Source organism: Aegilops tauschii, chromosome 2 (assembly GCF_002575655.3).
Source record: "Aegilops tauschii subsp. strangulata cultivar AL8/78 chromosome 2, Aet v6.0, whole genome shotgun sequence".
Classification (NCBI taxonomy): domain Eukaryota; kingdom Viridiplantae; phylum Streptophyta; class Magnoliopsida; order Poales; family Poaceae; genus Aegilops; species Aegilops tauschii.
This window is the reverse complement of record NC_053036.3, coordinates 515,123,716-515,195,804: the sequence shown is the minus strand read 5'-3', so window position 1 is coordinate 515,195,804 and position 72,089 is coordinate 515,123,716. Positions and strand designations below refer to the sequence as shown.

At 45.3% G+C, this 72,089-nt stretch overlaps 3 protein-coding genes across 4 annotated transcripts; 1 reads left to right on the top strand and 2 right to left on the bottom strand.

The window, feature by feature from the left end:
• Positions 1 to 20,706: 20,706 nt before the first annotated feature.
• Positions 20,707 to 23,980, top strand: LOC109770986 (myb family transcription factor MOF1). 2 transcript variants are annotated; one of them, XM_020329701.4, is made up of 6 exons: positions 20,707 to 21,022; positions 21,335 to 21,411; positions 21,548 to 21,584; positions 22,140 to 22,224; positions 22,354 to 22,606; positions 23,492 to 23,980. In XM_020329701.4, the coding sequence occupies exons 1-6, from the start codon at positions 20,893 to 20,895 to the stop codon at positions 23,786 to 23,788; spliced, it is 879 nt and encodes a 292-aa protein (XP_020185290.1). In that variant the 5' UTR covers positions 20,707 to 20,892; the 3' UTR covers positions 23,789 to 23,980. The 2 variants fall into 2 exon arrangements, with proteins under 2 accessions (XP_020185290.1, XP_040255493.1); XM_040399559.3 differs by having other exon boundaries at positions 20,727 to 21,022; positions 23,489 to 23,980.
• A 7,954-nt stretch (positions 23,981 to 31,934) lies between these two features.
• LOC109770987 (probable glutathione S-transferase GSTF1) lies at positions 31,935 to 32,892 on the bottom strand. The gene is made up of 3 exons (XM_020329703.3): positions 32,690 to 32,892; positions 32,547 to 32,595; positions 31,935 to 32,436 (listed from the first exon to the last, which is right to left on the bottom strand). Exons 1-3 carry the CDS (start codon positions 32,837 to 32,839, stop codon positions 31,979 to 31,981), a joined length of 657 nt encoding a protein of 218 aa, XP_020185292.1. The 5' UTR covers positions 32,840 to 32,892; the 3' UTR covers positions 31,935 to 31,978.
• A 3,862-nt stretch (positions 32,893 to 36,754) lies between these two features.
• On the bottom strand, positions 36,755 to 37,719 carry LOC109770985 (mitochondrial import inner membrane translocase subunit TIM23-3-like). The gene has a single exon (XM_020329700.3). The coding sequence runs from the start codon at positions 37,670 to 37,672 to the stop codon at positions 37,085 to 37,087; it is 588 nt and encodes a 195-aa protein (XP_020185289.1). The 5' UTR covers positions 37,673 to 37,719; the 3' UTR covers positions 36,755 to 37,084.
• Between the last annotated feature and the right edge of the window lie 34,370 nt (positions 37,720 to 72,089).

The following is a 72,089-nucleotide window of genomic DNA, read 5'->3' as shown; positions in this document are numbered from 1 at the left end:
TCTTAGCAAACTCTGCCTCCACGATACTGGGAGTTATAGAGCCACCAGAAATAGATACCAACGCCGTCAGTGAATCCTGTGGTGCAAGATCCTCCCTGCAGACATTGTCGGGCATCTGAAAAAAGGCCATACTTTCAGTTCCATAACCACACAGCATCGCCACCGGCTTTGGCATCTTGAGAGCAGCGCCGCAAAGTCATCGGGTGATTAGTCTTGTTGCAAACGAAACAAAACTGTTGTGTCTCGTAGTCATCATTTGTGTGCCCTGCAGACTGGCACTTAGAGCACCACACCTTCTTAGGAATTGCTGCACCCTCGGCTGCCCCTGAAGGTTGAATCATAGGTGTAGGCTGTTGTTGCATTGGTCCTAGCTACATATGCGTGTACTGGTCATGACGCGCAACCATCATAGACGAAGGGGCCATGGAAGGCACATGCACTGGTGGCGGCATCATAGGGACCGCAGGTGGGGGAATGGTGGATGGCTGGGCTACTCCCTGGTGCGTCTTCTGACGGCCACCCTTGCTTCCCTTCGGCTTGCGAGGTCGTGCAGCAGCAGGGCCTCCGGTGGCAGCAGAGTTGTGTGGCGGCCTGGCGTTGAAGCTGGGAGCCATTTGCACCCCGGCGGGAGCACCATGATGCTGCACATAAGCGTTCATCGCTGGTTGAAAAGCCGCAGGCTGCTGATGTTGCTGTGCGAAGCCAGTCGTTGGTTGAAGAAGATATGGCGGCTGCGGCACGAACTGACCTGAGGTCCCAAAAAACTGCTGCTGGAACGGCGTCTGATACGCAGTGGACTGCTGCACCTGCTGCAGATGCACCGGCAGCTGATGCACCGGCGCAAAAGTTCCCGGCGGCGCATAGGGTTGCGCGACCTGCACCGGCTGGTAGACCCCCGGCGATAAAGCCAGGAGCGCCTTCCGACGGCAAAGCATTTGGCTAAGAGGAGCTTGAAGACGGATTAGACTGGTGGCCGGTGGAGGTGCCCGGCGGCGCGGATGGGTCGGCGCGCGTCATTGCTGGGGAGCGGACGACAGCCGCGAAGGAACGATTGAACCTAGGGTTGGCTGCCTGCTCTGCCCGGTTCCACAAGTGTCCAAGCCAACGGTTGAGATTGACCATCCGGAGCCGACGTCCAGGATTCGTCTGATCACCTGTCAGACCTGAAACAGCCGCAGATGACGGATCGAGATTTCGAACTGTGATCGCCGTGGCGCCCCGCCCTGCCTGACCTGAAGAAAGAGCCGGTGAACAGAATTCTGGCGAGGCCTCCCCATCTCCGAGACACACCTGCGGCAAGAGATCGCCGAGAGTTATTGGCGGTGATGCCTGAGGAGGCGGGAGCGGGCCGATCCAAGGCTTGATCAGCGGTCTTGACCGGACGGGCACCCCGGAGACGACGCGGGCGGCCGCGGCAAGTATCATCGGTGACTCCTTCGACCATGGCACATCCACGATAGCATCCGACGTAGAGGCCACCGCGATCCCCACCGAGTCAAGCGACGGTTCTCCGTTCTTGTCAGACCTGCAAACACGAGAAACCTCACCTGTCCGTCTAGACGACGGTCTCTCCCACACCCTAGACGCCGGTGTAGGGTAACCAATGTCCGCCCAGAACTCAGCTGCCAGTTCCTCGTCCGTCTTCCTTCGGCGAACAACCGAAGACTGCAGAGTAGAGGCATCGATGGAGGAGTCTTGAACCGCATGCACCACCTCCTCCGCATCGGTAGAACCTAGGCAAGAGAACCGAGATCCGGAATCCGCCGGCGGCGTCGGCGACCAGCATGGCGCCAGCGTGAGCCGTCGCCTAGAGGCGAGCCGCATGGCTCAACTGCGTGAGGTCGCCGTCGCCTAGAGTCGTCGTCGCCCCGCCTAGAGTCCTCAGTCTCTCTCCGCCTAAAAAGACCAAACAATGCCTAGATTGTTTTTTGAGATAGGGAATCACTCATGCCAAGCGGTAATTAAAAATGCGTATCCAATGACCTGACATATGTCGTCCCATCGTAGCATCAGTGTTTTAAAGCAGGTAGGCTAGGATTTTTTTTATTGTAATACGTGTCTCATTCATATCATGGAAAATAAAGTACAAGTCACGTAAAGACCGACATGACAAAACTGAAAGGTAGCAGAACATCGCTGAACTTAACACCAACCTGCATCACCTGCCTCCGACACCACCACAGCAGCCACCAAAGAAAAAAATGATGGATCACCTCCTCATCCGAGCTCAACGCAGCTCCATCGCTGATAAGCAGAAAATGGCCTCCTTGATTCACATATTTTTCGAGAGTACGCTTAAGTGTACCATATTTTTTATAAAAAAAAGAGAATAATATTTGGAAAAAGATTCTAATCATCCGACTGATTTCTGTGTTTACATCAGCCGCTCGCTCTATCGTTCGATTGGCACTGGCGCGCTCCGGGATGGATGGTGCTGCATGGTGCATGCTATCACGTGGGTGGTCCCTACTACAGTATTATGTACGTACGGTACTACACAATTTGCTTTTTTACTTCAACACCGTAGACGCTGTGATCTGCTACACAAGAGCCACTCTCGTTGGTGTTGTTTTTGCCTCGCGCCGGTGTCTAGACTCTACAGCCACCCTGCCTCGCCATTGTTGCTAACCGGCAAGTATCACGAGCTGTTGTTTAGCCTCCCATCTGCCGCTTTTCTTGACGGCCATTTTTGCCACGTTGGAACCTCGTGTGTGCATCGGTTGCGAAGCACAAGCAAACATGGTGTGACGGTGTAAGCTGCAATGTTTTGCTTTATGCTGCAAGTTTTTTTTCAGGCTATGCTGCAATGGCAGGTAGCCGTCCTGCAATGTTGTGATTGTCGTTGTGAACCCGGAAACCAGTCGCTTGATGTTGTAAGGGCAACTAATAATGCTACACACAAATAACTGTTTTTTTTCTATCGAAAATCATGTACTGCTCCTCATACTACTAGCTTAGTGTTGCAAAATGGTTTCATCGAAGTGAAATTTAAACGCTTCCGTCAACTGGCCAATCCACGAAAAACATCTGCCGCATGCGTTGTCGTTGGATCTACATCGACTCTCTCAGCATCCTCACGACCTAGGCCATCCTTATCCACACGGAAGCGACGCCCAGCGCACTGCTCGCTCATCTCTATCCCAAAATCCCCATGGCGACTCTCTCTCTCTCTCTCCTTCTCCATCCCCCTCCCCCTCCCGCCCCCTCCCTCTTGCTCCCCCACCCTCACCCCCCCCCTCTCTCTCCCTCTCTCCCCCCTCTCCTCTCTCTCTCTCTCTCTCTAACCCCAGCACTGGTGGACCTTGCATACCCTCGTTGCAACGTCTGCCATGTTGCAACGATCGCGCCTATTTAATGTCAGGGGCGCCGACCACAATGTTGCGTTGTCGCAGCTGTGACGATGGCGAGGCGGTGCTTCCACAACGACAACGACGTCGGTGTTGCCGTGAGGACACCCACGGCGATGCTCGATAACAAAGGTGGCATTGCAATGCTTGTCGCAACAATTATGGTGTTGCAATGCTTGTCTCATTAAGGATGGTGTTGCAGTGCTTCCGCAACAGGGGGTGCTATTGCAAACAGGGAGGTCGAACACATCGATGCTCTACAACAAGAGTAGTGTTGCAATGTTTTCGCAACAAGGATGGTGTTGCAATGCTTCCGCAATAGGGGGTGCTGTTGCAAACAGGAAGGACGAGACGGCAATGCTCCGCAACAAGGGTGATATTGCGATGCTTCTGTAACAAGGATGGTGTTGCAGTTCTTCCAGAAAGGATGTTGTTGCAAACCGGGATGAGCTTCAAAAGGTTCATATAACGGTCCCAGATCGCATGCCCCAACGGTTTGGGACCCGGCCGATAACTCTTAATTATGAGCCAGCCGACGCGTAGCACGCCCCAAATTTTTATGCTTGTAAATTTGCATGTATTTTGCCATCTTTTTATTTTAACAATTTTTGTTGCGACTAATAAGGATTGAAAAATATATAGGCTCAAATATTTAGACTATTTTTTATGGCCTTTCACACATATAAAACGCAAAATAATGGTGTTCAAAATAATGCAAAAGAATGAGTGACAAGTTTATTTTGGGAAATGATTCCCTTCGACCGACCGATCTTGGACCAGCGTCCGCCGCCTCCAAGTCCGTTAGATGGGCTCTTAATCGGATGGTCGGGAGCCAACTCCTATGTGTCCACCTTCTGAAACTGGTTCATTGTTTCAAAAAGGGGTTCTGAAACTAGCCTCTTGTTGTAAACCGACCAGAGGCTAGATCCAACAGCGCCCATGTTAAAAAAATCTGCAACACGACTTGCAATTTGTTTCGCAACACATCTGTAGAATTGCATTGAATAATTGTTGATGCAATATTGTGCCAGTACAAGAGTTATATATAAGAGCCAAGCCGCACCTGACCTAGCCCTATTACAAACCGAGTAGGAGTCGTAATCCTATTACAAGTTGTATTCTAACATCCCCCGCAGTTTCAACGCTAGGCTCGACGACGTTGAGACTGAAACGAATGTCTTGAAATGGAGTAATCGTCAGGCCTTTAGTAAAGATATCAGCGAACTGAGCAGAAGTAGGCACGTGGAGAACGTGAACTTGACCGAGAGCCACCTTCTCTCGAACAAAATGAATGTCGATCTCAATATGCTTGGTGCGACGGTGTTGAACCGGATTCCCTGACATGTAGACAGCTGAAATATTATCACAGTAAACAATGGTAGCTTGCTCAATAGGACGGTGCAGCTCCGACAGCAACTGGCGCAACCAAAACGTTTCAGCAACCGCATGAGCCACATCGCGGTACTCAGCTTCAGCAGACGAGCGGGAGACCGTAATCTGCCTTTTTGAAGACCAAGAAACCAAATTGTTACCAAGAAAAACACAAAATTCGGATGTGGACCTACGAGTATCTGGACAACCAGCCTAGTCTGCATCAGAGTAAGCTGTCAAGGAGGTGGGAGAGGAGTTGTTGATATGAAGACCTAAGTCTAGTGTGCCTTTGAGATACTGAAGAATACGTTTGACATGATTGTAGTGTGGAATACGAGGATCGTGCATGTATAAACAAGCTTGTTGGACAGCAAAAGAAATTTCAGGACGAGTGAGAGTGAGATACTGAAGTGCACCGGTAAGACTACGATAAAGAGAAGGATCAGAGAAAGGATCACCGTCGGCAGAGAGTTTGGAACCTATATCAACAGGGGTACGGGAAGTTTGACAATCAAGCATACCAGCACGAGAAAGAAGATCCTGAGTGTACTGACGTTGAGACAAGAAAAGACCAATGGTGTCACGGATAACAGCAATACCTAAGAAGTGGTGAAGAAGACCTAAATATGTCATAGAGAATTCGTGGCGAAGAAGAGAGATAATATGATCTAAAAAATTATTGTGAGCAAGCTGTGAGGATAATATCATCAACATATAAAAGAAGGTAAGTAGTGTTGGTGTTGTGATGAAAGGTGGAGAGTGAAGTGTCAGAATGGGAAGGGGTAAAACCGATGGTTTGAGCATACGTAGAAAAGCGTTGGAACCAGGCACGTGGTGCTTGTTTAAGACCATAAAGAGATTTGTTAAGAAGACAAACATGATTAGGATAGGAGGAATGTTCGAAACCAAGAGGTCGTTGACAATAGACTGTTTCTTGAGAGAGCCATGAAGAAAAACATTTTTGACATCTAGTTGATGAATTGGCCAGGAAGAAGAGACGGCAATGCTAAGGACAGTGTGAATAGTGTTGGGCTTGACAACTGGAGAGAAAGTCTCATCATAATCGATGCCGTGTTGCTGAGAGTAACCATGGCATACCCATCGATCCTTATAACGTGCAAGACTCTCATCAGAATTAAATTTATGGTGAAAAACCCATTTGCCCGAAACGATATTTGTATTGGAAGGACGAGGTACTAACTGCCACGTGTTATTCTGCAGAAGGGCATCATATTCATCTTTCATAGCTGCGGCCCAATTAGGATCTAGGAGAGCTGATTTGTAACATTTGGGTAGAGAGGGAGGAGATATAGATGCATGAAGATTGAGACGATCTTTTGCAGGTAAACGAAACCCAGACTTGGCACGTGTGCGCATGGTATGATCGTTAGTAGGAGCTGGAATGGGAACAGCATGAGCAGGAGGAGTGGGGGAAGATGTGGTGGACGCGTCTGGCGCAGCGGAGGAAGCAGACGAGGGAGGTGGAGGTGAAGACTGCGGCGGCACGAGGTATGCCACGTCAGAGTGTAATGTGTTTTCCTCTGCCAGGATAGAGGTGATGACAGAAGTGGTGGCGGAAGGATCCGCTACTGTGGCTGGTTTCGCTGGATAGGTTGGCGGGTGAAAGAAGGGAAGATGATTGCGACGAGAGGGACTAGTGGACGGCGTGGGTGAGTTGGGATCTAATTGTTGACACTCGGAAAAGGGGAAAATGTTTTCAGCAAATGTTACATGACGAGACACATGAACACGACCACTAACAAGATCTAGACAACCATAACCCTTGTGCTCGTCAGAAAACCCTAGATGGACACACGGGATAGAGCGCGGGGAAAGTTTGTTACGAGAAGTGGAGTAGGAGTTTGGGAAACAAAGACAACCGAAGACGTGAATGTCAGAGTAATTTGGATGAGAGAGAAATAAAGAGAAGTAAGGAGTAGTTTGCGGGTTAACTTTGGATGGACGAATATTGAGAAAATATGTGGCCATGTGGAGGGCCTCGGCCCAGAATGTCGGAGGCAGAGAAGAGTGAACAAGCAAAGTGCGAATGATGTCATTAAGAGTACGAAGAGAACGCTCGGCTTTGCCGTTTTGAGGGGAGGTATAAGGACAGGAGAGATGCAAGAGAATTCCATATTGTAGAAAGAAATTTCGATTTTTAAAGTGGCCAAATTCACGACCATTATCACATTGTATGAATCTTATAGGGAGGAAAAAGTGGACCGAGACACAGCACTGAAAGTTAAGGAATATATTATGAACATCGGTTTTGTTGCGTAAAGGAAGAGTCCAAACATAATGAGTAAAATCATCAAGAATCACGAGATAATACTTAAAACCAAATACACTTTCTATTGGTGATGTCCAGAGATCACAATGAAGTAATTCAAAAGGAAAAGTACTAGAGGATTGAGAGGAACTAAAGGGAAGGCGAACATGTTTGCCCAATTGACATGATTGACACATAGAAGAATTATGAGTGTCTCTATGACGAGGTATTGAAAATTCACTAAGAAGTTTGGATAACACATTTTTATTGGGATGGCCGAGACGTTGGTGCCACAGATCAACAGAGGCCGCCATAGATGTTGGAGCAGCAGCGGCCGGAACACCATGGAGAGAATATAAATCACTGGAGCTATTAAATCGAGCGATCCCAGCCTTGGTCCGGTAGTCTTTCACAGACAAACCAAAGGGGTCAAACTCAACAGAAACAAGATTATCAGTGGTGATTTGTCGAACAGAAATCAGATTTTTAATAAGAGCAGGAGCTACAAGAACATCACGAAGAAGCAAAGGCTTAGTTGGGGATTGGATTTGAGCCTGACCGACACAATAAATAGGAATAGAAGATCCATCACCGAGAGTAATAGAGGGAAAAGACGAAGGTGTGCAAGAAGAAAGCAAATTAATCGATGCAGACATATGACGAGAAGCACCAGAATCGAAAATCCAATCCGTACCTGAGTTCCCTTGAGCAGCAAAGTTGTTCATGGCTTGTAGAAAAACAGCTTGGTCCGAGCTCGGAGTCGAAGTAGAGGCCGGTGTAGTCATGGGCGCTTGCGGGTGTGGTGGCGTCGGCAGTAGGGCTGGCACCGGCGTAAAGAGAGAGACACCATCATTGTACTACTGCATGTAGGGGGACGATGGAGCGCCATATGATGCATAAGGACAGGTGTTGTAGATCGGTGGCACGTAGGAGGGAGCAGCGTGGTACGCGGCCGTCGGCTGTCAGGGCGCGAGGATGGGTGCGCCGGTGTGAGGGCGAGCACCGGGCTGCCAGCCACCGGAATAGGCAGGCGGGGCACCATATGGCGTAGGGCGGACCAGGGCATAGGCCACGCCTAGACTAGCCTTGTTCATGGATCAGGAGATGGGCGCCATCCGGGCGGCGGTGGTGGTGCAGTTGATGGAGTCGGAGGCGGTGGTGGCGCAGTTGGTGGAGCCAGGGGCGGAGCAGGAGCGGGCGCCGTGCGGAACTGCGGCGGCCTAGGGTTTTTTCCCCGGTAGTTTGGACTTGGACGTCAGCCGGATGGTTGAGAAGGTGCTGTTGGTGGAGGTAGAGTGTAACGCCCGGATAGTTATGCTACAGTAATTCCCTGCTGATGATGCCATGTCACCATGATTACCGTTAATTAAACCCGCGTTGATTCAAACGGAATTCAAATTCAAATTTAAACTAAAGCCAAACACTAAAAGTTCTCAATCATTAAAACTAAAATGTTCTAAATGTGAAAATAAATGCAGAGGCTTATTGGCAAAGGAATCAACTTTTTATAAAATATTTAAATGCCCTTATTTAAATAAAACTGCAGCTTAGACAAATAAATAAATGCCTTCTTCAATTAATAAAATATTAATTAAGTTATTTAATTGCCCAAAACTATTGGGGCAGTGGCATGTTTATTAAAACTAAATTAGGTACAACTTTGGTATTTTACAAAACTATAACAAAATAAAAAACTAAAAGAAAACAGAAAAGAAATATAAACAATAGGTAAAAAGAGAAAATAGAGAAGTGGCACACTGCGCTTAGGCCTGCTGGCCACAGTGCGGCCCAACTCACCTAAGCCACCATCGTCCTCCTCCTGTTCACCGCGCCTCATGGATGACCCGAGCGCGTCCATGGCCGGGATTGCCACGCGCCGGCCATCCCCCGGTTCCCTGGTGGATAAGAGCACCCCGGCACCCCTCCCCCGAAACCCTAGAACCCCACTTCCCCTTCCCTTGCGCGCTCTCTCCCTCGCTCTCCCATCTCGCCCCAAGCCCGCCGCCAAGATCCGTCGTGGGCGCGGCCACCGTGCTCCCCGCGCCTCGCCGACGAGTCCAACAGCTCCGCCTGCTTCCTCAACTCCCTCTCCGACCAAGGGTTCAAGCTCGGCACCACCACAGCCCCGGGGATCGAGTTCTTCCTCGCCTACGGTCGCCGACGCTCCTCCGCCAATTGCCGACGCCCTGCTGCTCCTACGCACTCACCGGGCCTACGTGAGCCTCCTCGGTGAGCACTGCGTCTTCCCCTCCGTTTTCCCCTTGCCGCGTAGCCTCTAGCCACGGCACCCGCCATGGCCGAGCCCACCGCCGCTGTTAGCTTCGCCGCCGCACACGCCGCTACTGCCGCTTGCGTTCGAGCCCACAGACATGCTCCTGGAGCTGCCAGGAGTCCAACGCACGCACGCCCGCAGCCCCTAGTGCCCCTAGCTTCGGTTACACTTTCGCCCGCACGCGGCCGCCGCTCAGCTCGACGCCGGCGACATCTCCGGCCACATCGGGACGAACCGCTCACACCACTAGATGCGCCTCTTCGCGCTCGTTCGAACGAGCCCAAGCACGCACGGATCCGTGCCGTGGGCACGTTTTCTGGTGAACTCCGGCGGGCCAGCGCCGTGTATTTGGCCGCCGGCGGCGAGAGCCGGCCGCGCTGACCTGGTCTGGCCTGGGGCCACCCCGCTGGGTCACTGACCAGTGGGCCCGGCACCCCTGTTGACCAGTTGACTAAGTCAACTATGATGACTGGGCGGGCCGTGTCAATGACATGTGGGTCCCGCCTATTAAAATGATTTTTCATAAATAACAAAATCTGTTAATTAATTAAAACACTAATTACCCACTAATCAGTAGCCCCCCCACTAATTAGATTAACTAGATTAAAGTAACTCAGCTAATTAAACCACTGTCAATGACATGTGGGTCCCACTGGACCCACAGGTTAGGTTCGTCTCTGGTCAGCGGACTGTTGACCACTAACGTCACCTCTACGTCATGCTGACGTCACCAGACACTGTTCTGGATAATGCTGATTTGAAATAAATAAATAAATTCCAGAAATGTTTAAAATCTTTAGAAAATCATAGGAAATAAACCGTAACTCGGATGGAAAAACTTTGTACATGAAAATTGCTCAGAACAACGAGACGAATCCGGTTACGCAACCCGTTCGTCCGCCACACATCTCTAGCATAGCAAACACGCAACTTTCCCCTCCGGTTCATCTGTCCAAAAACGCGAAACACCGGGGATACTTTCCCGGATGTTTCCCCCCTTTTGCCGATATCACCTACTACCGCGTTAGGGCACATCTAGCACCGCGTTTGTCATGTTATGCTTTGTGATGCTTTGATTGCTCTGTTATTTATTGTGTTCCCCCTTCGTTACTTCTTTCCGGTAGACCCTGAGACCGATGCCGGTACCCCTGTGATCGACTACATCGACGACGAACCCTTCTTGCCAGAGCAACCAGGCAAGCCCCCCCCCCCACCCTTGATCACCAGATATCGCCTATTCTTCTCTATACTCTTGCATTAGAGTAGTGTAGCATGTTACTGCTTTCCGTTAATCATATTCTGCTGCATAGCCTGTCTTTGCCACTACTGTTGTTACCTATACCTGCAATCCTACATGCTTAGTATAGGATGCTAGTTTTCCATCAGTGGCCCTACATTCTTGTCCGTCTGCTGTGCTATACTATCGGGCTGTGATCACTTGGGAGGTGATCACGGGTTTATACTATATAACATGTGGTGACTAAAGTCGGGTCGGCTCGTGGAGCAGCCGCGAGTGATTCACGGATTGGGGGCTGAAAGGACCTTTGTCCCGACGGCCCTCTGGGTGGATCTTTGTGGCGGAGCGACAGGGCAGGTTGAGATCGCCTAGGTGAGAGGTGGACCTGGCCCTGCTCGGTGTCCGTGGTTACATCAATTAACACGCTTAACGAGATCTTGATATTTGATCTGAGTCTGGCCATTTGGTCTATACGCACTAACCAACTACGCGGGAACAGTTATGGGCACTCGACGTCGTGGTATCAGCCGAAGCCTTCGTGACGTCAGCGACTGAGCGGCGCGCGCCGGGTTGGACCGCGTAACGCAACTTCCTTTGAAATGGAGGTTGCTAGGTCTGCTCTCCGGCCGCGTACACAACGTGCAGGTGTGCAATGGGCGATGGGCCCAGACCCCTGCGTGCATAGGATTTAGACCGGCGTGCTGACCTCTCTGTTGTGCCTAGGTGGGGCTGTGACGTGTTGATCTTCCGCGGCCGGGCATGACCCAGAAAAGTGTGTCCGGCCAAATGGGATCGAGCGTGTTGGGTTATGTGGTGCACCCCTGCAGGGAAGTTTATCTATTCGAATAGTCGTGTCCCTCGGTAAAAGGACGACCCGGAGTTGTACCTTGACCTTATGACAACTAGAACTGGATACTTAATAAAATACACCCTTCCAAGTGCCAGATATAACCCGGTGATCGCTCTCTAACAGGGCGACGAGGAGGGGATCGCCGGGTAGGTTTATGCTATGCGATGCTACTTGGTGAACTTACCATCTACTCTCTTCTACATGCTGCAAGATGGAGGTTGCCAGAAGCGTAGTCTTCGACAGGATTAGCTATCCCCCTCTTATTCTGGTATTCTGCAGTTCAGTCCACCGATATGGCCCTTTACACACATACCCATGCATATGTAGTGTAGCTCCTTGCTTGCGAGTACTTTGGATGAGTACTCACGGTTGCTTTTCTCCCTCTTTTCCCTCTTTCCTTTCTACCTGGTTGTCGCAACCAGATGCTGGAGCCCAGGAGCCAGACGCCACCGTCGACGACGACTCCTACTACACCGGATGTGCCTACTACTACGTGCAGCCCGCTGACGACGACCAGGAGTAGTTAGGAGGATCCCAGGCAGGAGGCCTGCGCCTCTTTCGATCTGTATCCCAGTTTGTGCTAGCCTTCTTAAGGCAAACTTGTTTAACTTATGTTTGTACTCAGATATTGTTGCTTCCGCTGACTCGTCTATGATCGAGCACTTGTATTCAAGCCCTCGAGGCCCCTGGCTTGTATTATTATGCTTGTATGACTTATTTATGTTTTAGAGTTGTGTTGTGATATCTTCCCGTGAGTCCCTGATCTTGATCGTACACGTTTGCGTGCATGATTAGTGTACGATTGAATCGGGGGCGTCAGATAGAGCTAGAGTAGAGGTAGAGGCGGAGGAGGCCGCGGCCGCAGCGACCTGGGCGGCGACGATGGCGGCGTGCCGCTCGGAGTAGCCGTGCGGCGGCGGCGGCGGCGGGTTAGCCATACCCTAGGATCGTAAGTATGATACCATGTGAAATTGTATTGAATAATTGTTGATGCAATATTGTGCCAATACAAGAGGTATATATAAGAGCCAAGCCGCACCTGACCTAGCCCTATTACAAACCGAGTAGGAGTCCTAATCCTATTACAAGTTGTATTCTAACACGTCCCATGTTTCAAAAAAAATCTCGCAACACAAACCATGTTGCAAAAAAGACCGCAACATAATCTCTATTGCAAATGTTTCTGCAACAAGAGCTTATTGCAAGGTAGAGAAAGATCGTTAGATTGTGTCATATCTGATAGCTCGCTAGGTGGCGGATCATTTAAAAAGATCCGCCGGCCGACGCGTAGCAGCACCCCACGAGAACAATCACAGTCTGATTGTTAGAGCCACACCACACCAGAGATACAAGACTACTCTCTCATACTACTCCACATGCGCCTTCATGCATAACTTGAACTTCGCCACAATCTTTCTAGCCAGATTTCTAAAACGCAGGAACAGAAAAAACACTGAAATATAGTTTTTTGCCATTTTCAATACTAAAGAAATCAAGGGATGTTTGATTGTAGACGAAAAAAGAAAATATTAGAAACCTGACGTCAGATTTTTAAGATTAGAATCTTAACAAGAGGTCGAAGTGGAGGGAAACCTTCCTATGGAATCTAGTGCAAATGAATCCATTTAAAAAATCCTACAGGTGGCTATCCGAGGAATCAAACGATCCATGTAGAAAAAAATTCCTAACGATTAGATCCGTCCAAAATTTCTTTACAAATCCTCCGAATCAAAGAAGCCGGCAGCAGTGGGTATACACAGTGGGATCCGGCATGCAGGCAAGCAATTCATTTCGCAACTCTGCACAAGCTAGCTTCCTTGGGTACAAACGGAAGCCAGCTATTGCTGCAAAATTCTCTCCTCTGGGCAGGGCGGCAGAGGCAGGCATCATCCATGCGCCCCGGGGACAGGCAGAGACCCGAGGCGGTACGCGCGTACAGCTACGCGAGGGATAGGGCCACTGTGCTCCGCCGAGTTGCCGCTGCCTGCAGGCTGCAGCGCATGCAGCAAACACAGGGCTACATGCCTCTCTAGTCTCTACTACCTACGTACTGCCAACTGCTGGCACTAGTAGTAGTACTCCGACGAGACAAAGGAAGCTGCTAGCTGCAGCTGCTGCATGCGCTGCTATTCCATCCATCCAATCCTTTACGCGGCTGTTGCAGCGCACAGGGAGTTAAAGAGAGGGCTGCTGCGCGTGTATCCGTTCCGGCCGTATCTGAAAAGACGTGATGCGCAGCTGCTGCATGCGGTGCATGGAGATGGAGGCGAAGCTCCTTGCGCTGGCTTGAGGCGACGTACGTGCAGTGCAGCGCAGCAATGGCTGCGCAGGATCCTACACGATGCTCGATACGTTTGCGCCTACGTATACGCCGGGTAGGCGAGTTATGCCTCTGTGTATACTACTAGCTCTAGGCACCAGACGGTGGCATGCCCAAGGATGGCAGGAGGGACGCCGCGGGCACGGCGCCATGCATGAGCACGGCGTGCAAGCATCGCGAGTTTAAAGGAAGAGTTACGCAGGCAGCAGCAATGGCGGATACGGTTGTACAGGAGGAAGGGAGGAACGGAGATACGCCGTCAGGGTTTCTGCAGGCGATGTGGCCGCTGCCTGCCCCGACAGCTGCACGCCCGGACAAAGAGAGACCGAGGGGGGAGGAGAGAGAATGCACACCCTTTTTTTTTCCTGGGCACACTACCGTAGTTCTTTCGCTAGAGCTGTCCTACTCGATGTGTATGCAGATGGTGGGTTATTCTAGGACGATTTGACCAAATCTCACCAGGATTTGGACCTACTCCCTATAGTGTTTTAAACGCTTTTATATTAGTTTGGGGAGGGAGTACAAACGTTGCATGTACCAGTAAACCTTCCGCCAATGAAACATTTTGTGCTTCCACCAACAAATCTGGAGTGGGCACTTGAAGGAAAAAAAATGAAACAACTTCCACCAAATGCTAGCGGCCTTCCGTCAAATGCCTATTCATCTCCCACCAAACATGAAAAAAAAAATAGCAGCGGCCTTCAACCATCCGGAAAGGAGGAACATGTGATGGCTTCTGATTGGTCTGGCGGATGTTCGGACGCCCGCAAAGCCCACTTTCAATGTTACCAATTTGTTGGAATTCGAACGTCAGGATTGTCCGTGGACGTTTGAGGGATATCACTGGATGGTAGAATGTGCCCGGACTCCTGCAAAGGACATATACGAAAGATTTGAGGGCCCGCGTTGAAGACACCCTTAGGCTCTGTACAATGCTAGGCGCTTAGGGAGGTGCTTAGAAAAACAAACCGGAATTTTCCGAAGTACGGATGCCTATTTCTATAGAAGAGACGCCTAATTAAATGTCTACCCTTTATAAATAAGCACTGACGCTTAAAAACACTAAGTTTTTTTTTCTCTAAGCACCTTCCCTGAGCGCCTTGCATTATACAAGGCCGAGCATGTACAACCAAACTTGCCAAACCCGGCGCATCTGCGGACAATGCCCGGCCAGTCCTCAAATCACGGCGTCCATAGCCGTGTACCTCATATCCGGTCCCCTACATCCAAACTAAAGCATACAACTTTGAACTAAACTACGTAGGTCATCAAACATACATAGAAATGCGACAGCAAACAAACATATAAACCGACAGAAACCGACATAATTCACATAAACAATCACCAAAAGATCACCACAGTTCAATCGACGGACAAATTCTAACTAGATTAATAATAACGGAAATTAAACACGGAGATAGGGCTGGCCTTTACCACTTCCTCGTTGGTCCTTTGCCCTTCCGGTCACTGGCGCTGTTGTAGCCGTTTGCGGCAGAAGGTGGGTCGTCGGAGCTGCCGGAGTCGGAGTCGTCGGAGGAAGAGGAGAGGATGATGTAGCCCTTCATCATCCTGGCGACGCAGTCCTACTTCCATGAGCTTGGCCTCTCTCATCGCCTCTGCCGCCTCGCGCGCGGGCTGGTCTGGGCCCAGCCGAAGCGCCTTCGCGTTCTTCCTCTGGAGCCAGCCGACGTCCATCTCCGTCGTCGTAAGTGACCGGCAAGAGACCCTCGCGAGGAACCGCTCCTGCTCGCCCGACACCACCGGCATCCAGCGCCCGCGGCGGGAGGACTGTGCGACTGCCTCCGATGCGGCCGCCCTCTCCCTTACCCGTCGCCTCTCGCGACGGGCGGGGCGTGCGCCTCCATTTCAGGCGTGCGCGTCCTCAACGCTGGCGGAGCGGACACTAAAAACCATCGCTGCCCTTCAGGAGCAGCGCCCGAAGGGGGAGGAGGTCGATAAACGGGCGGCGCAGAGTGAGCTGTCCACGCGGAACTGCACGCACGGCGGGAAGGGCCAGCTCTGTCGTCGGCGCTACGGCGGCGGGCGCCACGCGACGCAGTAGATCCGGAACTACCTTCCTTTTCCACCCGCAACAGCTCCAGTGTGATGCGGAGAGCCATGCTTGTACACATCGCCGTTCGTCTCGCGGAGGAACGCGTCCTAGTCGGTGCCGAAGTCGTCGGAGTGGCTGCCGGTGCTGGACATGGTGGATGGAGATCGGGAGGTGACGGATTGGAGAATAGGAGGAGGGAGACGGTGACTTGAGCGAAGTGAAGTGAGGTTAGGGTTCGACCCGGATGGGATTTTGTGGGGACGGAGTGGGATCATGGTGTGGGCCAGTGTTGTGCCGAGCTGACGTGGCGGACGCGCCCAGACCACCCTATATCCATCCTACATTTGGGCTGGGTATGAAAGGTGTCAGACCATTCTTAAAAAAAATAAGAGGTGTGAGACAGTCTGGACATTTGAGACGAGTTTGAGGCACCCGGATGGATCAGCTTTTTTTAACCGGTCAATGACCAGTCTGCCCACCCAAACGTTTGAAGCGCCCGGCTGTAGATGCCCTTAGAAGAGAGTGTGCTAAGAATGCAAGAACGAGTAAATTGATTTTGAGAAGGGTGTAGTCCAGAGCTCAATATTACTGTACGTACGATATTTGATGTACGGAACTAGTCTACACGATATGCACTCACCCGATCTCTAGACGACACCTAATCAAATGATTGTGCTGCACCTTGGCTTTGCCATGGACGGTTTGATCACCGTGTCGTCCAGAAATCGGCCAGAAAATGTCGCCTGCCTAGCAGAACTCTTTGATGTATGATTTCCACACGACCCGAGTGCTGCTATGCACACGACGGTGTGGAGACAATTTGATGTATGATTTCCACACAATCGGCAAGGATTTTTTTCCCCCTGAATTGCAGTAGCATACTTATTAACATTTCCCCGCAACAAAATATTCCTAGCATTGAAGTATACACAAAAACTTGAATGAAGCAAAGGAATCATGATTCACAGTCCAAGCACCGCTTGGTTCACTGTTCTCTTTTCCCACGTATATCCACGAGAGGAGCTGCGCGGCAGTGTGGCAGGGCAGCCAACCTTAATGGCAACCTTGCTTCTAGCAGTAGGCAAACCACGGGGAAGGGAGCAAGAGGGTGGCGATCGAGTAGCGAAGGCGAACTTTTGGTCTATGGGACATATGTCCGTGGTATCCTCTTCGTCAGTAAGTGCACCACAATGTGTAGCTAAAGTAGTAGTTATGTCTATACGTTGTGCATTTAGATGTGGAAAGTGGCATATACATCTTCAGAACGGTGCTGTACGAGCCTAAGAACAGGACAGTACAGGATCCAGTGCACTTTCCAGACGCGTTTTCCCGTGCTTGAACTTTAAATGCTGTGGTGTTTGCACACGTAAAACTTTTTGCACGCCGATGCCCTTGTCAGAGGAGATAGACATCATAACTTTTGTTAAAAAGACGCGTGACTTCTTCCTCCGTTTAAGATTTCGGAAATCCTTGATCACATGCTTATATTAGGCAAAAAGAAACTATTAAAAAGACGGGACACATACCTTAGAAATAATGTAATTACATGAGAAAGCAAGTAATTAAGCAATCTGCACGGCCTCATGGTAAGGAGATATGATTATGTTGTGTTAACATGACAAAAATTTAATAACATGAGGAAACAAATGTTTTTTGTATGGTTTGCTACATGAACAGGAAAATTGTTAAAAATTATAGATTTAAAAAAGTAGTATTTATGGGACATTCATAGTAGTTAAAACATAACCTTTTTTTTACAAGTCATGTTTGCATGCAATGTAATGACACAGACATTAGTCTAAGATAATCGCCCAGTGGTTAGTTCGTTAGCAGTAAAAAAAGGGAAGGACAGTAAATTCTGATTGTTGGTTGGTCATCCTTTAATTCAAGCGTCGATGGCATTGTGGAGGGTAAGCTACATCACGTATTCGATCCATCCCATATTCTGAACAGAGTCCTCCTCCCAAGTCAAGCAAATAGCCGCCGCTTTGTGTCTCAGGGAGAGGAAGACAAAATGAAGGTTCTTACTGGAGTAGAGTGATGCGCTGGTGGTTTGGGGGGGGGGGGGGGGGGGGGGGAGAGTGTGCTCTGCTCTCGTGTGGTAGGTAAGTGAAGCGAGGTAAAATATGTATGTGTCCTGCGTGGCCATGAACCGTGATCATCTCTGCATAATCAAATCCCCCAAGTCGCAAGGATGATGACTATTTTAATCGGTACAGAAAAAAAATACATAATCAAATCCCACAAAGATGTAGCTAGAGGCGCTTTGCACTGTGATGAACGTCAGGGACAGTTGGGGAGTAAGTAGCTGGGTAAATGAGTGTGGGACAGTATGTGGGATAGGTCTGAAGGAATCAAATACAAGAACTGCTGCTGCAGAGAACGTTGAAATACAAAACGAGAGGACAAACTATACTAATAGGCCGGTGCGGATGACTGGTGAGATTCCGGGGGGATAGATGTCCCCAGGAACCATTAGGTATTTCCCGAGCAGCCTCCTATGCTTCGGTCAGTTGCCCCAGCTGCTGCTGCTTGCCTCTTTGAGTTCACACAGCTGCGCTCCTCGGCAGGTTCTCTCTGCCTGCCTTATTCAAAGTTAGGCATGCCTGGCTGTCTGTCCGTCAGTCACACCCCTTGATGATCAATGCGCTAGGAGGAATTTTGCAGCGGTAGCAAAATCTTGCTGCTCAGAGCCTGTGAATCTTGCCGTCGATCTTTGCTCCTTTTTGACTTCCTTTCGAGCACACAGAAAGCGGAATTTTTGAAAGTGTCGCTGTTCTTTGGCCACTTGCACATTCCACCGGATGCACGGTAGTACTACCAACAGGAAATTTAAACGAAAAAATTGGACTACATTAAAATAAGAATATATTCTTCACACAGGACAGTCGAAATAATTGCTTTTGTTGTCATGCAACGGGACCGTTGCACGGCGAAATAATTCCTTGCTCCCCTGATGCCGCGATGCGGGACGAAGGGTCCAAAGCCGGGAGATAAATTCGTTTTGTTTGCTTGCCGCTCCTGCTCATTCCTGGCCACCGTCTGCGTGCCATGCCAGCGCCATGTTTTTACTTGGCGGAAATAGGAGATTTCATTCCTGCTCCATTCTTTTCTTCAACGGTGTCTTTGCTAGCCACTGGCACCCTCGATTGATTTGACGCGAGCATGACATCTTGGCCGGCTGCGCGCAGCCTGATCTAATCTACTGCTGCGCGTAGTAGCATGCGACTTGGACTCGAGTAGCTGTTACTCCCGAAGATACAACTCCGAGCTAGCTTAGCTAGGTTTTCGCTTACCAGCGCCGCCCGAGCGAGGTAGCTGCATGGAGCTGGTGAGCACAGCACAGCACAGCACAGGCACTGCTCTACGTTACGTTACGTGAGATCATCACTGCCCGCAGGCATAATAAACCGACCCAGACGTGCATTGCATTGCATGCGTAGCTATCCACACACCGGGCAAAACCATGGGCACATCGAAACGTTCCAAACCGCACAGGTTTTTCTCTCTGTCTCTCTTTCTTCAGAACACCGAACCTCACAAGATGTATCTGCACAAAATGCGCAGCTACACTACGTACTTCCTCCGTCACAAAATAAATGACTCAACTTTATATTAACTTTATACTAAAACTAGTACAAAGTTGAGTCATTTATTTTTAGAGTGAGAGAGGTTAATGGCGCTGCGCACAGAGCACTAAACCTGCCAGTCCCACATCAACCCGTTGCATTGTGCATCCGTCGTCCGGGCCGTACAGGGCTGGCTAGGTAGCCAGCCAGCTAGAGTACTCATAGTAGGCGTCGTACCTGTGTAGCCTATGCATGCGTGGCCAAACAAGGGAAGAAAGGCCGGGGCGAAACGAGTAAATCGGTGCGGGAACCAACCAAAAGGCTGGGCCTGAGCCTGAGCGATGCGTGACATGATTTGCCAAGGGAAGAGAATCCTGCGCCCAGAGATACTGCCACTGTGGGTATCCGTCTTCCCAGCGCCCACTCGCAGCACGTCGTACATTACGTACGTGCATACATACGCTGGCACTGTCGCGCCCACCCGCTGTCTCTCTGACCGGACCGGCGCGCCGCACATAACACACGTCGCTGTCTCCCGGTGGCGGAGTCAAAGGCTTTGGCCGGAGCCGTGGCCTCGGCCGCGCGTCTCATTCATTATGGCGAGGCGTGGTCACAGGCCTCGGCGTGGCCCGTGGGAGGGAGGTGTCGTAGGGTTCTGCCTGTGTTCTTCTTTATTTTCAGGTGGTAAAACGGACGGGGTATGGCATGGCATGGATGGATGGGGATCTGAGGGAGGTGCCTGGACTGGACCGGTGCATCCGGTTTGTCCCCTTCCATTTGGTGTTCCCTCGCCTCGCCTCGCCTCGACTCGGATGCACACTTGCAGCAAGCAGCAGCACCAACACTCCTCCACTCCAGTGAACTTGTTGTTCCTTCAAGCTGCTGTCCTGTCCTCCTGCTGTTCACACGAAATAACGATGGTTTGGCTGATTTTGCACATGAAAGAGCGTCGCTATTTTAGCGCAAAAAGAAGAGCGTTGTTGTTTTAGCGCAAAAGCATGTGTGTGTGAGACACACAGGGAGCTCCGGTTAGAATGAATTTTTCTTGAGGTGTTCGGAGAGTAGAGAGAGAGACAGAGAGATGTTGGCTGGCGATATAGGAGTAGATCCACATTGGGCTGGGAGGTGGTACGTACTCTATAATGGAGCAGTTGTCTTTTCCCTAGTAAAGAAACTTTGCAAAGCATGGCAGGCCTCTCTCCCTCCCTCTCTCTCTCTCTCTCTCTGGTACGTATATTGTGGCAGTACAATGTCTGGACTCAATAAATCATGCTAATGATAGTAATGATAGCTACGACCAGTGCTCCGCTAATCCTAGACAGACGCAACCGTAATTATCACACAGCCCCTGCACCTGCAGTACCCACACAGACAGACGCAAGCTCTAATAGCCTCTAGCCATGCAAAGGAGCGGCCACGGGGGAGCACGGCACAGGCAAGAAACCAAGGGGTAGAGCCGTAGAGCGGCGCCAAGGGCAACCAAGCTCCCACCACCACCAGTATAAAAACCTACTCCGGCCTTCTTGTCTTTTGCCATTCCAAGGTAGAAGAACAAGGGCAGCTTCGAGAGGGAGGCGAGAGAGGAGAAGGAGAAGGAGGAGGAGATGGGGAGCAGCGCCAAGAAGCAGGAAGCCGTGAGGCGGTACGTCAGATCCCGGGCTCCCAGGATGCAATGGACGGCCGAGCTCCACCGCAGCTTCCTGCAGGCCATAGAGTGCCTCGGTGGAGAACACAGTGAGTTCCTTCCTCTCTTCTTCTTCTTCTTCCTCAAACATATTCCTTTCCAAAGATTAGTTGCTCCTTTACTTCTTCTTATTCTTTCGGTTTGTTTTGTTTCTCCCCGCATCCATTTTCTCTTCTCGTTCTACACCGGATGTCTGCTGTGTTTGTACATGAATGATGAATCTAGTTTCTTGCCATGTCTGTTCTGTTACTAGTTTTGCACTAGCCAGGTTCCTTGTAGCTGCCTGATGTGTTGTTTGTCTCCTTTTAATCTCTTTAGAATCCTTACTAATTGTGACCTGGGCGGGGCGTTGTTAATTTCAGATGCCACTCCTAAGCTGGTTCTCAAGGTCATGGGTGTGAAGGAGCTTACCATATCCCACGTCAAGAGCCATCTGCAGGTTATTTTCTTCACTCGCCTCGCCTGCACCCATCACTCTTGCAATTATATTGTGTGAACTATATTCTTCCGTGCGGAGGAGCCTGCAAAGTAATACAAAGACTGACTGCTCCACGTTTGTTCCTTCTTTTGAACAGATGTACAGAGGCCCGAGCACTCGCAAGGCCAAGAGAGGTGAGAGCTGAAGCTCTGCCCTTTCAATATTCATGCATTTTTCTTTACTTCTTTTTTTGTGAAAAATCTTTCTTTACTTAATCAGTCTCGGAAGTCATAGGTTTTACCTCCTTGTTTCTTGGGGATAAGAGATGAGGCCCTATATATTCTTGTTATAAATTAGTTTGTCAACGCAACTTTAGCCTAGTTCCATTGTCTTTTTTTACAATCTTCCGAACCAAAGTTCACCTCCAAAACAATAGTACTGTAGAATGTTACACCACGAATAGTACTAGTACTAGCAGTGTTCATTTTCTTTAATTAAACATCAGATCAGATCGCCTCAAGGTCTGCGTGAGGCAACTCATTCGGTATTCATTGCCAAGCCTAGACACATCTGCAGCATGCTTATCACACCCGGCAACTAACCACTCATCGCTTCATCATGCATGCAAATGCTCTGCTCTGCTCCAAAAGCTAGGAACAAAAAAAAGTTAATCTGCATGAGATTTTTTCCCTGTGCACACTTTAGATGTTGCTAATGGAAAGCCAAACCCCTTTCTTTCTTTTTTCCAGAGGCGCAACCAGGGCTGCAAAGGAGGCACTCATGTGCCGCTGATGAGCAAGGAGGAGCCCCCTTCATGTGCCCACCTCTGAAAAGGTTTGTGCTAGCTGCAACATTTTCAAACTTTGAAACTGAGATGCGTTCAAGTTAAAAAAGACAAAGCTTTTTGGTGTCCTAATCTTGACAAGAGAGCACCTTTTCCTCCGGGGTCTTTGAAAAACACAGGGCGAGGACGGGGGCGGGGACAGAGGCCGCGGGCGAAGGCATGCAAGGCGGCCAAAGCCAAGGAATCAGTGGGATGAAGACCAGCGGCGCTGTCAACCGGTACTGCATTGATGATTACTACATGCAAGCCATGGCCATGGAGAGGAGAATAATGGAGGGCCTCAGCGGCTGGCAGAGGGATGCTGCTGCTGCGGCTGCTGTTTCCGACCTCCGGACCGTGGGATGCTTGGAGCAAGGATCCGGCGACTTTAAGGTACGCATCTGCTGCAAAAGTAGCCACGGTAAACATTGGGAAAGTTGGTCTCAAGAAGAAATGTCTTCTTTTGTCTTCAATTATTTCACGCACTTGTTATTTTTATCTCCCTTATTGCTTGCGCACACACAAACTGTTTGTTGATTGTCTGACTTAGCTGAGCTCGTACGTAGCCAACTAGCCACTTCATGTCCCTAGCATTAGTCAACCAGAGTTTTGAATATTTTAACTGGTTTTCATGGTGCAATGTCATGACCATACTACCATCCAATCCACTATTGCTGCATCTCGTGGTAGTTGTACTACTATGAGGGAGCTGGAATGTCCTGATTGACCGATGCACAATCTTTATCGTCCTATCAGGACTGTTGTATATCACTGTAGACGTTATATAGTTGCCGGTGCGTGTATCTGCCTGCATATGCACACCCCAGCTAGGCTTGTGAATACCGTATTTGTACAAGGACAATGTAGCCCACGTTGCACTTGCAGTAATGGCATTTGATTTGCATTGTTCACTCCTGAATCCTAGCACAGTTGTACCCGTGGGCATTCATGAGGATAACAGCGCAGGTAGAATTGCAACGTTATAGCTTTTCTGGTGGTTTGCTCTCACTGGAAATTTCAGAAAACTGCACATGTCATTTAGCTTCTGAAACACATAAATAGTGGTAGGAGTACTAGTGTACTAGCTCAGATCCTTGCGGTTTTACTGAAGCTAGGAAATTACTGTAGATATCATCCAACAGGGTCAAATCATGCCAAGGAAATAAATTTGAGAGTAACACACAGCAGGACTACTTATCTCTTTAGGCCGTACGTAGCTGCCATCAATGGATGCAGGAATTTACCCCTTGACTGCAAACTTGCATTTGTTCTCAGCAGATAATCAAACCAGAAGCACACCACTACTATCCTGGTCTTGCGGTGAAGAAGCAAGGACCCAAGGAGAAGGACGGCAACGGGACGGAGCAGTGCTCCCTGTCGCTGTCCCTTGGCCTGGACCCGAGATGCCTCCGTGCCGCCGTCTCATCCTCGTCGCCGAGCGAAGGGAGCTGCATCGTCTCCTCGTCGCCGCCGCCGAGGAGGAGGAGCTCCAGCCACTGCTCCGGGCACTCCGGCTACTCCGACACCCAGGGCGTCAACTTGGACCTCTCCTTGTCCATCTGCGGATCTTATTAGACGACTGGCCGAAATTTTGTACATCGATCTATCTGTCTGTCACTCGTTTTGGTGCATGGTGCTAGGATGATTAGCTAATGGCAGGTTGTTAGGTTAGGATTAGGGGTTCAATGACGTTTAGAGGAGTGTTAGCAGGTTACCAAGTTGCAAAGGCTATCTTCAGCTAGTACCAAAGAGAGGGGGAAAAGGCGAGCGAGGGAGATTCTTGCTTGGCCTCTGCATCTTTTCCTTTGCCCGAAACCGTTCGATCTCGTCACATGTAGCTTTCCGGAGTAGGGAGGGAGAGCAGGTCCGGCTTGGCTGGCGAGATCAGCAGTATTCCTTGCAGGTCAAAAGTGTGCTGGTGCCATGATGTTGTTTCTACTTCTCCTACGTAGTGACCGTGACGGCTCCTGCAGCTGCTACGAGAATACCCTGAACAAAGGAAAGGGGATTCTCTTTTCCCAAAAATCGCCACTGCATTTCTCGCTAGAGATCGAGCGGCCAGAGAATATATGTGGGTGGTGTGCTTTTAGGAGGCTACATCACCTCCTTGCGTCCTGGCGCCTCCTCCATAGGCAGCCGCATGCAGCACAGAGAGCCAGCGAGCCTGCTTGGTACAGAACCCACCTGCTTCGTGCAAGCCGAAAACTGTCATGATCACTCCTACTGCCGTATACACTAGTGCAAAACGAACATGGCGAAGGGGCAGCTGGTGCAGGAATGACGAACACGATTTGACCAGGCTTCACTTAAGACTTAACACCTGCTTGCTTGCCCTGAAAACCCTCATTAGAGCAGAGCCAAAGAAGAGAACAACCAGATACTAATGACACTACCATGATTAAAAAAAAGTATATGGATGAGTGCTACTGGCCAGTCAGCAGTACTATCAGACTAGTCGACGTGGAAATTCAGAGGGGGAAAGCGATATTTGGTGAAAAATGGGAGCCATTTCAACTTTCCCAAGATTATGAAACTGGCAGCGTTCAGCCCAGTACAAACCATCACCATGATGGCCCTGGCCAGCCAGTGCGCGGTACGCTTGCGTTCGCAGTGGTGGAGAAAGAAGCTCCGCACAGGCTTCTGCTGCCGCCTCTCGATCATTCCGTATCGTGCATGCTATTGCTATTGTTTTTTTTTTTTTGAGAAATTATTGCTATTGCTTTGTGAACTGGCCATTATAAGCTGTAAAGCTCTGGGCTTGGGTCCAGCGGCATCATGGCCTCCTGGGCTTTGACATTGAAGGGCACTGAAAAGGTGGCAACGGAGCTAGACTCCAAGAACCGGAGAAATCATGGGGTTCCAACGATGAATGAGTGGCCTTCGCAAAGGGATTCTGTTTCGTCCGTCTGTTGGCCCTCGCTAGTGGTTGGGCAATCATCACGGCACGGGTTAGCAGTATTTGTCCTTCGGAGTAGATCAATCTGAAGGAGCAAACAACCAAACTGTTTTATCGCCTCGCCGTTGCTTCTGTAATCAGACATATGTATGCGAACAAATAATGCTCAATGTGCTGAGAGTTTGCAGTGTGCATTGAACGGTACGGTCTGAATATCTGATCAGGCTTCATTCAGCTGTCATCGTGGACTTTGTTTTCTCCGGTGCAGGCTCTTGGCTCTTCTGTTTGGAGTCTCCACTTTACCAACCTGCAAACTTTGCTACACTGAAACTCATTACTGCAAAGCTGAAGCTGAAGCAAGGTACTAAGAGCATCTTCACTAGGGCCCCAAGAAGCCTCCCCAAGCCACTTTTTAGACCTCGGTGGGCCCCACTCATGCCCCCAAGTGCTCGTTTTTCGCCGGTAAAAGCAAAAAACAGCGCCGGCTGTCCCATGCAACACCCAGCGCGCCGGGGGGCTCCTGGGGGGCCTAATTTCGCCGTTTTAGGCGCTGGCCCACCTGCCAGCGTCTCCCTCCTGTCCCCTCACTTTCCTCACTGGCCCACCCACATGCTTCCTCCTCTCTCTCTCCCTCCACGCACACACACAAGACACGGCATGGAAGCCCTTCGCTCCCGTCCCCGCTGCCTGGCACGCCGCTCTGCTCTCGTGTCCGTCGCCGGAGGGCCACCCACGCCCAGCCGCCCGGCCACCTCAGCCTCGCCGCCCTGCGGCCCGCTTCTCCTCCGCCTCTACTTCCTGCGCGGCGGCTCCCGCAAGTGGCTCTCCAGCCTGCTCCAGACCGCCGGCTGCCCGCTCCTCCTCGTGCCGCTCGGCTTCTCCTACTCCTCCCGCCGCCGGCGCGGCCCCCGCCAAGGCGACAACGCCACGGCCAGCAGCGGCGCCTTCCTCATGACGCACCGCCTCCTGGCCACGTCCGCTGTCGTCGGCCTCATGACCGGCGCCGACAACTTCCTCTACGCGTACGGCCAGGCCTACCTCCCGGTGTCCACCTCCTCCATCCTCATCTCCACGCAGCTGGCCTTCACGGCCGCCTTCGCGCTGCTGCTCGTGCGCCAGCGCTTCACGGGCTCCACGGTCAACGCGACCTCCGTCGAGACCTGCATGAGCTCGCGCGTGCGTGCCTCCGCTCTGGCTTGCGCCGTGTTAGCGCGCGCCGCTGGCTCCGGCTCGCCGTCTCTCTGTTTTTGCGCCTACCTGCGCCCGGCCGGGTCTAGCTCTGCAGCGCCGTCTCCCCGCGAGCCTCCTCGGCCTCACCAGCGCCATTGCGCCGTCCTCGCCCACGAAGTGCTGCTGGTGGTGATGAGCCAACTGCTGCTGGTGGTCACGACGCTCTGCAGCTCGAGCTGCTTGCCGGTGACGGTGCGTACTGCGTCGCCAAGTATGGCCAGAAGTGGGTGCGCCCGCGTGCCGGCTCCGCCCGCTCGCCGCCTCGCCCGGCCGGCCTCGCTGCGCTGCCTGCTCCTCTCGCGCGCGCTGCCTGCTCGCCCCGGGTACGTGCGTTGGGGGGTGGGGTGGGGGCAACGACTGGATATTCTTTCACCCCCGGGCTAAAGTTCTCGCGGGCAGCCCCTCAGGAGGCAAAAAAATGCCTCCTGAGGGGCTCAACGGCTGGAGATGCTCTAACATGAACACATACACACACCTTGACACTGGGTTGGTTTCTTGTCGCCGAGTAAAAGTAATCATGGAGAAACTAGCCGAGACGATGAGAAAACTGAGGCTTGCCGGTCGAATCGCGTCGTGCCAAATCGCTTTGCAGTTCTACAACGAAACGGCAAAACCCAGGAAGCCCGCACGCGCGCGCTGGTCGACTGGCGATGGACGGGACGGGCTGACGAGGACGAGGCCGGAAGGAGGCCGGCCGGCACGCCGTGGCTCCGTGCTGGCGGGGTCGCATCGTGCCGGCGCGTGCCTATGATGGGTCATGATCACCACTTGGACGGCGGCGCCGGTACGTTTTCGCTTCGGGTGGGGCGGTCGCCGTCGCGGTTCCAGCCTTCCGCTGCATGCGGCGCGTGCGGCGTCACCGGTGCACGTGAAGCCAGATTTGGGACGCGAGAGGCAGTCGTGCAAACAGACGTGGAGTAATTGCAAGACGTGCACCGAATTCAATTAAAAAAAATACCTCGAAAAAGAAAAATGAAAAAGTTAGGAAGTGATGAGGGATCGCGCTCTGAATCCACTGGCCTCGCTGCCGGGCCGATCAGTAAGAAGAAAGATAAATAGATCGAGTGCTGTATCAAGAAATGAGACTTAAAAAAAAGTACGTTCGCAGGCGCTCATATACACGGATACACCCATCCCATGAACACACGCACAAACCCTGCCTCTATGAGCACCTCTAAGAAAACAGAGCCGGCATATCATCTTGAGATTGAACAAGTCACCACAGTAGCCTCGTAGCCAACGAGAATGTCTCATCCCACTAAACGTGCATTGCCGAAAATTTAAAAATAAATTCAGAAATAATACGAGCACCAGGACTTAAATTCTGATGGGCTGAGAAATACCACTGTCTTCCTAACTATCAAACCACAGGTTGGTTCGCATCAAGAATTGAGACTTGCACATCGAGCCGGAGGCTTGTGCCCTCTGTAGGTTTTTTTGGAAACGTTATCTAGCTCACATCAGTTTTTTCGGCCTCCCCCTCTCTCTCTCTCTCTCTCTCTCTCTCTCTCTCTCTCTCTCTCTCTCTCTCTCTCTCTCTCTCTCTCTCTCTCTCTCTCTCTCTCTCTCAGATGGGTTGCATGAATCTTAGAGCAGGGCGCCAGGTTGTAAGAAAACAGAAAAATCTTAGAGCAGGGCGCAAAGCACGTCCATCGCAACATTCGTTCATTCTGTTTGGGTCCTCACACAAAGGGTTGAAATTAGCTTATGTGCTTCAACTTGCCATATTTTTTTATGATGGCAAGTTCAGATGCATCCCCACTGCAAATTTGCCATGATTTCTTTCTTAGGAAACAACAAAATTAGCTTAATTGCCATGTGTCCAATACAATTTTTTTAACAATTGCCATGATCATAATAGTTGCCTTGTGGAAGAGAGATGGGTCTCTCCTCCCTTGTGTCTTCTCCTTGGAAAAGGTGGCTAGTTTCTGCCTCCAGCCGACGGCGTCGTCGATCTGCCTAGTCTTCTGTGGCCTTGAGGGTCATGGGAGCGCAGTGGATCCTGGCTCTTACCTGCGGGAGGGCTCTGTTTTTGGATGTCTCTGTAAGTTTGGTTAGGGTTTGTGTCCTGCTCATGAAGGCGAGACGTCGGCGGCTCCCTAAAGATGGAATAAGGTCTCCTCGCCTAGCGTTTGTCCCGGTGGTGTGTCTAGCATTGTCGAAGGGCGTGTGGAGGTGTGTCTCCGACGGATCTCGTAGGATTGGGTTGGTGGTTGTCTTTGCTGGATCTGCTCGGATCCAGTCTACGTTCGTGTGTCTTCTGGGTGGATCCTTCCAATCTACGCTTCTCTTCATCAGCGGCGGTTGCTGTTCTGGTGCGCTGGTCTCATGGGGCCGTAGCATGACGACTTCCCAACCGTCTACCACGATAAATTTTGCCCGGCTTCGGCGAGGGAGGGGTGATGATGGCGGCTTGCCTTTGGCTCGCTTCCATGCTTGTAGTTGTCACTAGATGGTCTACGAATCTAAATATAATTTTTATTATTTTTGGTGTTTGTTGTACTGCAATGATTAAAAATAAAAAGGTCAGAATTTTCTCGCAAAATAATAATAATATTTTCCTCGTGAGCCTTTTGGTGTCCTAGACATGGCAATTTTTTGAAAATAGTTATAGCAAATCTATTATATACACTATGGCAAGTTCATTTAACATAACATGGCAATTCTTATTTTATGTGCGATCACAAATTTGGTATGTGTCCATGGCAAAATTATTGTATACACTATGACGGGTTTATTAAAGATAACATGGCAAATTTCTATTTATTTTCTTCATATATCATGCCAAAATTATTATATACACTATGGCGGGTTTATTAAAGATAACATGGCAAATTTCTATTTATTTTATTTATATATCATGGCAAAAAAATTATTTTTTGGGGGGTGGGAGGGGGCATTGTAGTGGGTGATGGACCATAGCAAATGTTCCATCATGGTTCATGGCAAGTTCTAAGATTTTTTTGTGTTTGTACACATGGCAATGTTTTGAAAATAGTTATTTGCATGAATATTTGGAAATGTCCCCATGGAAAATTGTAGATAATGTTTTTCCAACTACGATGATTACAAAATTTACCATTGTGATAAGCTAAACTTTTTCCAACAAGTTGACATGTGATCATTTACAAAATTTCAAACAATTTGTCATGTATTATATAATTAAAAGATCATTAATTACAGGGTACAACTTTTTGGCTAAGTTTCACATGATCTATGGAACATTTTGCATCAAAAGTTGCCATGGACCATGGCAAATTTTAACTATGCATGTTTTTTTTTTGCTGGGTAACTATGCATGTTTTGTTGTACAAATACCAAGGCAATTTTTTCATGCATATGTTTTTTATGTATTGTACCATGGCAAATTTATTGTATACACCGTGACAAATTCATTGATCATACCAGGAATATTCTTTTTATATGTAGCATAGCAATTTCACGTTACATATATGATTTTTTTGTCATGGCAATTTCATATAGGTGGCATTTTCCTATTGAGATGGCAATTCTATTATCTGTTTTTTATATTTACATCGATGCAATTTATTTTGTTATGTCTAAATTAAGCACATTTTAGCGCTTTCTGTACCGTATTTTTTTTATGTTTCTTTGATGGCATTTTTTATTTAGAAAAAGCGGTTAATTGGACCTAGCTCGTTTTGTCTCGCGCTGCTTTATTTTTAGGCCAGAGGTTAGGCGAACCATCGCTTGTAGCGAACGATCAAAGGTATCTAGATGGTACCCCTAAAAAAAAGGTATCTAGATGGTTCGCTCGATCAGAATTAGCTATTTAACGCATTCTACATCAAACAGTTGGGGCGTCGCACAGGAGAATGGCACCAGTGAGCACAATGGGCCATCCCACTATTGCGGAACGCAGATGTGTCGTATAGGTTCGAAGTCAGTTTTTTTTTCGTTTTTTTTGCGGTTGACTTTTTTTTTGTTTCTTTTTTCTGTTATTTTTACTAGTTTTTCGGTTTCCTTTTTCTGTTTTGTACTTTTTTAATAAATTAAGAAATGATCATAATACCAAAATTTTGTTCATGTTTTTCATATTTTGTTTGCATTCTTAAGAATAATGTTCAGAATTTATTATATTTTTTAATTCTTTTCATTTTTTAAAAACTTCTCATGTTTAATTTTTTTTGAAATTTCAAAATTTGTTTATAATTTTCAAAAAATTCAAATAAATTTTATTAATTTCAAATTTGTTAACATTTTCAGATATTCTTCATTTTCCAAAATGTTCTCACTTTTAAAAAAAAAATCACGTTTTCATAAAATTTTCACAATTTTCAATAAATGTTGTAAAATTTAAAAAATGATGGTAAGTCCAAAATTTTATTCAGGTATTAAAAAAATGTTTGAGATTTCAAAATTTGTTAAGAATTTTGAAACAATAACACTCGTTTTCAAATTTCGTATACAATAATTTGAATCGCCTGCAACAATAAAGCACTACAATATATTTACGAGCTACAGTACTACAATCTGCAACATTGTGAGCTAGCTACAGTAATCACGAGCTAGAATACTGGTACATCTCTCTCTCTCTCTCTCTCTCTCTCTCTCTCTCTGTGAGAAATGGTACATCTCTCATGATCTGAAATCAATCAATGCAGCGTTGCATTAGTAGGCTTGCGTTCCAATGGACCGACCCAGTTGGCTGCCCTGTGCATCCTGGTGCTATACGACACACAATTCGTCATGTAGGATGTCTCCGGTCGATCCTCCATCCCGTAGGGAACAAATCGTTCGCTCGGGTAACTCCCCAGTAAACATCCGCCAGGTACTCGTCCCGTAGGGAACAAAGTTTTCTACGGTAATCACGAGCTAGAATACTGGTACATCCCGTAGGGAACAAAGTTCTTTCTCTACTTTTTTAAAGAGAAAATTATGTTTTTGGTCCTTTAAGTTTTCTAAAAGTATAAATTTAGTCACTTAAGAATTTTTGGACGACATTTGGTCTCTCAAGTCTCAAAATCGAAGACATTTGGTCCAAAACAAAAAAATGTGAATAAAACAGTTGACGTCTCACTAGTTTTCTCTCTGCTTCTCCCCCCTCTCTCTCATACCTATGTCAAATGGCGCCAAGTCCACGGCCGACGCGCCCTGCTTAATTAACCCCCAACCTCCCCTACACCTTTCACCGTCGGCACAAACAGGCCCTGCACCGCCACCGTCACTCCTGGCACAGACTGGGTGCTAGTTGTGTGTGCTTGGTGCAGGCGAGCTTGCGTGGCTGCTTCCGACGTGCGCGCGCGTGTGTGTGTGTGTGTGCTTGGTGCAGGCGAGCTTGCGTGGCTGCTTCCGACGCGCGCGCGCGTGTGTGTGAGAGAGAGAGAGAAAGAGGGGGAGGGAGAAGCAAAGAGAAAACCAGTGACAAGTCAGCATTTGTTTTTAACATTTCTAGTTTTGGATCAAATGCCTTTGATTATGAGACTTGAGGGGCCAAATGACCCCACAAATTCTGAAGGGACCGTCTGTATACTTTAGGAACTTGGAGGGACCAGAAACATACATTGCTCTTTTTAAAATCTTACTATCACGCAACCTTTATTACTCAATCATGGTTACATCATCGACCAACGTTTTTTTTACATGAATATGAAAATGGAGTCTCAGAATCAGGGGGATTAGACCCTCTTCTGCATGTCGGCGCTGATCTTCTTCACGGAAGGCCTCAACAGGAGCTTTTCCCACCACGCTTTCACGGAAGGGAACGAGTCGAACACGGACGCATACGGAGTTTCCATGAAGCGGAACGTGAAGGGGAAATGGTTGAGGTCCGCGACGCTAATGAAGCTTCCCGCCAGGTACTCATGCTTCGACAGACGGCCTTCGTAGATCTCAAGCACCTCCTTCAGCTTCTCCACGCTCTCGTCCACGACCTTCTGGTTCGTCGGTATGCCGTAGGCCGTGGGGTACACGATGCACTCGTAGACGATAGGCGCGACTGCTTTGCTGTACTGGTGCGCCTCGACCTCGGCCCAGACGTCCGCCGTAGCCGCTTCTTCCGGGTTGCTTTCTCTCAGCATGTCGACTTCGCCCGTCCTGTATTTGCGGAGAATGTATTTGGCGATGGCACGGGACTCTGTGGATGTAGAAAAAGAAACAAGGGATTACGTTCGATCGTCACATGTAAACATGATACTACAAAGGTTAATGAGATTGAATTGTTGTTACACGGCAAGTAAGGTTTACCAAAGAGCACGAGGTCTCCATCTTGAAAAGCTGGGATTTCACCAAATGGCTGCAAGAATGCACAAACATAGGCCAATCGACAAGATTAGTCGAAAAGCTTCCAAAAATTCTACTGGTATATGAAATCAAAACATGCGCCTTACGTTTCGGGCGAGGTGCTCGGGTTTCTTGTGTTCCTTGGCCAGGAAGTCGATGTTGACAACCTCGTAGTCCGCACCGACCTCCTCCAGGCACACCAGCACGTGGGCCACGTTCGTGAACGCGGCCGACCCGAACACCTTCACCGGCGCCATTTTTGAGTTGCCTGTGTGTTGAGGTGTGCAATGGCAGCAGCATCCTTCCTTTTTATAGATGGCATATCTAGGAGGAGGCGTGTATCTTCCAGCACAAAGTCAAAGTGGAGCTTTTCTGATTAATTCCTCACTAGTTAGTCTTTGTTATTCTTCTCTGTACCAGAATCAATACTCGGTCTTCAGCAGACACCAATCCCCATTTCTCTAGTGAATCACGTATGTTGTCTTTCCAACTACCGGTTAACCCTTTGAGTACATTTTTCTTTCTTTCTTCCGTTTGGTGCAACTGTATGAAATTTGACAAACTATACTGATGCATTCTTGTGTCGTCACCTGTGACCTGTGAGGCGCTTGGAGAACGAGATCGTTTGTGGTGCAATCAGGATTCCCGGTGCCCAAGATCTTACAGATTTTAGATACAACTAGCATAAGCGGATAGCATAATTTGTGCAGCTAGCTGTTGTTTATGTACGTTGTTCATATTATTGTTATAAATTTACATCATTATAATTTGGATCAACGAAAAATTCAGGTGTACATGTTTCTCTCTCTTAAATTAATCTACTACATCCTTTGATCTCCAGAAAATAGGCTGTGCATCGTACATCCCAAACTTTTTTTTTGGCGAGAGGACAAATGGTACTAATAAGCTGTGTAATAATTTTCCTTTTTTTTAGCAAACTCAGCTATGCATCATACAATCAGTAAGCACATCCTAAACTATCTTTTTGGCAAGACAACAAGCACAATGTTGGATCCAAAATTACGTTGTTGGAAGGAAAGCCTTGACATACAATTAGCACCACGTGAACAAAAGGGCAACAACTGAAATGCTAGTCTTTTGTACACTGGACCAAAAGAAGTTAGATTTACACCAGATTTTCAGATGGCAATGCATGTTCTGATGAGATTTGAAAGGGCGCCGAAGGTTCGGAAGGCAATTGCAAGTAGACATCACTTGTTCTCCTGTATTGCCCAGAAAGCCAGAGCATAGAAAATCTAACACCAAACAGTAGCTTACAAGAATCGCAGCCGAAATTGAAATAACACATTATAACAGAAATCTATCAGGCCTTATTACTGTTCGTTTGAACAAAATGAGTTGGGGAGGGTGCAAGACGATTAACAATGTCTACTTCTGTCATGAGAAAATCAAGCCTAATGTATGCATCCAGAACTATTGAACTTCAACTTTCAACGATCAAACTGACTGGGGCCAGGGGATATCAGTAACTCAACGCTTTGAAGAATTTGTAACATTCCATTGAAAAGAATAAAGAGTAAAGTGCATTTTATGTCCCTCAACTTATCATGAAGCGTGTCCTTCGTCCCTGAACTTTTTTTCAGTGCAATCTTTGTCCCTCAACTTATGCCGGGTAGATTTAGTCCCTCATAGCGGTATTCCTTGGTCAAACCCGGTTTAGCTCGTGGTCAAAGGGGTATTGGAACATAGGCTTTGCTCCGGTGAGGATTTCCAACAAACGGCGGCACCATCTTTGCTGCCAAGCGTATGCTCATGCTTAGGCAAGCCTTGCACACCCTCTAGACCATAGCTTGGTCACCAGCGACCTATGTCAAGTTCCAATACCGCTTTGACCATCAGCTAAACCGGGTTTGACCAAGGAATAGACTAAATATACCAGGTATTGAGAATTAAAGGATGAAGGTTGCACCCAAAAAAGTTGAGGGACGAAAACACACTTCGCGATAAGTTGAGGAACGAAAAGTGCACTTTACTGAAAGATAAAAGTTCTTGCTCTACTTTAGCATTCAGATACCCAGCAAAAAAAAGTATTCAACTAGTATATCATATTAACATGTCCATTGCTGTACAATTATCAAAATGACACCAATAATGCAAACTCTATATTCTTGCTCCGACCAGAACTTGATTGCCCTGGTGCCAAATCAAGGATTTTTGGTTTGGTATCATTGCTATGAACAGTTCACGTTCAGACAACTTACCCACACAGCAAGGAATAACATCACATATCTCACTTACAAAGTTATAAAAAGCAATAAAGAACAGAGAGCTTCTGCTTTATATACTAAATAGCCACACTAAAGTCGCGCTATTCGTCACCCTGGGTGAGGAATAGTTATTCTTCACCCCCTCTCTATTTTGACATCAATGCACCGTATTTTTACGTTTTGTAAATTTTGTCTTATTTCATACATAAAAAAAGAACGTAAGAAAATATGTACTCGCCGTAAAAAATATTTTATGTTACATAAAATTACAAATGTAAAAACATATTGTAAAACATACATAAAATGTGATTTTTCTGACCTTATAACTTTTTTTAGACCAAATTTTACATATTGAATTAATGTGCATGTAACTATTTATATTCTAAACGTAATTTATTTAGGAAGTGATCGTAAGATTACCTCGGGTGAAGAATAACTTATTCTGCATCCTGGGTGATGAATAGTAACACTATATAATCAAACACTTTTGAGTAGCCACCAAAACGCAGCATAATTGAAGTCACTAAGCGCTAGGGCAAATACATGTTATGCATCACATACCACACATCCTACTGCGCCAAACCATAGCCGAAATTTTATCAGGACTAATCATTATTTGATTAAACAAAATGAGTTGGGGAGGACGTGAGATAATTAATAATGTCACTTCTGCCTTGAGAAAACCAAGCCTAACGTCAGCATCCAGAACTATAGAACTTGGAACTTCTAACAATCTAACTAACAAGGACCGGTAGATATCACAAACTCAAGTGCAGAATTTGTTACATTCCCTTGAAAAGTTAAAGTTGTTACTTTAATTTAGTATTCAGACATCATATCCAACTATCATATTAACATGTCATTGCTGCAAAATTATCAAAGCCTGGTGCCAAAATTTTGAGATGATCACTTGTGCCAAAATCAAGAGTAACCAAAATTATCAAAGCAGCATAATTTGGTTTGGTATCATGGCTACTACCATTTTATTTCTAGGAAACTTAAACATCACATATCATTACTTTGAAAAGCAATACAGAACAGAGTCCTTTGGACAAAAAAAATGCTGCTAATAGCCACACTAAACAAACACTTTCAGTAGTAACCAAAAGATGCAGAATATTTGAAGACACTAAATGGCAGGGGCACATTATGCATCCATATACCACAATCGCAGTAACCATAATATATATGGCAATATAGTACTCCCTCCGTAAAGAAATATAAAAGCGTTTAGATCACTACTTTATAGTGACCTAAACGCTCTTATGTTCTTTACAGAGGGAGTATCACCATAACAACCTTGACCTTGAGTCTGAAGCTCCAAACAAGAGGCAACAACTTATAGTCATTCTTAATACATCTTACTAATGAGCTAATATCCAAATCTTGCAGCAATTCAGTATGTCTTGCCTTGACCATTGATGGCATTATGCAACCAGCGCCTAGGTAAGAGTAAAACTGGATATAACAGTTGATATTACAGGTTATCCATACAAAGGGAAGCAACATGAGGATCAACTTCAACGCAAACAACACTGAATATTCTGTTACTTGCAGAAACAATATAGCTAGGCAGATACACACCAATCGATCACTTCCAGTAGCAACCAAAATGCATCATACGAAGAAACCAAACAAAGAACAACCTTTCTGAAGCTCCAAACAAGAGGCAGCAACTCATAGTCATTCTTAATACATCTTACTAAGACCTAATATCCAAATCTTGCAGCAATTCAGTATGTCTTGCCTTGGACATTGATGGCATAATGCAACTGGCGCCTAGGAAAGAGTAAAACTGGATACAACAGTTGATATTTGGACAGGTTATCCACACAAAGAAGAGCAACATGAGGATCAAATTCAATGCAAACAACACTGAACATACAGTTACTTGCAAAAACAATACAGCCAGGCAGATACACTTCCATTAGGACCCAAAATGCATCATACGAACAAACCAAACATAGATCATGACATAATTTTGCATCACATATCTCACATTGAAGTAATCCATAGTCTAAATAGCAACATAGCATCGCCAATCATCATAACAGGCATGATTCTGAAGATTCAGACAAAAGGCAATAACTTCTAAGCATTTCCATGTTGAGCAAATTCGACAGATCGCACTCCAGTGCTCTACCCATCACCAACAAAGCTTGTTAATATTGATAACACTCATATATATAACCACTATAAGATCTTCACCTGAAATACCACTACTGCTAACTCCACCAACCCAGTAGATCGAAACTTACTAACGAGTGCTCCGATTTAGAAGGGCGGGGTACGGTCGTTTCTCTTGAACACCTGGTTCCCTGCGACGGCGGCAGCAGCCATGAGGCCCCCGACTGCGGCACCAACGATGGCGGATCGCGGGCCCGAAGGTGCACGGTAGAGCATGCCGGTTCCAAACCCTGCGGCGATGATGTTGCGCCAGTCGTCAGCGTCGCGAAGATTGCCCACGGCGCACTCGGTCCCCGCGAAGAGCAGCCCGATCAAGGCGACATGGTTGCCGTACCTCCGTCCCACGGAGCCGCAGTGGTTGAGCACGCGGCTGGTGCGCAGCTTGAACGACTCGCCGCGCTCCGCCTCCGCCACCGCGCGCTTGAACCCCGTGGCGGCCCCCGCCGCGGCACCGGCGAGGTACCCACAGCCGGGGTATAGCGTGAGGTTTCTGCCCCAGGTGCGGTTCTCCTCCGGGAAGAGGACCTCCGGCGAGGTCGGCAGATCGTAGATCGCTTGGTACGAGGGGAGGTTGAGGCCCTCAGGCTGGTACGGGGTGTAGGTGCGCCGGGATACGACGGGTGCGCTATGCGGTAGGCGCTCGCCGTACTGGGACTGCTCGGCGGCGTCGGCCATGGCGGCGAGCGACGGCGGGTGCTGGGGTTTAGGGCCTAGGTTCGGAGGCGGCAGTCTTCCCGTGCTGTAGGGGTGGAAGGAATCTCCTATGCTCCGCATAAATCACGCTGGGGTGTGACTTTGTGGGCTGGCCCAAGCGTTTTTCTTTCTGTTTCTGGCTCGTTCTTCTCTGTTCTTTTCTCTACCGCTCTTAATCTTTTTCCTGCTTTACTTTCCTTAATTTTAGTTTTTACTAATTCTCTAAAAACATTATAAAAAATAACATTCTCATGAATACTATTAAATTTTTTAAATATTTTTATCTAAATTTAAGAACAATTTTTAGAATTATGAATTTTTTAATACATGGAATGCTTAAAAAATCATATATTTTTAGATTTTTTTGAAAAAACTAAATTCATGACCATTTTAAGAATCTTTAGAACCGTTGTTCATTTTGTTCGAATCGAGCAGCTAACCTGGTTTTCATCATGGAGTGAACAACAAAAGTTTTTTCTACTCCAGGTCATAATGTGCGAGGCGGTTTTCCAATGGAGCGAACGAGCCACGTGGAGCAAAATGGGCTGGTCAAACACGGGGGAAATTCTATGGATAAATAAAACATAGAATAGGAGCTGCCGGGGCCAAACACGACAAGAACAAGAGAGAGGCGCATAAATACTATATATGCCACTTCTAGCGACCAATAGCGAACACCACTCACATTGTTCATCATGGGAAGTGATACGTCTCCATCGTATCTATATTTTTTATTGTTTCATGCAAATATTATACAACTTTCACATATTTTTGGCAACTTTTTATATGATTTATTGGACTAACCTATTGGTCCAGTGCCAGTTACTGTTTTCTGCATGTTTTTTGTATCGCGGAAAATCCATATCAAACTAAGTCCAAATGCAATAAAATTTTACAGAGAATTATTTTAGAATATATGTGATTTTTGGGAGTTGGAATCATCGCAAACGGAGGCCCACACAGCCCACAAGACACCAGGGCACGCTAGAGGCCCCTGGCGCGTGGTGGTGGGTTGTGCTTGAAGGAAATATGCCCTAGAGGCAATAATAAAGTTGTTATTTATATTTCCTTATATCATGATAAATGTTTATTATTCATGCTAGAATTGTATTAACCGGAAACTTAGTATATGTGTGAATACATAGACAAAACAGAGTGTCCCTAGTATGCCTCTACTTGACTAGCTCATTAATCAGAGATGGTTAAGTTTCCTGACCATAGACATGTGTTGTCATTTGATGAACGGGATCACATATTTAGAGAATGATGTGAAGGACAAGATCATCCGTTAGCTTAGCATAATGATCGTTTAGTTTTATTGCTATTGCTTTCTTCATGACTTATATATATTTCTCTGACTATGAGATTATGCAACTCCCGAATACCGGAGGAACACTTTGTGTGCTATCAAACGTCACAACGTAACTGGGTGATTATAAAGATTCTCTACAGGTGTTTTCGATGGTGTTTGTTGAGTTGGCATAGATCGAGATTAGGATTTGTCACTCCGTGTATCAGAGAGGTATATCTAGGCCCACTCGGTAATGCACATCACTATAAGCCTTGCAAGTAATGTAACTAATGAGTTAGTTGCGGGATGATGCATTAAGGAACGAGTAAAGAGACTTGCTGGTAACGAGATTGAACTAGGTATGATGATACCGACGATCGAATCTCGGGTAAGTAACATACCGACGACAAAGGGAATGACGTATGTAGGAGCCAATATGAGCATCCAAGTTCCGCTATTGGTTACTGACCGGAGATGTGTCTCGGTCATGTCTACATAGTTCTCGAACCCGTAGGGTCCGCACGCTTAACGGTCGATGACGATTTGTATTATGAGTTATGTGATTTGATGACCAAGTTTGTTCGGAGTCTCGGATGAGATCACGGACATGACGAGGAGTCTCGAAATGGTCGAGAGGTAAAGATTGATATATTGGACGAAGGTATTCGGACACCGGAATGGTTTCGGAGAAGTTCGGATATTTTTCGGTGAACCGGGGGGTTACCGGAACCCCCGGGGGAAGTTATGGGCCCTAATGGGCCATAAGGGAGTAGGAGAGGGAAGGCCACAAGGTGCCCCCCCAAGGGCAGTCCGAATTGGACTAGGGGGAGGGTGAGGGAGTCCTGGATTAGAAAATAACATTATAAAATCTATAAAAACATTATAAAAATTTAACATTTTCATGAATACTTTTAAAATCTGTAAAGATTTTATCTAAATTTAAGAACAATTTTGAGAATTATGAATATTTTAATACATGGAATGCTTAAAAAATCATATTTTTTAAAATTTGTGAAAAAACTAAATTCATGACCATTTTAAGAATCTGTTAGAACCGCTGTTGGTTTTCTTTGGATCGAGCAGCTAACACGGTTTTCATCATGGAGCGAACAACAAAAGTTTTTTCTACTCAGGTCATAATGTGCGAGGCGGTTTTCCAATGGAGCGAACGAGCCACGCGGAGCAAAATGGGCTGGCCGGACACAGGGGCAATTCTATGGGTAAATAAAACATAGAATAGAAGCTGCCGGGGACGAACACAGCAAGAACAAGAGAGGAGAGGCGCATAAATACTATATATGCCTCTTCTAGCGACCAATAGCGAACACCACTCGCATCGTTCAGCATGGGAAGCAGCCCAGATAGCGGTACCCTTGTTTTTGCGCTGAGCGTGTGATAGGTCCAGTTCAAGGTTTTTGAGAGTGGTGGGGTGCGAGTGTGGAGGTAGCGCGGACATGTATTGTTTTTTGCTTGCTTTTCCACAAGTATGATTTTTTTTTGGTGGTTACCACAAGTATGACTCTGTTTCTGTTCTTTCCATTTTCCTTTTTCCAACTCCCCCCTTATTTTTATCCCCCTCTTTTTATAAAATATATGGTTGAAATACCTGAACATTTTAAAAATATCGTTAATGCTTTTTGAAATTGCATGAAGATTTTCTTAAATAGGATGTACACTTTGAAAAAAGTCATTAGTGCTTACTAAATTACATCTTTTAAAATTGAAAAAAATATGCCCTAGAGGCAATAATAAAGTTATTATTTATTTCCTTATATCATGATAAATGTTTATTATTCATGCAAGAATTGTATTAACCGGAAACATGATACATGTATGAATACATAGACAAACAGAGTGTCACTAGTATGCCTCTACTTGACTAGCTCGTTAATCAAAGATGGTTATGTTTCCTGGCCATAGACATGAGTTGTCATTTGATTAACGGGATCACATCATTAGGCAAATGATGTGATTGACTTGACCCATTCCGTTAGCTTAGCACTTGATCGTTTAGTATGTTGCTATTGCTTTCTTCATGACTTATACATGTTCCTATGACTATGAGATTATGCAACTCCCGTTTACCGGGGGAACACTTTGTGTGCTACCAAACGTCACAACATAACTGGATGATTATAAAGGTGCTCTACAGGTGTCTCCGAAGGTACTTGTTGGGTTGGCGTATTTCGAGATTAGGATTTGTCACTCCGATTGTCGGAGAGGTATCTCTGGGCCCACTCGGTAATGCACATTACTATAAGCCTTGCAAGCATTTTAACTAATGAGTTAGTTGCGAGATGATGTATTACGGAACAAGTAAAGAGACTTGCCGGTAATGAGATTGAACTAGGTATTGAGATACCGACGATTGAATCTTGGGCAAGTAACATACCAATGACAAAGGGAACAACGTATGTTGTTATGCGGTTTGACCGATAAAGATCTTCGTAGAATATGTAGGAGCCAATATGAGCATCCAGGTTCCGCTATTGGTTATTGACCGGAGTCGTGTCTCGGTCATGTCTACATTGTTCTCGAACCCGTAGGGTCCGCACGCTTGAAGTTTCGGTGATGATTGTATTATGAGTTTTTGTGTTTTGATGTACCGAAGGTTGTTCGGAGTCCCGGATGTGATCATGGACATGACGACGAGTCTCGAAATGGTCGAGACGTAAAGATCGATATATTGGACGACTATGTTCGGACACCGGAATGGTTTCGGGGAGTTTCGAACATATACCGGAGTACCGGCGGGTTACCGGAACCCCCCGGGGAGTTTAATGGGCCAAGATGGGCCTTAGTGGAGAAGAGGAAGGGCGGCTAGGGCTGGCCGCGCGCCCCCTCCCCCTCTAGTCCGAATTGGACAAGGAGGAGGGCGCCCCCTTTCCTTCCCCCTCTCTCCTTCCCTTCCCTTCCCCCTCCTACTCCAACTAGGAAAAGAGGGAGTCCTACTCCCGGTGGGAGTAGGACTCCTCCCTGACGCGCCCTCCCCTAGCCGGCCGCCTCCTCCCCCTGGTCCTTTATATACGGGGGCAAGGGGGCACCTCTAGACACAACAATTGATCTCTTGATCTCTTAGCCGTGTGTGGTGCCCCCCTTCACCATATTCCACCTCCATCATATTGTAGCGGTGCTTAGGAGAAGCCCTGCGTCGGTAGCATCATCATCACCGTCACCACGCCGTCGTGCTGACGGAACTCTCCCGTGAAGCTCTACTGGATCGGAGTTCGCGGGACGTCATCGAGCTGAACGTGTGTTGAGCTCGGAGGTGCCGTACGTTCGGTACTTGGATCGGTCGGATCATGAAGACGTACAACTACATCAACCGCGTTGTGCTAACGCTTCCGCTTTCGGTCTACGAGGGTACGTGGACAACACTCTCCCCTCTCGTTGCTATGCATCACCATGATCCTGCGTGTGCGCAGGAATTTTTTTGAAATTACTACGTTCCCCAACAGTGATATCAGAGCCTGGTTTTATGCGTAGATGTTATATGCACGAGTAGAACACAAGTGAGTTGTGGGCGATACAATTCATACTGCTTACCAGCATGTCATACTTTGGTTCGTCGGTATTGTTGGATGAAGCGGCCCGGACCGACATTACGCGTACGCTTACGCGAGACTGGTTCTACCGACGTGCTTTGCACACAGGTGGCTGGCGGGTGTTAGTTCCTGCAACTTTAGTTGAACCGAGTATGGCTACGCCCGGTCCTTGAGAAGGTTAAAACAACACCAACTTGACGAACTATTGTTGTGGTTTTGATGCGTAGGTAAGAACGGTTCTTGCTCAGCCCGTAGCAGCCACGTAAAACTTGCAACAACAAAGTAGAGGACGTCTAACTTGTTTTTGCGGGGCATGTTGTGATGTGATATGGTCAAGACATGATGCTATATTTTATTGTATGAGATGATCATGTTTTGTAACCGAGTTATCGGTAACTGGCAGGAGCCATATGGTTGTCGCTTTATTGTATGCAATGCAATCGCCCTGTAATGCTTTACTTTATCACTAAGCGGTAGCGATAGTCGTAGAAGAAATAGTTGGCGAGACGACAACGATGCTACGATGGAGATCAAGGTGTCGCGCCGGTGGCGATGGTGATCATGACGATTGATAACCCACAAGTATAGGGGATCGCAACAGTTTTCGAGGGTAGAGTATTCAACCCAAATTTATTGATTCGACACAAGGGGAGCCAAAGAATATTCTCAAGTATTAGCAGTTGAGTTGTCAATTCAACCACACCTGGATAACTTAGTATCTGCAGCAAAGTATTTAGTAGCAAAGTAATATGGAAGTAACAGTAACGGTAGCAAAAGTAATATTTTTGGGTTTTGTAGTGATTGTAACAGTAGCAACGAAAAAGTAATAGGCGAAGAACAATATATGAAAAGCTCATAGGCATTGGATCGGTGATGGAGAATTATGCCGGATGCGGTTCATCATGTAACAGTCATAACATAGGGTGACACAGAACTAGCTCCAATTCATCAATGTAATGTAGGCATGTATTCCGAATATAGTCATACGTGCTTATGGAAAAGAACTTGCATGACATCTTTTGTCCTACCCTCCCGTGGCAGTGGGGTCCTAATGGAAAATAAGGGATATTAAGGCCTCCTTTTAATAGAGGTATCCCTGGGCCCACTCAGTAATGCACATCACTATAAGCCTTGCAAGCATTGTAACTAATGAGTTAGTTGCGGGATGATGTATTACGGAACGAGTAAAGGGACTTGCCGGTAACGAGATTGAACTAGGTATTGAGATACTGACGATCGAATCTCGGGCAAGTAACATACCGATGACAAAGGGAACAACGTATGTTGTTATGCGGTTTGACCGATAAAGATCTTCGTAGAATATGTGGGAGCCAATATGAGCATCCAGGTTCTGCTATTGGTTATTGACCGGAGACGTGTCTCGGTCATGTCTACAGAGTTCTCGAACCCGTAGGGTCCGCACGCTTAACGTTTCGATGACAGTTGTATTATGAGTTTATATGTTTTGATGTACCGAAGGTTGTTCGGAGTCCCGAATGTGATCACGGACATGATGAGGAGGCTCGAAATGGTCGAGACATGAAGATTGATATATTGGATGACTATATTCGGACACCGGAATGGTTCCGGGGGTTATCGGATATATACCGGAGTACCGGGGGGTTACCGGAACCCCCCGGAGGCTATTGGACCTCATGGGCCCAATTGGTGGAAGAGGAGAGGCGGCCAAGGGGCAGCCGCGCGCCCCTCCCCCCAAGTCCGAATTGGACAAGGAGGGGGGCGGCGCCCCCCCTTTCCTTCCCCCCTCTCTCCTTCTCTCTCCTCTCCTAGTCCAACAAGGAAGGGAGGGAGTCCTACTCCCGGTGGGAGTAGGACTCCTCCTGGCGTGCCTCCTCCTGGCCGACCGCACCTCCCCCCTTGCTTCTTTATATACGGGGGCAGGGGCACCCTAGACACAACAATTGATCGTTTGATCTTTTAGCCGTGTGCGGTGCCCCCCTCCACCATAGTCCACCTCGATAATACTGTAGCGGTGCTTAGGCGAAGCCCTGCGTCGGTAGAACATCATCATCGTCACCACGCCGTCGTGCTGACGAAACTCCCTCAACACTCGGCTGGATCGGAGTTCGAGGGACGTCATCGGGCTGTACGTGTGCTGAACTCGGAGGTGCCGTGCGTTCGGTACTTGATCGGTCGGATCGTGAAGACGTACGACTACATCAACCGCGTCGTGCTAACGCTTCCACTTTCGGTCTACGAGGGTACGTGGACAACACTCTCCCCTCTCGTTGCTATGCATCACCATGATCTTGCGTGTGCGTAGGAATTTTTTTGAAATTACTACGTTCCCCAACAGTGGCATCCGAGCCTGGTTTTATGCGTAGATGTCATATGCACGAGTAGAACACAAGTGAGTTGTGGGCGATATAAGTCATACTGCTTACCAGCATGTCACACTTTGGTTCGGCAGTATTGTTGGATGAAGCGGCCCGGACCGACATTACGTGTACACTTATGCGAGACTGGTTTTACCGCCGTGCTATGCACACAGGTGACTAGCGGGTGTCAGTTTCTCCAACTTTAGTTGAACTGAGTGTGGCTACGCGCGGTCCTTGCGAAGGTTAAAACAACACCAAGTTGACAAACTATCGTTGTGGTTTTGATGCATAGGTAAGAACGGTTCTTGCTTAGCCCGTAGCAGCCACGTAAAACTTGCAACAACAAAGTAGAGGACGTCTAACTTGTTTTTGCAGGGCATGTTGTGATGTGATATGGTCAAGGCATGATACTATATTTTATTGTATGAGATGATCATGTTTTGTAACCGAGTTATCGGCAACTGGCAGGAGCCATATGGTTATCGCATTATTGTATGCAATGCAATCACCCTGTAATTGATTTACTTTATCACTAAGCGGTAGCGATAGTCGTAGAAGCAATAGTTGGTGAGACGACAACGATGCTACGATGGAGATCAAGGTGTCGCGCCGGTGACAATGGTGATCATGACGGTGCTTCAGAGATGGAGATCACAAGCACAAGATGATGATGGCCATATCATATCACTTATATTGATTGCATGTGATGTTTATCTTTTATGCATCTTATCTTGCTTAAAACGACGGTAGCATTATAAGATGATCTCTCACTAAATTATCAAGGTATAAGTGTTCTCCCCGAGTATGCACCGTTGCGAAAGTTCTTCGTGCTGAGACACCACGTGATGATCGGGTGTGATAGGCTCTACGTTCAAATACAACGGGTGCAAAATAGTTGCACACGCGGAATACTCAGGTTAAACTTGACGAGCCTAGCATATAACAGATATGGCCTCGGAACACTGAGACCGAAAGGTCGAGCGTGAATCATATAGTAGATATGATCAACATAGTGATGTTCACCATTGAAACTACTCCATCTCACGTGATGATTGGACATGGTTTAGTTGATTTGGATCACGTGATCACTTAGATGATTAGAGGGATGTCTATCTAAGTGGGAGTTATTAAGTAATATGATTAATTGAACTTTAATTTATCATGAACTTAGTCCTGTTAGTATTAGCATATCTATGTTGTAGATCAATAGCTCGCGTTTAGCTCCCCTGTTTTATTTTTTGATATGTTCCTAGAGAAAACTATGTTGAAAAATGTTAGTAGCAATGATACGGACTTGGTCCGTGATCTAAGGATTATCCTCATTGCTGCACAGAAGAATTATGTCCTTGATGCACCGCTAGGTGACAGACCTATTGCAGGAGCAGATGCAGACGTTATGAACGTTTGACAAAAGCTCGGTATGATGACTACTTGATAGTTTAGTGCACCATGCTCTACGGCTTAGAACCGGGACTTCAAAAATGTTTTGAAACGCCACGGAGCATATAAGATGTTCCAAGAGTTGAAATTGGTATTTCATACTCATGCCCGTGTCGAGAGGTATTTGACCTCTGACAATACTTTGCCTACAAGATGGAGGAGAATTGCTCAGCTAGTGAGCATGTGCTCAGAATGTCTGAGTACTACAATCACTTGAATCAAGTGGGAGTTAATCTTCCAGATAAGATAGTGATTGACAGAGTTCTCTAGTCACTATCACCATGTTACTATAACTTCGTGATGAACTATAATATGCAAGGGATAACGGAAACGATTCCCAAGCTCTTCGTGATGCTGAAATCGACGAAGGTAGAAATCAAGAAAAGCATCAAGTGTTGATGGTTGACAAGACCACTAGTTTCAAGAAAAGGGCAAAGGGAAGAAGGGGAACTTCAAAGAAGAACGGCAAGCAAGTTGCTGCTCAAGTGAAGAAACCCAAGTCTGGACCTAAGCCTGAGACTAAGTGCTTCTACTGCAAAGGGACTGGTCACTGGAAGCGGAACTGCCCCAAGTATTTGGCGGATAAGAAGGATGGCAAAGTGAACAAAGGTATATTTGATATACATGTTATTGATGTGTACCTTACTAGTTTTTATAGCAACCCCTCAGTATTTTGATACTAGTTCAATTGCTAAGATTAATAACTTGAAACGGGAGTTGCAGAATAAACAGAGATTAGTTAAGGGTGAAGTGACGATGTGTGTTGGAAGTGGTTCCAAGATTGATATGATCATCATCGCACACTCCCTATACTTTCGGGATTAGTGTTGAACCTAAATAAGTGTTATTTGGTGTCTGCGTTGAGCATGAATATGATTTGATCATGTTTATTGCAATACGGTTATTCATTTAAGTTAGAGAACAATTGTTGTTCTGTTTACATGAATAAAACCTCCTATGGTCATACACACCAACGAAAATGGTTTGTTGGATCTCGATCGTAGTGATACACATATTCATAATATTGAAGCCAAAAGATGCAAAGTTAATAATGATAGTGCAATTTATTTGTGGCACTGCCGTTTAGGTCATATTGGTGTAAAGCGCATGAAGAAACTCCATGCTGATGGGTTTTTGGAATCACATGATTATGAATCACTTGATGCTTGCGAACCATGCCTCATGGGCAAGATGACTAAGACTCCGTTCTCCGGAACAATGGAGCGAGCAACAGATTTGTTGGAAATCATACATACTGATGTATGTGGTCCAATGAATATTGAGGCTCGCGGCAGGTATCGTTATTTTTCAGACCTTCACAGATGTTTTGAGAAGATATGGGTATATCTACTTGATGAAACATAAAGTCTGAAACATTTGAAAAGTTCATATAATTTCAGAGTGAAGTGGAAAATCATCATAACAAGAAAATAAAGTTTCTACGATCTGATCGTGGAGGAGAATATTTGAGTTACGAGTTTGGTCTTCATTTGAAACAATGCGGAATAGATTCACAACTCACGCCATCTGGAACACCACAGCGTAATGGTGTGTCCGAACATCATAACCGTACTTTATTGGATATAGTGCAATCTATGATGTTTCTTACTGATTTACCACTATAGTTTTGGGGTTATGCATTAGACAGCTGCATTCACGTTAAAAAGGGCACCATCTAAATCCGTTGAGACGACACCGTATGAACTATGGATTGGCAAGAAACCAAAGTTGTCGTTTCTTAAAGTTTGGGGTTGCGATGCTTATAAGAGAAAGTTTCATCCTAATAAGCTAAAACCCAAATCGGGGAAATGTGTCTTCATAGGATATCCAAAGGAGACAGTTGGGTACACCTTCTATCACAGATCCGAAGGCAAGATATTCGTTGCTAAGAATGGATCCTTTCTAGAGAAGGAGTTTCTCTCGAAAGAAGTGAGTGGGAGGAAAGTAGAACTTGATGAGGTAACTGTACCTGCTCCCTTATTGGAAAGTAGTTCATCCCAGAAATCTGTTCCTGTGACTACTACACCAACTAGTGAGGAAGCTAATGATGATGATCATGTAACTTCAGATCAAGTTACTACCGAACCTCGTAGGTAAACCAAAGTGAGATCCGCACCAGAGTGGTACGGTAATCCTGTTCTGGAGGTCATGTTACTTGACCATGACGAACCTACGAACTATGAGGAAGCGATGATGAGCCCAGATTCCGCAAAAATGGCTTGAGGCCATGAAATCTGAGATGGGATCCATGTATGAGAACAAAGTGTGGACTTTGGTTGACTTGCCCGATGCTCGGCAAGCCATAGAAAATAAATGGATCTTCAAGAGGATGACGGACGCTGATAGTAGTATTACTATCTACAAAGCTAGACTTGTCAAAAAAAGGTTTTTGACAAAGTTCAAGGTGTTGACTACGATGAGATTTTCTCAGTCGTAGCGATGCTTGAGTCTGTCCGAATCATGTTAGCAAATTGCCAAATTTTATGAAATCTGGCAAATGGATGTCAAAACTACGTTCCTTAATGGATTTCTTAAAGAAGAGTTGTATATGATGCAACCAGAAGGTTTTGTCGATCCTAAAGGTGCTAACAAAATGTGCAAGCTCCAGCGATCCATCTATGTACTGGTGCAAACATCTCGGAGTTGGAATATACGCTTTGATGAGTTGATCAAAGCATATAGTTTTTATACAGACTTGCGGTGAAGCCTGTATTTACAAGAAAGTGAGTGGGAGCACTACAACATTTCTGATAAGTATATGTGAATGACATATTGTTGATCAGAAATAATGTAGAATTATTCTGCAAAGCATAAAGGAGTGTTTGAAAGGAGTTTTTCAAAGAAAGACCTCGGTAAAGCTGCTTACATATTGAGCATCAAGATCTATAGAGATAGATCAAGACACTTGATAAGTTTTTTTTCAATGAGTACATACCTTGACAAGATTTTGAAATAGTTCAAAATGGAACAGTCAGAGAAAGAATTCTTGCCTGTGTTACAAGATGTGAAATTGAGTAAGACTCAAAGCCCGACCACGGCAGAAGATAGAAAGAGAATGAAAGTCATACCCTATGCCTCAGCCATAGGTTCTATAAAGCATGCCATGCTATGTACCAGATCTATTGTATACCCTGCACTGATTTTGGCAAGGGAGTACAATAGTGATCTAGGAGTAGATCACTGGACAGCGGTCAAAATTATCCTTAGTGGAATAAGGATATGTTTCTCGATTATGGAGGTGACAAAAGGTTCGTCGTAAAAGGGTTACGTCGATACAAGTTTTGGCACTGATCCAGATGACACTAAGTCTTCATCTGGATACATATTGAAAGTGGGAGCAATTAGCTAAAGTAGCTCCGTGCAGAGCATTCTAGACATAGAAATTTGCAAAATACATACGGATCTGAATATGGCAGACCCGTTGACTAAACTTCTCTCACAAGCAAAACATGATCACACCTTAGTACTCTTTGGGTGTTAATCACATAGCGATGTGAACTAGATTATTGACTCTAGTAAACCCTTTGGGTGTTGGTCACATGACGATGTGGACTATGGGTGTTAATCACATGGTGATGTGAACTATTGATGTTAAATCACATGGCGATGTGATCTAGATTATTGACTCTAGTGCAAGTGGGAGACTGAAGGAAATATGCCCTAGAGGCAATAATAAAGTTATTATTTATTTCCTTATTTCATGATAAATATTTATTATTCATGCTAGAATTGTATTAACCGGAAACATGATACATGTGTGAATACATAGACAAACAGAGTGTCACTAGTATGCCTCTACTTGACTAGCTCGTTAATCAAAGATGGTTATGTTTCCTGGCCATAGACATGAGTTGTCATTTGATTAACGGGATCACATCATTAGGCAAATGATGTGATTGACTTGACCCATTCCGTTAGCTTAGCACTTGATCGTTTAGTATGTTGCTATTGCTTTCTTCATGACTTATACATGTTCCTATGACTATGAGATTATGCAACTCCCGTTTACCGGAGGAACACTTTGTGTGCTACCAAACGTCACAACGTAACTGGGTGATTATAAAGGTGCTCTACAGGTGTCTCTGAAGGTACTTGGGTTGGCGTATTTCGAGATTAGGATTTGTCACTCCAATTGTCGGAGAGGTATCTCTGGGCCCACTCAGTAATGCACATCACTATAAGCCTTGCAAGCATTGTAACTAATGAGTTAGTTGCGGGATGATGTATTACGGAACGAGTAAAGAGACTTGCCGGTAACAAGATTGAACTAGGTATTGAGATACCGACGATCGAATCTCGGGCAAGTAACATACCGATGACAAAGGGAACAACGTATGTTGTTATGCGGTTTGACCGATAAAGATCTTCGTAGAATATGTGGGAGCCAATATGAGCATCCAGGTTCTGCTATTGGTTATTGACCGGAGACGTGTCTCGGTCATGTCTACAGAGTTCTCGAACCCGTAGGGTCCGCACGCTTAACGTTTCGATGACAGTTGTATTATGAGTTTATATGTTTTGATGTACCGAAGGTTGTTCGGAGTCCCGAATGTGATCACGGACATGATGAGGAGGCTCGAAATGGTCGAGACATGAAGATTGATATATTGGATGACTATATTCGGACACCGGAATGGTTCCGGGGGTTATCGGATATATACCGGAGTACCGGGGGGTTACCGGAACCCCCCGGAGGCTATTGGACCTCATGGGCCCAATTGGTGGAAGAGGAGAGGCGGCCAAGGGGCAGCCGCGCGCCCCTCCCCCCAAGTCCGAATTGGACAAGGAGGGGGGCGGCGCCCCTCTCTCCTTCTCTCTCCTCTCCTAGTCCAACAAGGAAGGGAGGGAGTCCTACTCCCGGTGGGAGTAGGAATCCTCCTGGCGCGCCTCCTCCTGGCCGGCCGCACCTCTCCCCCTTGCTCCTTTATATACGGGGGCAGGGGCACGCTAGACACAACAATTGATCGTTTGATCTTTTAGCCGTGTGCGGTGCCCCCCTCCACCATCGTCCACCTCGATAATACTGTAGCGGTGCTTAGGTGAAGCCCTGCGTCGGTAGAACATCATCATCATCACCACGCCATCGTGCTGACGAAACTCTCCCTCAACACTCGGCTGGATCGGAGTTCGAGGGACGTCATCGGGCTGAACGTGTGCTGAACTCGGAGGTGTCGTGCGTTCGGTACTTGATCGGTCGGATCGTGAAGATGTACGACTACATCAACCGCGTTGTGCTAACGCTTCCGCTTTCGGTCTACGAGGGTACGTGGACAACACTCTCCCCTCTCGATGCTATGCATCACCATGATCTTGCGTGTGCGTAGGAATTTTTTGAAATTACTACGTTCCCCAACATTTGATACTGGTTCTGTTGCTGATATTTGCAACTCGAAACAGGGACTACGGATTAAGCGAAGACTGGCTAAGGACAGGGTGACGATGTGCATGGGAAATGGTTCCAAAGTCGATGTGATCGCCGTCGGCACGCTACCTCTACATCTACCTTTGGGATTAGTTTTAGACCTAAATAATTGTTATTTGGTGCCAGCGTTGAGCATGAACATTATATCTGGATCCTGTTTGATGCGAGACGGTTATTCATTTAAATGTGAGAATAATGTTTGTTCTATTTATATGAGTAATATCTTTTATGGTCATGCACCCTTGAAGAGTGGTCTATTTTTGTTGAATCTCGAAAGTAATGATACACATATTCATAATGTTGAAGCCAAGAGATGCAGAGTTGATAATGATAGTGCAACTTATTTGTGGCACTGCCGTTTGGGTCATATTGGTGTAAAGCGCATGAAGAAACTCCATACTGATGGACTTTTGGAATCACTTGATTATGAATCACTTGATACTTGCGAACCGTGCCTCATGGGCAAGATGACTAAAACACCGTTCTCCGGAACTATGGAGCGAGCAACTGATTTGTTGGAGATCATACATACTGATGTATGTGGTCCAATGAATGTTGAGGCTCGCGGCGGGTATCGTTATTTTCTCACCTTCACAGATGATTTAAGCAGATATGGGTATATCTACTTAATGAAACATAAGTCTGAAACATTTGAAAAGTTCAAAGAATTTCAGAGTGAAGTTGAAAATCATCGTAACAAGAAAAATAAAGTTTCTACGATCTGATCGTGGAGGAGAATATTTGAGTTACGAGTTTGGTCTACATTTGAAACAATGCGGAATAGTTTCGCAACTCACGCCATCCGGAACACCACAGCGTAATGGTGTGTCCGAACGTCGTAATCGTACTTTACTAGATATGGTGCGATCTATGATGTCTCTTACTGATTTACCGCTATCATTTTGGGGTTATGCTCTAGAGACAGCTGCATTCACGTTAAATAGGGCACCATCAAAATCCGTTGAGACGACACCTTATGAACTGTGGTTTGGCAAGAAACCAAAGTTGTCGTTTCTTAAAGTTTGGGGCTGCGATGCTTATGTGAAAAAGCTTCAACCTGATAAGCTCGAACCCAAATCGGAGAAATGTGTCTTCATAGGATATCCAAAGGAGACAGTTGGGTACACCTTCTATCACAGATCCGAAGGCAAGATATTCGTTGCTAAGAATGTATCCTTTCTAGAGAAGGAGTTTCTCTCGAAAGAAGTGAGTGGGAGGAAAGTAGAACTTGATGAGGTAACTGTACCTACTACCTTATTGGAAAGTAGTTCATCACAGAAACCGGTTCCTGTGACACCTACACCAATTAGTGAGGAAGCTAATGATGATGATCATGAAGCTTCAGATCAAGTTACTACCGAACCTCGTAGGTCAACCAGAGTGAGATCCGCACTAGAGTGGTACGGTAATCCTGTTCTGGAGGTCATGTTGCTAGACCGTGACGAACCTACGAACTATGAAGATGCAATGGTGATCCCAGATTCCGCAAAATGGCTTGAGGCCATGAAATCTGAGATGGGATCCATGTATGAGAACAAAGTGTGGACTTTGGTTGACTTGCCTGATGATCGGCAAGCAATTGAGAATAAATGGATCTTCAAGAAGAAGATAGACGCTGACGGTAATGTTACTGTCTATAAAGCTCAACTTGTTGCGAAAGGTTTTCGACAAGTTCAAGTGATTGACTACGATGAGACCTTCTCACCCGTAGCGATGCTTAAGTCCGTCTGAATCATGTTAGAAATTGCCGCATTTTATGATTATGAAGTTTGGCAAATGGATGTAAAGACTGCATTCCTGAATGGATTTCTAGAAGAAGAGTTGTATATGATGCAACCTGAAGGTTTTATCGATCCAAAGGGAGCTAACAAAGTGTGCAAGCTCTAGCGATCCATTTATGGACTGGTGCAAGCCTCTCGGAGTTGGAATAAACGCTTTGATAGTGTGATCAAAGCATATGGTTTTATACAGACTTTTGGAGAAGCCTATATTTACAAGAAAGTGAGTGGGAAATCTGTAGCATTTCTAATCTTATATGTGGATGACATATTGTTGATTGGAAATGATATAGAATTTCTGGATAGGATAAAAGGATACTTGAATAAGAGTTTTTCAATGAAGGACCTCAGTGAAGCTGCTTACATATTGGGCATCAAGATCTATAGAGATAGATCAAGACGCTTAATTCGACTTTCACAAAGCACATACCTTGACAAAGTTTTGAAGAAGTTCAAAATGGATCAAGCAAAGAAAGGGTTCTTGCCTGTGTTACAAGGTGTGAAGTTGAGTAAGACTCAGTGCCCGACCACTGCAGAAGATAGAGAGAAAATGAAAGATGTTTCCTATGTTTCAGCCATAGGCTCTATCATGTATGCAATGATGTGTACCAGACCTGATGTGTGCCTTGTGCTACCTCTTGAGCACTGCGTTGGTTTTCCCTTGAAGAGGAAAGGGTGATGCAGCAAAGTAGCGTAAGTATTACCCTCGGTTTTTGAGAACCAAGGTATCAATCCAGTAGGAGGCTACACGCAAGTCCCTCGCACCTACACAAACAAATAAATCCTCGCAACCAACGCGATAAGGGGTTGTAAATCCCTACACGGTCACTTACGAGAGTGAGATCTGATAGATATGATAGGATAATATTTTTGGTATTTTTGTGATAAAGATGCAAAGTAAAGAAAGTAAAATAAAAACGACAAAAGAAATAGCTTGTTGTCGGGAGATTAATATGATGGAAAATAGACCCGGGGGCCATAGGTTTCACTAGTGGCTTCTCTCAAGAGCATAAGTATTTTACGGTGGGTGAACAAATTACTGTTGAGCAATTGACAGAATTGAGCATAGTTATGAGAATATCTAGGTATGATCATGTATATAGGCATCACGCCCGAGACAAGTAGACCGACTCCTGCCTGCATCTACTACTATTACTCCACACATCGACCGCTATCAAGCATGCATCTAGAGTATTAAGTTCATAAGAACAGAGTAACGCTTTAAGCAAGATGACATGATGTAGAGGGATAAATTCATGCAATATGATAAAAACCCATCTTGTTATCCTCGATGGCAACAATACAATACGTGCCTTGCTGCCCCTACTGTCACTGGGAAAGGACACCGCAAGATTGAACCCAAAGCTAAGCACTTCTCCCATTGCAAGAAAGATCAATCTAGTAGGCCAAACCAAACTGATAATTCGAATAGACTTGCAAAGATAACCAATCATACATAAAAGAATTCAGAAGATTCAAATATTGTTCATAGATAAACTTGATCATAAACCCACAATTCATCGGTCTCAACAAACACACCGCAAAAGAAGATTACATCGAATAGATCTCCACAGGAGAGTGGGAGAACATTGTGTTGAGATCCAAAAAGAGAGAAGAAGCCATCTAGCTAATAACTATGGACCCGAAGGTCTGAGGTAAACTACTCACACTTCATCGGAGAGGCAATGGTGTTGATGTAGAAGCCCTCCGTGATGGATGCCCCCTCCGGCGGAGCTCCGGAACAGGCCCCAAGATGGGATCTCGTGGGTACAGAAGGTTGCGCCGGTGGAATTAGGTTTTTGGCTCCGTATCTGATCGTTTGGGGGTACGTAGGTATATATAGGAGGAAGGAGTACGTCGGTGGAGCAACGTGGGGCCCATGAGGGTGGAGGGCGCGCCTGGGGGGTAGGCGCGCCCCCCTACCTTGTGGCTTCCTTGTAGCTTTCTTGACGTAGGGTCAAAGTCCTCTGGATCATGTTCGTTCCGAAAATCACGTTCCCGAAGGTTTCATTCCGTTTGGACTCCATTTGATATTCTTTTTCTGCGAAACTCTGAAATAGGCAAAAAACAGCAATTCTGGGCTGGGCCTCCGGTTAATAGGTTAGTCCCAAAAATAATATAAAAGTGAATAATAAAGCCCAATAATGTCCAAAACATAAGATAATATAGCATGGAGCAATCAAAAATTATAGATAGGTTGGAGACGTGTCAAGCATCCCCAAGCTTAATTCCTGCTCGTCCTCGAGTAGGTAAATGATAAAAACAAAATTTTCTGATGTGGAATGCTACTTGGCATAATTTCAATGTAATTCTTCTTAATTGTGGTATGAATATTCAGATCCGAAAGATTCAAGATAAAAGATCATATTGACATAAAAATAATAATACTTCAAGCATACTAACTAAGCAATTATGTCCTCTCAAAATAACATGGCCAAAGAAAGTTCATCCCTACAAAATCATATAGTTTAGTCATGCTCCATTTTCGTCACACAAGAATGCTCTCATCATGCACAACCCCGATGACAAGCCAAGCAATTGTTTCATACTTTAGTAATCTCAAACTTTTTCAACCTTCACGCAATACATGAGCGTGAGCCATGGACATAGCACTTTGGGTGGAATAGAATATGATGATGGGGGTTATGTGGAGAAGACAAAAAAGGAGAAAGTCTCACATCAACGAGGCTAATCAATGAGCTATGGAGATGCCCATCGATTGATGTTAATGCAAGGAGTAGGGATTTCCATGCAACGGATGCACTAGAGCTATAAATATATGAAAGCTCAACAAAAGAAACTAAGTGGGTGTGCATCCAACTTGCTTGCTCACGAAGACCTAGGGCACTTGCGGAGGCCCATTGTTGGAATATACAAGCCAAGTTCTATAATGAAAAATTCCCACTAGTTATATGAAAGTGACAAAAGAAGAGACTCTCTATCATGAAGATTATGGTGCTACTTTGAAGCACAAGTGTGGCAAAGGATAGTAACATTGTCCCTTCTCTCTTTATTTGGGCCTTCTCTTTTTTATGGCCTTTCTCTTTTTTTTATTCCTCACGTGGGACAATGCTCTAGAGAATGATGATCATCACACTTCTATTTATTTACAACTCAATGATTACAACTCGATACTAGAACAAAGTATGACTCTATATGAATGCCTCCGGCGGTGTACCGGGATATGCAATGAACCAAGAGTGACATGTATGAAAGAATTATGAATGGTGGCTTTGCCACATATACTATGTCAACTACATGATCATACTAAGCAATATGACAATGATGGACGTGTCATGATAAACGACATGGTGGAAAGTTGCATGGCAATATATCTCGGAATGGCTATGGAAATGCCATAATAGGTAGGTATGGTGGTTGTTTTGAGGAAGATAGAAGGAGGTTTATGTGTGAAAGAGCGTATCATATCACGGGGTTTGGATGCACCAGCGAAGTTTGCACCAACTCTCAATGTGAGAAAGGGCAATGCACGGTACCGAAGAGGCTAGCAATGATGGAAGGGTGAGAGTGCGTATAATCCATGGACTCAACATTAGTCATAAAGAACTCACATACTTATTGCAAAAATCTACAATTCATCAAAAACCAAGCACTACGCGCATGCTCCTAGGGGGATAGATTGGTAGGAAAAGACCATCGCTCGTCCCCGACCGCCACTCATAAGGAGGACAATCAAAGAACACCTCATGTTTCAAATTTGTTACATAACGTTTACCATATGTGCATGCTACGGGACTTGTAAACTTCAACACAAGTATTTCTCAAATTCACAACTACTCAACTAGCACAACTTTAATATCACTACCTCCATTTCTCAAAACAATCATCAAGCATCAAACTTCTCTTAGTATTCAAAACACTCATAAGAAAGTTTTTACTATTCTTGAATACCTAGCATATTAGGATTTTTTAAGCAAATTACCATGATATTTAAGACTCTCAAAATAATCTAAGTGAAGCATGAGAGATCAATAGTTTCTATAAAACAAATCCACCACCGTGCTCTAAAAGATATAAGTGAAATACTAGAGCAAAAACTATATAACTCAAAAGATATAAGTGAAGCACATAGAATATTCTAATAATTTCCGAATCATGCGTGTCTCTCTCAAAAGATGTGTACAGCAAGGATGATTGTGGTAAACTAAAAAGCAAAGACTCAAATCATACAAGACGCTCCAAGCAAAACACATATCATGTGGTGAATAAAAATATAGCTCCAAGTAAAGTTACCGATGGAAGTAGACGAAAGAGGGGATGCCTTCCGGGGCATCCCCAAGCTTTGGCTTTTTGGTGTTCTTAGATTATCTTGGGGGTGCCATGGGCATCCCCAAGATTAGGCTCTTGCCACTCCTTGTTCCATAATCCATCAAATCTTTCACCAAAACTTGAAAACTTCACAACACAAAACTCAGCAGAAAATCTCGTGAGCTCCGTTAGCGAAAGAAAACAAAAGACCACTTCAAGGTACTGTAATGAACTCATTCTTTATTTATATTGGTGTTAAACATACTGTATTCCAACTTCTCTATGGTTTATAAACTCTTTTACTAGCCATAGATTCATCAAAATAAGCAAACAACACACGAAAAACAGAATCTGTCAAAAACAGAACAGTATGTAGTAATCTATAACTAACGCAAACTTCTGGAACTCCAAAAAATGAGACAAAATAGGACGACCTAGACAATTTGTTTATTGATAAGAAGCAATTGTAATCAATATTTTATCACGTTCTGGTGATTTTTAACAATTATTTCCGTGAACAGAAAGTTTCTGGAAATTACAGCAAGATCAAATAACTATCATCCAAGAAGATCCTATAGGTTTAACTTGGCACAAACACTAATTAGAACATAAAAACACATCTAACTAGAGGCTAGAACAAATATTTATTCCTAAACAGAAGCAAAAAGCAAAAAACTAAAAATAAAATTGGGTTGCCTCCCAACAAGCGCTATCGTTTAACGCCCCTAGCTAGGCATAGAAGCAGGGATAGATCTAGGTATTGCCATCTTTGGCTTTCAACTTTTTAGCGGAATCAAGCTCGAATCCGGGAGGTTCTTTACGTTTTCCTTCATATTCTGAAATTTTTAGATCTAAAGAATCCAACCGCTTATTGCAAAGAGTAATCAACATATTCATGCGGTGAATATTTCCGCTAATGTTCTTAAGAGGTTCAAGAGACTTCTGTAAAATCTTAGTTACCTCGCAAATTTTTTCAAAAACTTGAGTCTCTTCCTGGGTATGATGAGGCCCCTTTTGTTGAGGTGGTGTTCCCACTATACCTTCTATAACTTCATGCGCAATATGGGGATCAATTTCAATAAAATTGCCTTTGGCAACGCAATCCAAGAGTTGTCTATGAGACATATTTAATCCAACATAAAAATTGCAAAGCAAAATTCTCAGGTTCACTTCAAAGGTACAATTACGGTAAGACTCCATTATTCTCACCCAGGCATCTTTTAAGTTTTCTCCTTGTCTTTGTTTGAAGTGAAAGACTTCAAACTCAGGGGACAAAGGAGTTGATAAGGGACTAGCCATAACGACAAGCAAACGGAACAGAGGCAAACGGAAAAGAGAGGGCGAATAAAACGGCAAGGGTGAAGTGGGGGAGAGGAAAACGAGAGGCAAATGGCAAATAATGTAATGCGGGACATAAGGGTTTGTGATGGGTACTTGGTATGTTGACTTTTGCATAGACCTCCCCGGCAACGGCGCCAGAAATCCTTCTTGCTACCTCTTGAGCACTGCGTTGGTTTCCCTTAAAGAGGAAAGGGTGATGCAGCAAAGTAGCGTAAGTATTTCCCTCAGTTTTTGAGAACCAAGGTATCAATCCAGTAGGAGGCTACACGCAAGTCCCTCGCACCTACACAAACAAATAAATCCTCACAACCAACGCGATAAGGGGTTGTCAATCCCTACACGGTCACTTATGATAGTGAGATGTGATAGATATGATAGGATAATATTTTTGGTATTTTTGTGATAAAGATGCAAAGTAAAGAAAGTAAAATAAAAACGGCAAAAGAAATAGCTTGTTGTCGGGAGATTAATATGATAGAAAATAGACCCGGGGGCCATAGGTTTCACTAGTGGCTTCTCTCAAGAGCATAAGTATTTTACGGTGGGTGAACAAATTACTGTTGAGCAATTGACAGAATTGAGCATAGTTATGAGAATATCTAGGTATGATCATGTATATAGGCATCACGTCCGAGACAAGTAGACCGACTCCTGCCTGCATCTACTACTATTACTCCACACATCGACCGCTATCAAGCATGCATCTAGAGTATTAAGTACATAAGAACAGAGTAACGCTTTAAGCAAGATGACATGATGTAGAGGGATAAATTCATGCAATATGATAAAAACCCCATCTTGTTATCCTCGATGGCAACAATACAATGCGTGCCTTGCTGCCCCTACTATCACTAGAAAAGGACACCACAAGATTGAACCCAAAGCTAGGCACTTCTCCCATTGCAAGAAAGATCAATCTAGTAGGCCAAACCAAACTGATAATTCGAAGAGACTTGCAAAGATGACCAATCATACATAAAAGAATTCAGAAGATTCAAATATTGTTCATAGATAAACTTGATCATAAACCCACAATTCATCGGTCTCAACAAACACACCACAAAAGAAGATTACATCGAATAGATCTCCACAAGAGAGGGGGAGAACATTGTATTGAGATCCAAAAAGAGAGAAGAAGCCATGTAGCTAATAACTATGGACCCGAAGGTCTAAGGTAAACTACTCACACTTCATCGGAGAGGCTATGGTGTTGATGTAGAAGCCCTCCGTGATGGATGCCCCCTCCGGCGAAGCTCCGGAACAGGACCCAAGTTGGGATCTCGTGGGTACAGAAGGTTGCGGCGGTGGAATTAGGTTTTTGGCTCCGTATCTGATCGTTTGGGGGTACGTAGGTATATATATAGGAGGAAGGAGTACGTCGGTGGAGCAACATGGGGCCCACGAGGGTGGAGGGCGCGCCTAGGGGGGTAGGCGCGCCCCCTACCTCATGGCTTCCTGGTAGCTTTCTTGACATAGGGTCCAAGTCCTCTGGATCATGTTCGTTCCGAAAATCACGTTCCCGAAGGTTTCATTCCGTTTGGACTCCGTTTGATATTCTTTTTCTACGAAACTCTGAAATAGGCAAAAAAACAACAATTCTGGGCTGGGCCTCCGGTTAATAGGTTAGTCCCAAAAATAATATAAAAGTGAATAATAAAGCCCAATAATGTCCAAAACAGAAGATAATATAGCATGGAGCAATCAAAAATTAGAGATACGTTGGAGATGTATCACCTTGCTATAAGTTTAGCAGGGAGGTACCAAAGTAATCCAGGAGTGGATCACTGGACAGCGGTCAAGATCATCCTGAAATACCTGAAAAGGACTAAGGATATGTTTCTCGTTTATGGAGGTGACAAAGAGCTCATCGTAAATGGTTACGTTGATGCAAGCTTTGACACTGATCCGGACGATTCTAAATAGAAAACCGGATACGTGTTTATATTGAACGGTGGAGATGTCAGTTGGTGCAGTTATAAACAAAGCGTCGTGGCGGGATCTACGTGTGAAGCGGAGTACATAGCTGCTTCGGAAGCAGCAAATGAAGGAGTCTGGATGAATGAGTTCATATCCGATCTAGGTGTCATACCTAGTGCATCGGGTCCAATGAAAATCTTCTGTGACAATATTGGTGCAATTGTCTTGGCAAAGGAATCCAGATTTCACAAGAGGACCAAGCACATCAAAAGACGCTTCAATTCCATCCGGGACCAAGTCCAGGTGGGAGACATAGAGATTTGCAAGATACATACGGATCTGAATGTTGCAGACCTGTTGACTAAGCCTCTTCCACGAGCAAAACATGATCAGCACCAAAGCTCCATGGGTGTTAGAATCATTACTATGTAATCTAGATTATTGACTCTAGTGCAAGTGGGAGACTGAAGGAAATATGCCCTAGAGGCAATAATAAAGTTATTATTTATTTCCTTATATCATGATAAATGTTTATTATTCATGCTAGAATTGTTTTAACCGGAAACATGATACATGTGTGAATACATAGACAAACAGAGTGTCACTAGTATACCTCTACTTGACTAGCTCGTTAATCAAAGATGGTTATGTTTCCTGGCCATAGACATGAGTTGTCATTTGATTAACGGGATCACATCATTAGGAGAATGATGTGATTGACTTGACCCATTCCGTTAGCTTAGCACTTGATCGTTTAGTATGTTGCTATTGCTTTCTTCATGACTTATACATGTTCCTATGACTATGAGATTATGCAACTCCCGTTTACCGGAGGAACACTTTGTGTGCTACCAAACGTCACAACGTAACTGGGTGATTATAAAGGTGCTCTACAGGTGTCTCTGAAGGTACTTGTTGGGTTGGCATATTTCGAGATTAGGATTTGTCACTCCGATTGTCGGAGAGGTATCTCTGGGCCCACTCAGTAATGCACATTACTATAAGCCTTGCAAGCATTGTAACTAATGAGTTAGTTGCGAGATGATGTATTACGGAACGAGTAAAGAGACTTGCCGGTAACGAGATTGAACTAGGTATTGAGATACCGACGATCGAATCTTGGGCAAGTAACATACCGATGACAAAGGGAACAACGTATGTTGTTATGCGGTTTGACCGATAAAGATCTTCATAGAATATGTAGGAGCCAATATGAGCATCCAGGTTCCGCTATTGGTTATTGACCGGAGACGTGTCTCGGTCATGTCTACATTGTTCTCGAACCCGTAGGGTCCGCACGCTTAAAGTTTCGGTGACGATTGTATTATGAGTTTTTGTGTTTTGATATAGCGAAGGTTGTTTGGAGTCCCGGATGTGATCACAGACATGATGAGGAGTCTCGAAATGGTCGAGACGTAAAGATCGATATATTGGACGACTATGTTCGGACACCGGAATGGTTTCGGGGAGTTTCGGACATATACCGGAGTACCGGGGGGTTACCGGAATCCCCCGGGGAGTTTAATGGGCCAAGATGGGCCTTAGTGCAGAAGAGGGAGGGCGGCTAGGGCTGGCCGCACCCCCCTCCCCCTCTAGTCCGAATTGGACAAGGAAAGGGGGTGGCGCCCCCTTTCCTTCCCCCCCTCTCCTTCCCTTCCTTTCCCCCTCCTACTCCAACTAGGAAAAGAGGGAGTCCTACTCCCGGTGGGATTAGGACTCCTCCCTGGCGCGCCCTCCCCTGGCCGGCCGCCTCCTCCCCCTGGTCCTTTATATATGGGGGCAGGGGGAACCTCTAGACACAACACTTGATCTCTTGATCTCTTAGCCGTGTGCGGTGCCCCCCTCCACCATATTCCACCTCCATCATATCGTAGCGGTGCTTAGGCGAAGCCCTGCATTGGTAGCATCATCATCACCGTCACCATGCCATCGTGCTGACGGAACTCTCCCGTGATGCTCTGCTGGATCGGAGTTCGCGGGACATCATCGAGCTGAACGTGTGCTGAACTCGGAGGTGCCGTACGTTCGGTACTTGGATCGATCGGATCGTGAAGACGTATGACTACATCAATCGCGTTGTGCTAACGCTTCCGCTTTCAGTCTACGAGGGTACGTGGATGATACGTCTCCAACGTATCTATAATTTTTGATTGCTCCATGCTATATTATCTTCTGTTTTGGACATTATTGGGCTTTATTATTCACTTTTATATTATTTTTGGGACTAACCTATTAACCGGAGGCCCAGCCCAGAATTGTTGTTTTTGCCTATTTCAGAGTTTCGCAGAAAAAGAATATCAAACGGAGTCCAAACGGAATGAAACCTTCGGGAGCGTGATTTTTGGAACGAACAAGATCTAGGAGACTTGGACCCTACGTAAGAGAAGCTTCCAGGAGGCCACGAGGTAGGGGGCGCGCCTACCCCCCAGGGCGCGCCCTCCACCCTCGTGGGCCCCCTGTTGCTCCACCGACGTACTCCTTCCTCCTATATATACCTACGTACCCCCAAACGATCAGAACAGGAGCTAAAAACCTAATTCCACCGCCGCAACCTTCTGTACCCACAAGATCCCATCTTGGGGCCTGTTCCGGAGCTCCGCCGGAGGGGGCATCTGAAGGAAATATGCCCTAGAGGCAATAATAAAGTATTATATATTTCCTTATATCATGATAAATGTTTATTATTCATGCTAGAATTGTATTAACTGGAAACATAATACATGTGTGAATACATAGACAAACAAAATGTCACTAGTATGCCTCTACTTGACTAGCTCGTTAATCAAAGATGGTTATGTTTCCTAGCCATAGACATGAGTTGTAATTTGATTAACGGGATCACCTCATTAGGAGAATGACGTGATTGACTTGACCCATTCCGTTAGCTTAGCACCCGATCGTTTAGTATGTTGCTATTGCTTTCTTCATGACTTATACATGTTCCTATGACTATGAGATTATGCAACTCCCGTTTACCGGAGGAACACTTTGTGTGCTACCAAACGTCACAACGTAAATGGGTGATTATAAAGGTGCTCTACAAGTGTCTCCAAAGGTACTTGTTGGGTTGGCGTATTTCGAGATTAGGATTTGCCACTCCGATTGTCGGAGAGGTATCTCTGGGCCCACTCGGTAATGCACATCACTATAAGCCTTGCAAGCATTGTGACTAATGAGTTAGTTGCGGGATGATGTATTACGGAACGAGTAAAGAGACTTGCCGGTAACGAGATTGAACTAGGTATCGAGATACCGACGATCAAATCTCGGGCAAGTAACATACCGGTGACAAAGGGAACAACGTATGTTGTTATGCGGTCTGACCGATAAAGATCTTCGTAGAATATGTGGGAGCCAATATGGGCATCCAGGTCCCGCTATTGGTTATTGACCGGAGACGTGTCTCGGTCATGTCTACATAGTTCTCGAACCCGTAGGGTCCGCACGCTTAACGTTACGATGACAGTTTTATTGAGTTTTGATGTACCGAAGGAGTTCGGAGTCCCGGATGAGATCGGGGATATGACGAGGAGTCTCGAAATGGTCGAGACGTAAAGATCGATATATTGGACGACTATATTCGGACTTCGGAAAGGTTCCGAGTGATTCGGATATTTTTCGGAGTACCGGAGAGTTACGGGAATTCGTATTGGGCCTTAATGGGCCATACGGGAAAGGAGAGAAAGGCCTCAAAAGGTGGCCGCACCCCTCCCCATGGTCTGGTCCGAATTGGACTAGGGAAGGGGGGCGCACCCTTCCTTCTTTCTCCTTTCCCCTTCCCTTCTCCTACTCCCACAAGGAAAGGAGGAGTCCTACTCCCGGTGGGAGTAGGACTCCCCCCCTATGGCGCGCCTCTCCCCTTGGCCGGCTGCCTCCCCCTTGCTCCTTTATATACGGGGCAGGGGGGCACCTCAGAGACACAACAATTGATCCTTGAGATCTCTTAGCCGTGTGCGGTGCCCCCCTCCACCATATTACACCTCGATAATACCGTTGCGGAGCTTAGGCGAAGCCCTGCGTCAGTGGAACATCATCATCGTCACCACGCCATCGTGCTGACGAAACTCTCCCTCAACACTCGGCTGGATCGGAGTTCGAGGGACGTCACCGAGCTGAACGTGTGTAGAACTCGGAGGTGCCGTACGTTCGGTACTTGATCGGTCGGATCGTGAAGACGTACGACTACATCAACCGCGTTGTGATAACGCTTCCGCTGTCGGTCTACGAGGGTACGTGGACAACACTCTCCCCTCTCGTTGCTATGCATCACCATGATCTTGCGTGTGCGTAGGATTTTTTTTGAAATTACTACGTTCCCCAACAGCATCCATCACGGAGGGCTTCTACATCAACACCATAGCCCCTCCGATGAAGTGTGAGTAGTTTACCTCAGACCTTCGGGTCCATAGTTAGTAGCTAGATGGCTTCTTCTCTCTTTTTGGATCTCAATACAATGTTCTCCCCCTCTCTCGTGGAGATCTATTCGATGTAATCTTCTTTTTGCGGTGTGATTGTTGAGACCGATGAATTGTGGGTTTATGATCAAGATTATCTATGAAAAATATTTGAATCTTCTCCGAATTCTTTTATGTATGATTGGTTATCTTTGCAAGTCTTTTCGAATTATCAGTTTGGTTTGGCCTACTAGATTGATCTTTCTTGCAATGGGAGAAGTGCTTAGCTTTGGGTTCAATCTTGCGGTGTCCTTTCCCAGTGACAGTAGGGGCAGCAAGGCATGTATTGTATTGTTGCCATCGAGGATAACAAGATGGGGTTTTTATCATATTGCATGAATTTATCCCTCTACATCATGTCATCTTGCTTAAAGCGTTACTCTGTTTTCATGAACTTAATACTCTAGATGCATGCTGGATAGCGGTCGATGAGTGGAGTAATAGTAATAGATGCAGGCAGGAGTCGGTCTACTTGTCTCGGACGTGATGCCTATATACCTGATCATACCTAGATATTCTCATAACTATTCTCAATTCTGTCAATTGCTTAACAGTAATTTGTTCACCCACCGTAAAATACTTATGCTCTTGAGAGAAGCCACTAGTGAAACCTATGGCCCCCGGGTCTATCTTCATCATATTAATCTTCCAACACTTATTTATTTCCTTTGCTTTTTTACTTTGCTTTTATTTTACTTTGCATGTTATCATAAAAATACCAAAAATATTATCCTATCATATCTATCAGATCTCACTCTCGTAAGTGAACGTGAAGGGATTGACAACCCCTTATCACGTTGGTTGCGAGGATTTATTTGTTTTGTGTAGGTACGAGGGACTCACGCGTAGCCTCCTACTGGATTGATACCTTGGTTCTCAAAAACCGAGGGAAATACTTACGCTACTTTGATGCATCACCCTTTCCTCTTCAATGGAAAACCAACGCAGTGCTCAAGAGGTAGCAAGAAGGATATCTGGCGTCGTTGCCGGGGAGGTCTACGCAAAAGTCAACATACCAAGTACCCATCACAATCCCTTATCTCCCGCATTACATTATTTGCCATTTGCCTCTCGTTTTCCTCTCCCCCACTTCACCCTTGCCGTTTTATTCGCCCTCTCTTTTCCGTTCGCCTCTTTTTCGCTTGCTTTTTGTTTGCTCGTGTGTTGGATTGCTTGTTTGTCATGATGGCTCAAGATAATACCAAATTATGTGACTTTACCAATACCAACAATAATGATTTCTTCAGCACTCCGATTGCTCCTCTTACCGATACTGTATCTTGTGAAATCAATGCTGCTTTGTTGAATCTTGTCATGAAAGATCAATTCGCCGGCCTTCCTAGTGAAGATGCCGCTACTCACCTAAATAGCTTCGTTGATTTGTGTGATATGCAAAAGAAGAAAGATGTTGATAATGATATTGTTAAATTGAAGCTATTTCCTTTTTCGCTTAGAGATCGTGCTAAAGCTTGGTTTTCGTCTTTGCCTAAAAATAGTATTGATTCTTGGAACAAGTGCAAAGATGCTTTTATCTCTAAGTATTTTCCTCCCGCTAAGATCATCTCTCTTAGAAACGATATTATGAATTTTAAGCAACTTGATCATGAACATGTTGCACAAGCTTGGGAGAGGATGAAATTAATGATACGTAATTGCCCTACTCATGGTTTGAATTTGTGGATGATTATACAAAAAATTTATGCCGGATTGAATTTTGCTTCTAGAAATTTTTTAGATTCGGCCGCGGGAGGCACTTTTATGGAAATCACTTTAGGAGAAGCTACTAAACTCCTAGATAATATTATGGTTAATTATTCTCAATGGCATACTGAAAGATCTACTAATAAAAAAAGTGCGTGCAATAGAAGAAATTAATGTTTTGAGTGGAAAGATGGATGAACTTATGAAATTATTTGCTACTAAGAGTGTTTCTTCTGATCCTAATGATATACCTTTGTCTACTTTGATTGAGAATAATAATGAATCTATGGATGTGAATTTTGTTGGTAGGAATAATTTTGGTAACAACGCTTATAGAGGAAACTTTAATCCTAGGCCGTTCCCTAGTAATTCCTCTAATAATTATGGTAATTCCTACAACAACTCTTATGGAAATTTTAATAAGATGCCCTCTGAATTTGAGACTAGTGTTAACGAGTTTATGAATTCGCAAAAGAATTTCAATGCTTTGCTTGAAGAGAAATTGCTTAAAATTGATGAATTGGCTAGGAACATTGATAGAATTTCTCTTGATGTTGATTCTTTAAAGCTTAGATCTATTCCTCCTAAGCATGATATGAATGAGTCCCTCAAAGCCATGAGAATTTCCATTGATGAGTGCAAGGAAAGAACCGCTAGAATGCGTGCTAAGAAAGATTGCTTTATAAAAGCGTGTTCTTCAAATTTCTATAAAAATAAAGATGAAGATCTAAAAGTTATTGATGTGTCCCTATTAAATCTTTGTTTTGCAATATGAATCTTGATAATGATGGGACTGAATATGATCCACCTTTACCTAGAAGGCGTTCCAAAAATTCGGAGTTTTTAGATCTTGATGCTAAAATTGACAAAAGTGGGATTGAAGAAATCAAAACCCTAGATGTTAAACCCACTATTTTGGATTTCAAGGAATTTAATTATGAAAATTGCTCTTTGATAGATTGTATTTCCTTGTTGCAATCCGTGCTAAATTCTCCTCATGCTTATAGTCAAAATAAAGCGTTTACTAAACATATCGTTGATGCCTTGATGCAATCTTATAAAGAAAAGCTTGAGTTGGAAGTTTCTATTCCTAGAAAACTTTATGATGAGTGGGAACCTACTATTAAAATTAAGATTAAAGATCATGAGTTCTATGCTTTATGTGATTTGGGTGCTAGTGTTTCCACTATTCCCAAAACCTTGTGCGATTTGCTAGATTTCCGTGATTTTGATGATTGCTCTCTAAACTTGCGCCTTGCGGATTCCACTATTAAGAAACCTATGGGAAGAATTAATGATGTTCTTATTGTTGCAAATAGGAACTATGTGCCCGTAGATTTTATTGTTCTTGATATAAATTGCAATCCTTCATGTCCTATTATTCTTAGTAGACTTTTCCTTAGAACGATTGGTGCAATCATTGATATGAAGGAAGGGAATATTAGATTCCAATTTCCATTAAAGAAAGGCATGGAACACTTCCCTAGGAAGAAAATAAAGTTACCATATGAATCTATCATGAGACCACTTATGGATTGCCTACCAAAGATGGCAATACCTAAGATCTATCCTTGCTTTTATGCCTAGCTAGGGGCGTTAAACGATAGCGCTTGTTGGGAGGCAACCTAATTTTATTTTTAGTTTTTTTGCTTTTTGCTTCTGTTTAGGAATAAATATTTGTTCTATCCTCTGGTTAGATGTGTTTTTATGTTTTAATTATTGTTTGTGCCAAGTTAAACCTATAGGATCTTCTTGGATGATAGTTATTTGATCTTGCTGTAATTTCCAGAAACTTTCTGTTCACGAAAACAATTGTTAAAAATCACCAGAACGTGATAAAATACGGATTTCAATTGCTGCTGATAAATAAACAAATTGTCTAGATCTTCCTATTTTTGCTGATTTTTTGGAGTTCCAGAAGTTTGCGTTAGTTACAGATTACTACAGACTGTTCTATTTTTGACAGATTCTGTTTTTCGTGTGTTGTTTGCTTATTTTGATGAATCTATGGCTAGTAAAATAGTTTATAAACCATAGAGAAGTTGGAATACAGTAGGTTTAACACCAATATAAATAAATAATGAGTTCATTACAGTACCTTGAAGTGGTCTTTTGTTTTCTTTCGCTAACGGAGCTCACGAGTTTTCTGTTAAGTTTTGTGTTGTGAAGTTTTCAAGTTTTGGGTGAAAGATTTGATGGATTATGGAACAAGGAGTGGCAAGAGCCTAAGCTTGGGTATTCCCATGGCACCCCCAAGATAATCTAAGGACATCAAAAAGCTAAAGCTTGGGGATGCCCCGGAAGGCATCCCCTCTTTCGTCTACTTTCATCGGTAACTTTACTTGGAGCTATATTTTTATTCACCACATGATATGTGTTTTGCTTGGAGCGTCTTGTATGATTTGAGTCTTTGCTTTTTAGTTTACCACAATCATCCTTGTTGTACACACCTTTTGAGAGAGCCATGCATGATTTGGAAATTATTAGAATACTCTATGTGCTTCACTTATATCTTTTGAGTTATATAGTTTTGCTCTAGTACTTCATTTATATCTTTTAGAGCACGGTGGTGGATTTGTTTTATAGAAACTATTGATCTCTCATGATTCACTTAGATTATTTTGAGAGTCTTAAATATCATGGTAATTTGCTTAAATAATCCTAATATGCTAGGTATTCAAGTTTAGTAAAAACTTTCTTATGAGTGTGTTGAATACTAAGGGAAGTTTGATGCTTGATGATTGTTTTGAGATATGGAGGTAATAATATCAAAGTCGTGCTAGTTGAGTAGTTGTGAATTTTAGAAATGCTTGTGTTGAAGTTTGCAAGTCCCATAGGATGCACGTATGGTAAACGTTATGTAACAAATTTGAAACATGAGGTGTTTTTTGATTATCCTCCTTATGACTGGCAGTCGGGGACGAGCGATGGTCTTTTCCTACCAATCTACCCCCCTAGGAGCATGCGCGTAGTGCTTGGTTTTTGATGACTTGTAGATTTTTGCAATAAGTATGTAAGTTCTTTATGACTAATGTTGAGTCCATGGATTATACGCACTCTCACCCTTCCATCATTGCTAGCCTCTTCGGTACCGTGCATTGCCCTTTCTCACATTGAGAGTTGGTGCAAACTTCGCCGGTGCATCCAAACCCCGTGATATGATACGCTCTTTCACACATAAACCTCCTTATATCTTCCTCAAAACAGCCACCATACCTACCTATTATGGCATTTCCATAGCCATTCTAAGATATATTGCCATGCAACTTTCCACCATTTCGTTTATCATGACACGTCCATCATTGTCATATTGCTTAGCATGATCATGTAGTTGACATAGTATATGTGGCAAAACCACCATTCATAATTCTTTCATACATGTCACTCTTGGTTCATTGCATATCCCGGTACACCGCCGGAGGCATTCATATAGAGTCATACTTTGTTCTAGTATCGAGTTGTAATCATTGAGTTGTAAATAAATAGAAGTGTGATGATCATCATTTTCTAGAGCATTGTCCCACGTGAGGAATAAAAAAAAAGAGAAAGGCCATAAAAAAAGAGAAGGCCCAAAAAAAAGAGAGAAAAAGAGAGAAGGGACAATGTTACTATCCTTTGCCACACTTGTGCTTCAAAGTAGCACCATAATCTTCATGATAGAGAGTCTCTTGTTTTGTCACTTTCGTATACTAGTGGGAATTTTTCATTATAGAACTTGGCTTGTATATTCCAACAATGGGCCTCCTCAAGTGCCCTAGGTCTTCGTAAGCAAGCAAGTTGGATGCACACCCACTTAGTTTCTTTTGTTGAGCTTTCATACATTTATAGCTCTAGTGCATCCGTTGCATGGCAATCCCTACTCCTTGCATTAACATCAATCGATGGGCATCTCCATAGCTCATTGATTAGCCTCGTTGATGTGAGACTTTCTCCTTTTTTGTCTTCTCCACATAACCCCCATCATCATATTCTACTCCACCCATAGTGCTATGTCCATGGCTCGCGCTCATATATTGCGTGAAGGTTTATAAGTTTGAGATTACTAAAGTATGAAACAATTGCTTGGCTTGCCATCGGGGTTGTGCATGATGAGAGCATTCTTGTGTGACGAAAATGGAGCATGACTAAATTATATGATTTTGTAGGGATGAACTTTCTTTGGCCATGTTATTTTGAGAAGACATAATTGCTTAGTTAGTATGCTTGAAGTATTATTATTTTTATGTCAATATGAGCTTTTATCTTGAATCTTTCGGATCTGAATATTCATACCACAATTAAGAAGAATTACATTGAAATTATGCCTAGTAGCACTCCGCATCAAAAATTCTGTTTTTATCATTTACCTACTCGAGGACGAGCAGGAATTAAGCTTGGGGTTGCTTGATACGTCTCCAACGTATCTATAATTTTTGATTGCTCCATGCTATATTATCTTCTGTTTTGGACATTATTGGGCTTTATTATTCACTTTTATATTATTTTTGGGACTAACCTATTAACCGGAGGCCCAGCCCAGAATTGCTGTTTTTTGCCTATTTCAGAGTTTCGCAGAAAAAGAATATCAAACGGAGTCCAAACGGAATGAAACCTTCGGGAGCGTGATTTTTGGAACGAACAAGATCCAGGAGACTTGGACCCTACGTAAGAGAAGCTTTCAGGAGGCCACGAGGTAGGGGCGCGCCTACCCCCCCCCAGGGCGCGCCCTCCACCCTCGTGGGCCCCCTGTTGCTCCACCGACATACTCCTTCCTCCTATATATACCTACGTACCCCCAAACGATCAGAACAGGAGCCAAAAACCTAATTCCACTGCCGCAACCTTCTGTACCAACGAGATCCCATCTTGGGGCCTGTTCCGGAGCTCCGCCGGAGGGGGCATCCATCACGAAGGGCTTCTACA

Bases quoted from the DNA above. Each gene is read 5' to 3' on its own strand.
- LOC109770987 (XM_020329703.3), bottom strand. From the start codon at position 32,839: ATGGCGCCGGTGAAGGTGTTCGGGTCGGCCGCGTTCACGAACGTGGCC. The intron at 32,596-32,689 runs GTAAGGCGCATG...GCATTCTTGCAG, and splicing joins CCGAGCACCTCGCCCGAAAC to CCATTTGGTGAAATCCCAGC. The intron at 32,437-32,546 runs GTAAACCTTACT...CTACATCCACAG, and splicing joins TGGAGACCTCGTGCTCTTTG to AGTCCCGTGCCATCGCCAAA.
- LOC109770986 (XM_040399559.3), top strand. From the start codon at position 20,893: ATGGGGAGCAGCGCCAAGAAGCAGGAAGCCGTGAGGCGGTACGTCAGA. The intron at 21,585-22,139 runs GTGAGAGCTGAA...TCTTTTTTCCAG, and splicing joins CACTCGCAAGGCCAAGAGAG to AGGCGCAACCAGGGCTGCAA. The intron at 22,225-22,353 runs GTTTGTGCTAGC...TGAAAAACACAG, and splicing joins ATGTGCCCACCTCTGAAAAG to GGCGAGGACGGGGGCGGGGA.
- LOC109770985 (XM_020329700.3), bottom strand. From the start codon at position 37,672: ATGGCCGACGCCGCCGAGCAGTCCCAGTACGGCGAGCGCCTACCGCAT.